The sequence below is a fragment of the Schistocerca cancellata genome, chromosome 3, assembly GCF_023864275.1.
Source record: "Schistocerca cancellata isolate TAMUIC-IGC-003103 chromosome 3, iqSchCanc2.1, whole genome shotgun sequence".
Taxonomy (NCBI): domain Eukaryota; kingdom Metazoa; phylum Arthropoda; class Insecta; order Orthoptera; family Acrididae; genus Schistocerca; species Schistocerca cancellata.
Genome location: NC_064628.1, coordinates 510,449,108 through 510,521,196, shown reverse-complemented (window position 1 = coordinate 510,521,196; position 72,089 = coordinate 510,449,108). Strand labels below are relative to the sequence as shown.

The 72,089-nt window shown below is 41.6% G+C and overlaps 1 protein-coding gene and 1 non-coding gene across 2 annotated transcripts; both read right to left on the bottom strand.

Moving 5' to 3' along the window:
• Positions 1-14,241: 14,241 nt before the first annotated feature.
• Positions 14,242-19,654, bottom strand: LOC126175295 (cuticle protein 70, isoforms A and B). Its single transcript, XM_049921962.1, has 2 exons — positions 19,502-19,654; positions 14,242-14,637 (listed from the first exon to the last, which is right to left on the bottom strand). The coding sequence occupies exons 1-2, from the start codon at positions 19,511-19,513 to the stop codon at positions 14,332-14,334; spliced, it is 318 nt and encodes a 105-aa protein (XP_049777919.1). The 5' UTR covers positions 19,514-19,654; the 3' UTR covers positions 14,242-14,331.
• A 16,576-nt stretch (positions 19,655-36,230) lies between these two features.
• Positions 36,231-36,303, bottom strand: Trnaa-cgc (transfer RNA alanine (anticodon CGC)). Its single transcript has one exon. It is a non-coding gene; the product is annotated as a tRNA-Ala (tRNA).
• Positions 36,304-72,089: the final 35,786 nt, after the last annotated feature.

Sequence of the window (72,089 nt, the reverse complement as noted above, 5' to 3'; positions counted from 1 at the left end):
CATCACGCCGGGTGATACGACAGTATGGCGATGACGAATACACGCTTCCAATGTGCGTTCACCGCGATGTCGCCAAACACGGATGCGACCATCATGATGCTGTAAACAGAACCTGGATTCATCCAAAAAAATTACGTTTTGCCATTCGTGCACCCAGGTTCGTCGTTGAGTACACCATCGCAGGCTCTCCTGTCTGTGATGCAGCGTCAAGGGTAACCGCAGCCATGGTCCCGAGCTGATAGTCCATGCTGCTGCAAACTTCGTCGAACTGTTCGTGCAGATGGCTGTTGTCTCGCAAACGTCCCCATCTGTTGACTCAGGGATCGAGACGTGGCTGCAGGGTCCGTTACAGCTATGCGGATAAGATGCCTGTCATCTCGACTGCTGGCGATACGAGGCCGTTGGGATCCAGCACGGCGTTCAGTATTACCCTCCTGAACCCACCGATTCCATATTCTGCAAACAGTCGTTGGATCTCGACCATCGCGGGAAGCAATGTCGTGATACGATAAACCGCAATAGCGATAGGCTACAACCTGACCTTTATCAAAGTCGGAAACGTGATGGTACACATGTATCCTCCTTACACGGGGCATCACAACAACGTTTCACCAGGCAACGCCGGTCAACTGCTTTTTGTGTATGAGAAATCGGTTGGAAACTTTCCTCATGTCAGCACGTTGTAGGTGTCGCCACCGGCGCCAACCTTGTGTGAGTTCTTGGGAAGCTAATCATTTGCATATACAGCATCTTCTTCCTGTTGGTTAAATTTCGCGTCTGTAGCACGTCATCTTCGTGGTGTAGCAATTTTAATGGCCAGTAGTGTAGGTATCAAAGTAATCGATAAAAATTACCGAAGCAATGAACAAGTTTGTTAGTATGGCTCTGAGCGCTATTGGACATAACTGCTGAGGTCATTAGTCCCCTAGAACTTAGAACTACTTAAACCGAACTAACCTAAGGACATCTCACACACCCATGCCCAAGGCAGGATTCGAACCTGCGACCGTAGCACAGCGCGGTTCCAGACTGAAGCGCCGAGATCCGCTCCACTACAGCGACCGGCTATTACTTATTCCGTGACGTCGATGTATTAGGCTATTATCAATAATATCTCCACGTTTTGGTGGTATTTCTGATATTCTTCCGGAAATGTCCAAAAGAACACACACCTTACATTCGTGACTCCACTGCCGTAGATGTACATGAAGAAAGAGAAATAACGACGTCAACCGCGTGAGGGCATTAAAATAATTCAGTGGCGACAAGTGAAAATTTGTTCCGTATCAGGTCTCGAACCCGGATTTCCCACATTACGAGAACGGTCCCCTTAGCTTCTTCGGCTATCCGAGCACGTTTTCCGTCCAACCCAAATTCCCAACTTGTCGGCCGTCACTTCCTTAGCGACCCCCTTTTCACCAACTACATTGCCTGCAGAATTTAACGTGATTTCCGCAAGGAATCGGACCTAGGGTGCATCCGCACTAAAGATATCATGAAATGCCTGCAAGACGAATGTATTACTATTATATGTAGGGTGTCTGATCTTTCGAAAGTCGTCATTTAACAGATCCTTAATTCTCTGTCCCATTCTGCTGTACATTGTTCTTATTAAAAACATTGATGGACAAGGTGTACAGCTGACTGTGCCGTAGTTCTGGTACTTATCAGCTTTTCCCGTCTTGCGGATGGTTTGGATGATATTTCCCCGAAAGTGAGATGTATCCGGATTCATGGATTCTATAAATCAAAATGAGTAGACCTGTTACCATTTCCCCAACGATTTTAGCAACTCCAAAGGAATGTTGTCTATGCCTTCTGCCTTCTTTGATCGCAGGTCTACCAAATCTCTATCAAAGTGTAACATAATTGACAGATCGCTTGGGACGACCATCAGTACTTTATTTTAATCGTCTAGTATATCGTAACGGTAAGGGATTTTATCAACTAATTCTGATTAGTGGGCAGACGAACAACAAGTAAGAGAATGTATTTTGTGGTGATATGTTGCAGAGCCACGCAGTATCCGGGTCTGTCAGGGGAGATGATAATACCCGGCAAATCGCACCCTGAGCAACGTCATCAGGCTACAGTACCGGCACAACATTGCTGCTGAATGAAAAACAGAACAAAATTCTAATGCTGTATGTTCTTTCTGTGTATTGTATTCTGGGCAGATTGCTGTAGATAATTAATTTAACAAAAATATACCAGCATAAGCTAGCCCTTTTTTTCTTCACAGTTGGAAGTGAGTTTGCTGTGAATCGAAACTGTGACTAGTGTTTGTTAACGTACTCTGACGAAACTTAAAAGGTAATCACGGCAGTGCAAGATGTTTATTCTTTGGAGCTAATTGTTATTCATAGAAATTTGGAAATTTTACAGAATGCGCACAGAAGAGAATGCTTTATTTTTAGGCAGTCAAATGAACATTTTACTCAGACAGCAACTTAAATGAGCACTGCACATTAACAAGAGGATGTATTTTAGATTCATACTGCTGGTAACCGCACCTGTATCGGACTCAACAGTTTTTGCGCATTCAGGTTTGGGAAAGTGCGGGGTTCTTCTTTTTCTTTTTAATTATTGGCGTTCGGACGGGCTCATACAGCCAACTCAAATGTGAAAAGAAGATAAGACAGCTTGTTACGACACTTCAGAAGATCCATTAAAGTCAAATTGTACTCTGTTACGAATTATATAGCCTTAGACTTCTTATGTGATGCCATAAACAGGGTGTATGTGCGGACAAGAAAAAAATTCCCGGATTTTTCCCGGATTTCCCGGTTAAAATTACACTTTTTCCCTGTCAAGTGACAGTATACTTTTCCCCAAAACTGTAAAGCTTATCAATCCTTTGAATGGTTATAGTAAAAAACACGTTTTTGGAAGATCTTTGATGTGTATCAACATGTACGCTGCATATTTTCGTATTACGAAAGTGTAAATTTAAATTCCACCAAACGCCGCATGTTACTTTCCAAAGCATTGAAATCAAGATGGCAATGCGCTTTGTAGCCAGTCATAGCTCGTCACCTGATTTCGCCAGCCGATGACCGCGGATCTTCTAGCGTAGGATACTTGATGCAGTCAGCCAATAGCAATATCAGTCTTATGTAGCGCGTACACACAAATAGGAAAAGTTAATGGTTTAAATTAACATACACAACGTTACTACAGGAAAAGCAAAGCTTTCACATACAATATTGGTCTCGGAGATTAATAAGCTGCAAGAGAAGCTAAGCTTTCACATATAATGTTGATTTTGTTGCTCGTGTTACACTTTAAGGTGCAACACACAAATGCGTCAGTAAAATTTTGAATAAAGACATAAATGTCTGATCTTCTGAGCTCTAAATTTTTCTAAATGTACATCCTCAAAGACTTGATTTTTAAATGAGAGTCAAACACTCTGTGATTTAAGAAATTCATCGTACATTCTTGCACATAGTTCATTTTGCATAAAAGGAAATTCTCTTTGAAAGTAACGCTTTTCAAACAGCCATTCGAAATATTTTCCCGTGACCTGTTAGAAATAGGTTCGTTTCGGTAGTTGCCAGAGAGCGCCAGAAACAGGCGTGACCACGCTTGCGCAGCTACGATGATGCAGGAAGCCCGTATGTTCGTAGGTGTAAAACATTAAAAGATCTTACACTGTGTCATAAAAGAAACAAGACATCAGAGGATCCTCCAAGAACATCGGAATTTCGTGAGCCATACTACAATGTGTAATTCGGCTTAAAGTGCACATTCGCATGTCCAGATTCGGACGTAAATTTTCTTGAGTACCAGTACTGTATTGTCTCATGTTTGGTTCTTTATTATGGCATAATGCCATAATGCCATACGTGCTAGAAGACGAAAACATGCACTTTTGAAATGCAGCGAACAGTTGAAACTAGCGCATAGTATGGAATTAAACACTTCGTTTCAAATAAATTGACTGCCCCAGCGGAAAAGATTAATAAAAGCCAAATTTCTTTAGCAAACCGACAAAAATAACTTCATTGTTCTGCAAGGCGATTAATGCCTGACTGTCAGAAAGGTTGAAACGTCCCCTTAGAAAAATTATACATGACTTTGTAGCCAGTCATAGCTCGTCACCTGACTTTCAATAATCCCTACAAAAGAATGGCCTTGACTAACATTAACCTATACCTTTCACAAATCACTTACCTCACAAAAATCTTCGTTACTCGAACTACTGCAATACAGCGAGCGCCACTACTGCCAGCCAAATAAAAGATTCAAACTACGGAAGGCACTAACTACTGATAGGCATAGTTAGCAAATGAAAGATTTTGATAGAGAACAAACAATGTATTTACCTCAATAGTATTCGAAGGTCATAATGTATATAGCAGTTCATGACATCCAGTCTTAGAAATTTCAAAACTCCGCCATCTCTCTCCCCACATCCGCAACTGCTGGCGGCTCACCTCTGACAGTGCAACGCTACGCGCTGTTAACATCCAGCTGCCCAACACTACAATAGCCAACAACAATGCAAACCAGCCACATACTGCACACAGCACAGCCAGTCATTTTCATACAGAGCGCTCGGTGGCGGTGGCGTTACCAATAAAAAAACTTAAAACGCCTACTTACATAGCCCCCATGCTCCCCACAAAAAATTTTACAAATTGTCTTGGGCAGTGGCCAATACAGATTTGAAAAAAAAATTTTCATAATTACAATAACAAAGATATCAAATGCACACACTTATTGATACAATGTTGGTCAAAAGCTAAAATTTTCTCACAGTCCATAAAGACAGTCCTGATCATTCATCACAGTATTAATTACAATTGTATGCACAAAGTCTGAGCATTAAAAGAAAATGCACACGGAAATAGTGGATTTCCATGCAGTCTTGAAGAAGTAGTGTTGTGCTTCCAACGGAAAGACAGTGCTGACTCTTGACATGCAGACAGGTAATGGGCCACAACAGAGCAAACCCACAGCAGAGTCAGTCGAAGTTTTGAAGAATACTGGTAGGTAGGTCATCACAGAGCAGACCCACTGTAGTCCTGGTAGAGATTACGGTATTGGTAGGCCACCAGAGGTGCAGACCCACTGCAGTCCTTGTAGAAATAGTGGTATTGGTGGGCCATCAAAGATGCAGACCCACTGTAGTCCTTTTAGAGATGACCATCAGCCATCTGTTGCGACTGTGCTGGTGCACAATCACCATCGAAGGGTCTTGCAGAGAATATAGCAAATCCATAACCACCACTTGTGCACTCCCAAAGTTTTTGGAATATTCCTTAGAACCAGCAATGCTGTTAAAGAGTCCCATGCTGAATTATTAACACATGTCCAATCACTAACAGTCCCAACTTCTCACATACTGTGCATATATTATGACCAACAGAAACGTGCACACAGAAATGAAACTTAACTTGAAGAACTGGTGTCTATACAATTATAAATTTACAACATAAGAATAGAATTACAAAGGTACAAAATACATCATTAAAGAACATAACAATACAGATAACATTTGTAGTAATATAGGCTTTACAAAAGAATAGAAATAAACATATACATCAGTGTTACAGGAATTATGATATAAGTAAATACATAAAAGGTCTGAATAGCTTTCGAAACATCAACTTCATACGTGAGCATTAAAACAAAACAGAATAAATAATGTCTAAACATCTTTACAAAGAAAATAACATATTATTAGAAAAATTGTACAACATAACTCGTATCAGCTTAACACATAAAGACTGGAAAAACACAAATATACAAGAGTACACAAACACATAGCGGAATAACAGAAAAGGAAAGGACAGGGTTTGTTTTACTGCAGTATCTTGCAAACAAAGCGTTCTTTACTTCTTGGAGATCTCCCTTCGTTCTTCATTATTTCAAAAAGTGCTATCTATACTTGCTTTCTGTACTTTTTCGTAAAACTTCTCAATGCATTTCTTCCAATTCATCGCAACTCATTCTCTTATATAATCTACCCCTTCTTAAGCTAACTTAAATCTACTGAGCTCAGATGCATAAACTAAGGGGCAAGGCAATGCAGCAACACATAACAAATTAACACAAACAGCAATGCCAAAAAATACAAATTGGCAAAGCAAGCAGCAGTGTATCTAAATTAGCAAAGCAAATGCAACATTACAGCTAATATGAGCCAATGTGCAGCAACAAGAAAAATAAATCAATAGTAAAACTGGCTTAACAGAGTAATACAAAGTGAAATTTAGTAGCGCAATGCCTGGCAAACAGCAGCAGCAAATGCAATAATTAATATCTAAACATGATAAGGCTGAACAGAAAAAATAGTACACTAAAGACAACAATGCAGATAAGGGAAATGTCTATTCACATCTTAATGTCTATGTAATTAAATGGTGCACCACAACTTATTCTACAAAATAAATTACCAAGTACTTGAAAAGAAAATTATGTATGCAGTTCCTATGAAGGGAAATGTCTTTTTGTGCTCCCTCATTTTTTTGGAAGTATATCATAAAATTATTATTTACTGGATCTGTAGACAGAAAATATTTATATTAGTACATCTCTTAAATTTTATTTTAACCAATGCTGCAGTGCAGCTAGAAACTAGATATTAAACGAAATGAGCAAATGTATATATAAAGCAACATATGAAATGTCATTCACTAGGCAAATGGCGTCTCCAAAGGGAAAAAGTCTCTCAACTAGAAAGACAATAGATGTAAAAAGTTTCTCATCATTTCATTAGGGATTTTAGTAAATATCATAAATAAAGAGCTCCACAGTGTAATCATATGTTTTCAAGTTTGAGCGTGTCGTATTTGCAATGCTTTCTACAAAGAAATGTCAATAGCAAAATGGCCTCCTTTTTTCTCCACCTGTGCCTCTGAAAGGCACATACTAATGGCTTATTTTCAGGCAACTGTTGCACAGCTGGGTGCTTACAGTGCATTACGTCAAGGTGACCTACCTTCCTTACCGAAATATTTACGAGACCAGTTTGCATTACAGTGACAGTCTCATATAGAAATTTAACAGGTCGTGAATTTTCGTTGCAAATGTGTAGAAACAAAATCCTATAAATATAACAGTGTCCAAAAAATATTTGTTGGCACTGTGATACATTTACGCATTTACACACATTTCATAACTCTTAAAGTACGATTCTTGGTTTTCAATAGTCTTTTTCACAAATCAGCGTCCCTAACCACTACTCCTTACCTTATTACACACGAACATATTCATATTCATCAACACGTCTTCAATATTTCATCATAATAAAAATATAGCATAATCAGATTCCTCATATAGCATCATCTCATTGAATATAAACATACCTCAAAACCATAATACAAATCATTGTTGTAATAATAACACCATAACACCTCAGCCAAATCTCAAAAATCGTCGTAGCTTTCTGCAATAATTTCAAAACCTAAAAAGAATTCTCTGCTCATTTCATTAGTGTCATCTATCTCAAACGTAGTTTAAAAATCGTGACCCCATACCAAATGCGACATTCAAAGCTCTCATAGTATCACAATGGTTAAAAAAATATGAACAGTTCACAAAGTACAGACAAAATACAATTTCATAAGTGTGAAGTTATCCCACTGTGTAATTACGTAAACATCTGTCACTGATGTAGTAAAATAAATGTTTGTCTCTCTCAGTTAAATGATCAGATAGCTGTGTAATTTTTGTGTTAGAGAAATATGGTACCGATGTGTAAAGTTGTATAACCAAATACCATATTAGCTAGGGCTCCTTGTGCTTGCCAAACACATGGTACACAATATAGGCGTGTACCCCCCTGAGGATACCAATGAAAGATTTTGATAGAGAACAACCAATTATTTACCTTAATAGTGTTCAAAAGTCATAATAAATATATTAGTTCATGACATCCAGTCTTACAAATTTACTGTCTCTGATGGACACACGTCCCGATCATCCGCTCTCAAAACTCCGCCATTTCTCTCCCCACATCCACCACTGCTGGCGGGTCACCTCCAACTGTGCCAACAATGCAAACCAGCCACAGACTACACACAGCACAGCCAGTGATTTTCATACAGAGCGCTAGGTGGCGGTGGCGATAACAATAGAAAAACCTAAACTGCCTACTTACAAGGTGGAGATACAACCTGAAACTAATAACATATTCTAGCCTTCCGTAATTATGCGAACATATTTTAATTAATTTGATAGCTCATGGCCAGAGATATCCGTTTTGTTTTCGTTTAATGTGAGAGCAATAAATGAAGAGGAAACAGCAAAATCATTAAACGTAAACACGGGTCACGTGGAGACTCCCCACTAGAACTCAGACTGCTCTGTGAATCAGCCCCGGATATCCGATATTTCCGAACCGGGGCAATATTAGGTAGTAGCGCCCAGCTACACGTCTGTAGCGAGAAGCGGAAAAAGGTGCTTCTCATACGTGACTCAACTGCACACGCAGAAGGGCCGGTCCGCAACTGCCCAAACGAATCTAAAGTAAACAGTTGTGACGTCAAGCTCATCGGAGACAATTTGTTGTTAGGAAGCATTGCATAGTCTTCCCAAAGCCTTTGACACACTTTGCAGTTGGTAAACGCTTGTGTGAGCACTGTGTTTTATTGTTGTTTCTTTTGCGACTTAAGTCTTATTTTCGATTTTTTTTCTCCAGTTCATGTTTTATTGCTGCAGTATTATACTGCAGAAGCGGGATAAAATCACAAAAATTTAACTGAAAACTGAAACAATGAAAAATTTCCATAATTCCGAAAAATTCCCGAGTTTATCCCGATTTTCTCCCGGGTGAAAAAATTCCCGGGTTTCTCCCGGATCTCCCGGTTGTCCCGGGCCGTATACACCCTGATAAAGGCGATTTTTGTGTCGGTTATGACAAGGCGAAGATAAAGACAACACAACATCCAATCCCCGAGAGGAGAAAAATTCCGAGTCGGCCAGGAATGGAGCCCGTGCCCCTACGGTTAGCAATTTGCCGCGTTTCCATCGGCACTACCGATGAGGACGAAGTGCGGAGTTCGACGAACTGTATACTACTATTCAATACTCTCCTCCCGACAGGCAGGCGACCACATTGGCGACCGCGACGGGGTAGATTTGGCAGTGAACTGAATTTGGTGGGATATGAAAGTGACAGTAGAGCAACCGATCGATGGCGCAGCGATTTCAAACCACGCGCGGCGCTGCAGATGCTGCTCTGCTATGTCGACACGGGGTGCGGTTCAGCGCCAACTCTCACATCGGCGGCGCTGGGCGAGCTTGGGGTGCAAGCCGCTGCGCTGGCTGGCTGCCTAGGCGGAGGCCGGAGGTTGGGCGGTGCTGTCTTCTCGGCGGTGTAGGGGGCCTGGCTGTTGACTTCGCTGAGCGCACTCGAGAACGTTTCCTCGCTCTCTTGTTACAGCAGGGGGAAATTATCCCCTGAGCGTCAAAATGAAATTTTCTGGGGGATAAACATAAGAGTTCGACTGTGTTTTGGTGACAAAACTACATAAACGTGCGTTCTGCTGAACAATTTGTAAGTGCCATACATAGAAATATTCTAAGAGCAATGTCATCATTCGGAAACACGGACTGTAACCTCTCTTTTCGTAGGGCATATCACTAATCACAGAAGATTTCAAAAGTTCCACGAAACGTACACATTCACTAGAGAAGGAAGGCTCTAAATCTGTGTCATATGACGCTTGGACTTTTGCTGCACGTTCAGCAATATCATCAGATGAAGTGAAACTTCCTGGTAGATTAAAACTGTGTGCCGGACCGAGACTCGAACTCTGGACCTTTGCCTTTCGAGGTAGAGCACTTGCCCGCGAAAGGCAAAGGTCCCGAGTTCGGGTCTCGGTCCGGCACACAGTTTTAATCTGCCAGGAAGTTTCAAAATCAGCGGACACTCCGCTGCAGAGTGAAAATTTCAATCAGGTGAACTGTTCTTAAGGTTACTGAAAACAGTGAAGGAGTCCAACAGTGTTCTATAGCTTTCCTTCCTCCTCACTAATTCGACGTACAAGTTGTCAAGCACTGGGAGGAACGTCTCGACTCTGTCCGCTTCTTCGTCATCATGAAGTTTGCGTTTTTGTGATCTTTTATAGTTGCATTCATAGTCTATATGTCACAATTTCCATTGATTTATTTTCATAATAGTCGAAGATGACACGAATAGATGCAATAAATCCCACAAGTGATTCATATAAATCATGCACTATTTTAGTATCAATATTTATGCTTTGCAATTTCAGATTTACACTATTAAATCTCCGGAGCATGTACTTCCAAGTTATCAATGATGAATACTATTTCTAGTCTGCTGAGTTGATTCAATAAAGCTGAAGCCTCATTTCGCACAAGTGGTTTTTCAAACTTATTATTAGCAATACGGGTGACGGCATTGATAATGCCCTCCCAGTTTTCATATAGAGTTACACACGCTTCCCTCTTGCTGACCAGCGTGTTTTTGATGAACTTTTTACTGTTTTGCTCCCTGGTTTCACGAAAGAAAGAAGTTTATTCCAGCGGTGTGTAGAAGCAGAGAAAAAATTATAAACGTTTTGCACTACATTGAAAAATGAACCTGCTTCCAGACAACAGCTTGCAGCACTAGTGCCGACTAAATTCAACGAATGTGCTGCATGAGGCACATAATGCGCTTTCGGATTTCGTTCTTTAATGCTTGCCTGCAAACCAATGCATGGTATTGACATATTGCTTGCGTTGTCATATCACTGGCCTCTACAGTCAGTAATATTAGTGGAATTTGTAGACAGGACTTTCAGTATGGCCTAGGATATGTTTTCGCACTTGTGTCCCGGTTTTGGTAAAAACAGAAGGAAAGGTTCAGCAGGTTCACCATTCTCATTCACATATCTTAATAAGACTGATAATTGATCAATGTGTCGAATATCTGCAGTTGAATCTACTATTATAGAGAAATATTTGGTCTGTTTTATTTCACTTTTGATAATTCTTTTTATTCGTTCAGAAAGAAGCTCTATTATTTCATTACAGATTGTTGAAGAAAGATAACTTGTATGTCCCTGCCCTGGATTTCCATATCGTTCAATGTGCTCCACGAGAAAAGGATCAAACTCGGCTATAAGTTCAAGGGACATCATAAATTGACCATTATGTAATGAATGGAATCTTTCAACGTGTCTATGTAGGCGAAGTTCGCGACTTAGCTTCTTCGCTACTGCAAACACCCTTTTCAACGCACTGTGCCAGTACATTTCTTCTGTGTCAACATATGACTCGAAATGGTTATCTATTGTTCCAAGTGACTTTTTTCTTGTTTGGAGTGATAACACAGAAGTTTTGTGTTCAAATGAATTCTCGTGATGAGATAAAACATTAGAAATATTTTTCCAGTCTGCTATACCATTAGTAGCAATCACAGTCTTACCTCCGAACACTTTACATGGTGCACAAAAAACAATACCGTTGCTACAGGAGTATACTAGAAAATCACGGCAAGTTGATTCACCATTGAAAAGTTTACAGTAAAATAAATTTTTTTCAAATATCTGGTTTTATCGACTATTGATCTTCTTTAATTAGTAAAATCACCGTTACAAATTTGATTAATGCCACGTTGTAAGAGAATGTTGAGTGTTCATTCATTGACACACCATTCTGCAGGATCATAACTAACGAGGTTATTTCTTTTTGCAGTGTCTGACTCGACACTTACTTTTTTGTGAAACTCTAAATCAGAAACAATTTGCTTTTCTTCATTTTTAACTTTTGTTTCGTCTGTATTTACATCTTTTACAACAGCTACAGTGCCACAAATATCACCCGTACTACTTGAACTCGACATCGAACCAGCAAAATTTTTTGCGAAAAATTTATCTACTCTGTCAAGCGTTTTCAGAGTAATGGATTCTCGTTCTCGCCTTTCCTTCGATAATTTCCGAAACGCCACCCCACTTAATTTTGCACGTTTGCTTTCTTCACTGTTATGCATGTTAAAGCACTTACAAAATTGTCAACCAACAGTAAAAAAAATTGTGGAAGGAAAGAAAGAAAGACTGTATCCAGTTCCAGTCGTACTATACCGCACATGAGCACACAGCTTTTTTCTTTAAACACGGCACACGAGCACAAAGATTTTTCGTTTAAACACGGAGCGATGAACTGACCAACTTGGATTACTCGACGTAACTGTGCTATGAAAGAACGACAATGCAGAATAATTTAATTTCATTGTTGTCTGTTTCTCTGTTGTCAGTGAACAGTAGAAGCGCACCTGCCGGCTGGCATTCGTTTCGTAAAGAAAACGGGACAGTCCCTATTTTGGCTTCCGTTTCCCGCGTCGCCGGAATTTTAACTGGGACGCATGTATGTTCTGAATAGTCTTGACACTGTCTTTCTAATTTTAAAAGCAAATAATTTTTGCTATTTCTTACAGTGAGGCGCGCTGGATCGAGTCTTATCCCACTTATTCTTATAACATTTTAGCGGTTTCTTTTGGTTTCTTTTGGCAGAGAAGACAGACTACAAAGTTTAAATAGTCTTGTTGATATTGATGTGGTGTGTTGTCATTTGTGTGAAAGCTGCTGTTATGTCTACACGCAAATGCATCTTTTGTTCCAACATAAAATAAAAATAACCTTTCCTCGAAGAAAAAACAGCTTAGTTAAGAAGTTTAATATAAAATTTGCAATGCCACTTACTATTCGATTGCACAGAGTGGGAACTTTGATATCGTGTAGGCTGCAGCACAATAAATGAGGCAAACGAAAGTTGGTTTCTTCTTCTTTTTTCACCAAAAAAGTAACTAAGTAAATAAATAAATAAAATTTTTCAAACTGTTGTGAAATGGATTTCACACATTAATTAGATAGTCTGCTTATGTTCTTTTCGTATAAACATGTGTTAAAAAATGTAAAACATCCCCAGTATCAACATGTTTTGTTAAGCAGGTGTCATTAAATCGGAGCTCAGATATAGTAACAAATGGCTCTGAGCACTATGGGACTCAACATCTTAGGTCATAAGTCCCCTAGAACATAGAACTACTTAAACCTAACTAACCTAAGGACATCACACACACCCATGTCCGAGGCAGGATTCGAACCTGCGACCGTAGCAGTCCCGCGGTTCCGGACTGCAGCGCCAGAACCGCTAGACCACCGCGGCCGGCAGATATAGTAACAGTATTTAAGAAACTGCTGATTAGTTTATCACAGCTTTTCAGTGAGCCCGGTATTTTCACAGGGAAAATATGGTAGGGTTAAGTAGAAGCCGACAATATTCTCGGAATAATAACGTTTCACACTTTGTACTGTAGATTGCCGTCCTAACAGCTTACTTCATAATATTTTGAACAATCATGAAGATGGTATCAGACAGAAACCCAGTGTTAAATTTCCATTCAGTCACCAAGTTAACTATGTCTATTTCCGTGATAGTATTTTCGAATTTCGTTCTTAAGGCTTACTTAAACTAGCAAGTTGTTCAACAATATTAAAAATTTTGTCGTTTGTGAGGGCAGTTATTTTAAAACGTAAAAGGTCAAAATGGGTAAAGAGCAAAAATGCCGCCCCCCCTTAAGGCGCCGTGCCTAGTGGACCTATACGTAAATCCGCCCTGTTCGTCACCTCTGGTTCCGTTAGCTTGCGGGTGAGCGCTGTAGCTTCATCTTCTTCTTCATCATCAATCTTTCGATTGATTGGCTGTTCTCGGCCCTGCTCTATTAGAAGGTAACTTCTTCAGTTTTGCGTAATTAAACTCGTGAATTATGTAAAATTGCCAGTCGTTGTTTTCCTCGGGCTCTCTTCCTTTGTAACGTTCCATCTAGGATATTTGAAACGAATTCCTTGTGTATTTCGTGTCTGATACACTCATGTCTGATCCTTTCCCGGCAATACTTTGTAAGACTTCCTTAATCTGCCTGTTGGTTTCCAGAGCTCTGCATTTATGTCTACAGTTTAGTGGAATTAAATAATTTTTATTACGTTATTTTTTGTCTTATAAGTTGCCCTTGCTCACTGTGATATTTGTAGCTTTATGGAAAGAATGTGGCCTTACAGATCAAAATCTTCAACGATTTAAGTAAACATTTTTTTTTTCTAACACACAGAGTTGACTGTTATCTCATTAGCTCCAATGCCATTACTGTTGCCCTCCTACATGATTTTTAAAGATAACTATTAATGCCATATAGCTCTTGAGGGATAAATACTAAGTATATTGTCGTGACACTTTCAGTAAAGCAGATCAGGGATGAGGTTGTTGTAATAAGAGACGACATTTGTAGCTTATGTGTGATGCTTTTTATTTAAATAGTAATGCCTCGTGATGAAGAAGTCGGGCCCGGTGCCTGCCGGTGGTGGTGTTAGCTTAGCCGTGGTAGCCGCCGTATCCGTAGCCGTGGCCAAGAGCGAGGGGTGCGTGGGCGGCGAAGACGGGGGCGGCGGCGACGACGGGGGCGGCGACGGGCACCGCGGCCTTGACGACGGCGGGGGCGGCGACGGCCACGGGCACCGAGTTGGTCACCTGGTGGATCCTGGCGTAGGAGGTGGCCACCGGCACGGCGGGCGCGTGTGCCACGGCCAAGGCTGGGGCGGGCGCCACCGCGACGGCGGGGGCGGCGTAGCCTCCCAGGTAGCCGGCGTGGGCGGCGGCCACGGCGCACAGCAGGATCACCTGCGGGTGGAGGCGGCGGTTAGCGGCGCGCTACAGGCTGTGCCGGCCGGTAGATGGTGTCCACTGATGGCGACCATCTTATTCTCTCAGAAACCCTTTTCTCAGGGTATTAATATACACCATTGACCAGTGGAGTGACAACTGGTCTTAAATCCAATGTTTGAATCGCTCAGTAAGGAATGACCATAGCAACAAACAGTGTCAGTATATCGGCCATTGAGGGTCATGTAGGACAACTTTTTTTATCATTGCTTCGTCTTTGTATTAAGCAGAATGCGTGATTTTGTTAAGAACGAGACATGTACGAAACGATCGTGTGAGTATAAAGATTGTAAGGTAAATAGTGAAAAGATAGTAAAGACATATCCATGTTTTATATAACGACAAAGCCAAAGGCGTTCCCAGCTGGAGACGTAAAGGGTAGCAGCTGCCTTCCCCTCCCCCCCCTCCCTCGCCACCTAGTAAAAACATTATCTTCACAAATAGAACTCGAGTCCTGACTCATCACAGACATTAATTCAGTATCAGTTTGAAGAAAGGCGGAACATGTAATTGATGCTGACTAATAGCAAGTGTACCCACAATAATTTGTCATGAAATCTTAAAACAATTTGCGCCTCCCCCCTAGCATCCTCTTGGGTAAAGCATAGTCAGGAAATCTATTTCAGTAGTTACGAAGGAACTTTCAGTAGAATCCACACGTTTTAGATATACGTCAGGTTAAGAAGAGTAACGATCGGTATTTCCTTGCTTTTTGTGGGCTATCAGAAGCTCTACTGCTTATTAGAAGCTTTCAAACTAACCCACCGTTCTTACCACACCTATTTCCTTCTTTGAGGGGTTGTTTGAAATTGAAAAAGTAGCAAGTATTGCTACGTACGCAGCTTTATTTCTCTAAACAGCAAATCACTCTCTAAATCGGAAAGCGGCTTGCTCTAGCAAAATGTGCGTTTTCAGAGTGACAGAAGTCTTTAAATGAGCACATTCATGGAGGCTTTTTGTTAAATCTTTTGTGTTTGTAAAGAAGAAAGGCAAATTTTGCAAGAAACTTGGAATGAGAAAGCTTACACTTGTGGAGCAGGAGACAGAACGAAATTGTTACAGTGATATAGTTTTGATTTCCTTCAATGACAAGAATTCTAGAGATAAAGAAGCAGTTCAAACGAGTCTGACAGAACATCGGATCGGTAAGAAGCAACTGTGATTCGTTTCAAGTAATTTAATGGGATGACGGACAGCTAAACCAATGTCTGCCAGGTGGATCCTGTATTTGCTAAATGGACTGCTTTGATCACTGCAATGTCTTCTGTGACACAAGTGACGCGGCTACGATACGAGTCTTTGATGAGAAATAAAACAGCCGGAAAATGTATGTAATTAATTTAGAATGAAGGGATGCCCTGGAAATAAACAGAGACTTTATAGGTAGCTTCGAGATTTCCTATATGACGTACTCACTGGCCTAGGGTCAAGAAGGACTATTGATAATTTACACTTCTTACCCAAAGGCAACAGCAATGTCTATAGTTATTTCAAAAACGTTTTATGCTATTCTGGGAGAGAGAAGCGAATTTTAGATTTTAGGATGTTATATACAGTCGACTTTGGAAGGCAAGTTTCAAGAACCAAAATTTTGAGCATTCCAATTAATGAAGATACCTGATAATAAAATCCGGAGTGTTAAAGAGGAAATAAAGCAGTAGTTTCGATGGTCCAGGCATAAGCTTTTATGCCTTTGATGGGCTCCTCAATGTGCCACATGTTTCATTCAGTTTCTGTAGGAAATTAATAGGTATTTGATCATAGTATGTTGGCTTTCACGGCCTATGTTTACTCTCTTGCTGACATCGGTTTTCTGGGAAGTAGGACTTGTAAATATTTCTGTGCCTTGCGCTTCATCCCTACTACAAGACAAGATGAATCTTCAACGTGAACTGCTTTACAAAACCAAACAGTGTACATTGTACTTGCTCAGCTTGCCGAGGCTGCCGAACTGTTTGTTGTTGTATTTAGTACTAAGACTCATAGTCTAAAATTAGTCCTTTTTCTTTCTGTTAAATTTGTCTCAGTTTTCTTAATTACTACGGTCTGTGCACTACGTCCTAACACTGTAACGGTTTGGGCCTGGTGAGAGTTTCGTATCGGAAAGTCAAATTTAGTGGTCCTCTGGTCCCAATTCGTGATGTCATTAACACGTGTTAAGCGCGATGCTCTCATAGTGTCTCTATCAGAAATACAGCAGCCATTGGCTTCCCACGTCAGTGTCAAGGAACAAACAGAGACGAGGGAGTGGCTGTCACCGTGATCTCGGTCGTTCTCACAGTGCGGGCCGCGCGCCGGCAGTGAAAGGAGCCTTACCGCCAGTCGGCGCGCCTCTGCCCCGCGCTCCACCGGTGGGGAACGGCCCGAGGAATCGCGACTCACGTAACAGCGGCCGCCGCTGCCGCTATCCGGCGGTGGTGCGACTCTCGGTCGCCACGGTTACACGCAGCACGCGTCATCCGCTCTCCAGTGATGAAAGTAGAGCGCGCCAAAACAGCAACAACGAGCGTCTAATTGAGTACCTGCTGAGGCAGTCGCAGAACAGGCGTTTCTCTAAGACTCAACAGAGAAAACTAAGATTCTAAGGGAAGTCCGCCTCGGTAGCTGCGGGGGCTGCGTCGCAGATCGCTAACCGAAATGGTCCAGGTTCGATTTCTGGTCGGGTCGGTGATTTTCAGCCTTCGGGGACTGGGTGTTATGTTGTCCTTATCTTCGTACCGTCATACCGACACGAATAGCATAGCGCCACATGACAGAAAAAAAAGAATTGTTATTCTTTTGAATCACTTTCAGTGGCCAGAAACCATGAAACTTTCTTAGTTCATTTGAATGTTAGACAGGCACGTTAGGAACTATTTCGAACCATCTTATTAATTCGTGTAATGAGCTCCTTTTAACATGTATACGAGCGCAACCACCAAAGTTTCTCAAACTACAGGGTGATTTCAGTTTCACATCTCGTTGTCTAGATGCTGATAGAAGTATAGCAGTGTTTTGGCTAGAGGAGGAAGAGTGAAGAGTGGATCTTAGTCTCATGAAAAAAGCGTCCAGGCATCCGGCTCAAACGAATTAGCCGGCCAGAGTGGCCGAGCGGTTCTAGGCGCTACAGTCTGGAAACGCAAGACCGCTACGGTCGCAGGTTCAAAATCCTGCCTCGGGCATGGATGTGTATGATATCCTTAGGTTAGTTAGATTTAAGTAGTCCTAAGTTCTAGGGGACTGATGACCTCAGAAGTTAAGTCCCATAGTGCTCAGAGCCATTTGAATTTTTGAAACGATTTAAGGGAGCAATCTAAACTATTAATGTAGACGGCTAATCGAACCTAATTCGTCTGGAATACGAGTACAGTGCTGGAACGATTGAATTACTTGACTGCAACTGGCTGTACGTCAAGGAATTGATCCCGAAACAGGGAGTTTAGACTAATACTTCAGCGGTTTAATTTTTAACCAAATTATTTTTCCCATTTCCAGTCAGTTCATTAACTGACAAATTTCTCTCATCGAGACATATGGAAACGTGGTATCTCAAGTTTTCCGCTATGCAGACAACTGTACATATGTAAGTTTGAAAGGTTTTCGAAAATGGGGAGATACATTGTCATAAAAATGAGTATATTGCTGCCAGTTGGCACAGACAAGTGTGTCTTACAAGAATTTAGAGTACTGTAATAGGCCTAACTCATCACTATCTTGATATTATTCTGCCTATGAGTCTGGTTGTTTAGTGCTCCAATGATTCTTCTTGTAGTATTCCTTGTTTCTTTTAATAGCTTCAAATTTCGTAAACACTGAAGCATGACACGAAACAATTTTGACAACTTTATGTAATGCATATCAAAGTTCATGTGGAAGACCAGCAGTTTATCCTACGGAGGCAATATGTACGAGATAAGTAAGGTCTCGAAATGGAAAGCACTGTGAAAATCAAAAATCTTTTATTTGCAACAGTTAGCTACACCTTTCTGCCACTTCTCCACATAGTCGCCGCTCCTACTTAGACATTTGCCGTAGCGTTGTACCAACTTTTCAAGACCGTCGTCACAGAAGACAGCCACCCACGCTTTACGCCTATTCTCTGTGCTGGTCTACAGCTCGTTGTCTGTGCCAAAATGCCTGCGATTCATGTGGGCAGATACGAAACTCAAGGGAAGCCAGTTACGATCTGTATTATAGGTGATCAAACCCTTCCCTTAGAAAACGCAGCAGGGGCATGTTCATTGACCCCGTAGAGTTCAGCCGAGAATTGTCATGAAGAAGATAAGGCTTGGCAGATATGTTATGCAGGCTGCAAGGCATCAGGCGAAATTTATTACCAGGCCCTCACACTTGGTAGGAGATAGCATTTATCTAGGCATCTTTACGTGTTCACTGTGCACTCAGAATTGAAAAGAACGATTTCACGAGATCGACATTTCACAGTGACCGTATAATGCACAACAGTAGCAATGTTACGCTTAACCAGTGCTGAGTGTTTTGTACGTGGACGGTACTTAATATGAAGAGAAATGAGAATGCCAAGGCAACAGAATTATTTTATCAGTGCTTGGAAGATAAGTAGCCTGTACTACATAGTAGCAACAAATGCTCAAGCAAGTGCTACTGGAAAACTTGTACCCCACCTCCACCTAATACTTCCACTGTGTACTCTTCACCATACCCAATGTACTATTGCTCCCATAAAACATCATCTATTTCTTTAAAAATGAAAGTGCTATACGAAACTTATCTGCGAGACGCCCTGCTCTGAATGTGACCACTAATCACAAACAGTCAGAGATGTAGAGCCACGACTAATGATTAGGTAGCGAGTAGGACTCACCAGCTTGTACATGATGTCGGAGTGGGTTGTGGCGTCGGAGACGGTGGACTGTAGGAGGCTGTGAGCGAACGGTGCCGACGGAGCTGAGGCGCGACGCTTTTATAGCGGCGCGTCGCCCAGGGCCGGGGTTGGAGCGCGGCGAGTGGCGGCGGTGACGGGCGATGGCCAAGGCTTTCCTTTCACGGTGCCACCACGGCTGGGCCGGGGGGACGCGATCTCTTAATGAGCCTCGTTACGGGGGCAGCACGGCGCGTGCCGCTATGCACTCCTTCTGGGCATCCATACATCTCGCAGAGACCAGCTGTCGCAGCAGCTACGCACTACACTGCTGTTTGAAGAGACCAGACAGGGCGTACCACAGGGGTCGATTTATGGTCTTCTGTTTTTTCTGACATATGTAAATGAGGCACTGAGAACCACAAGGGCCTAAACTACAAAGTCATCGATTTTGACACTGTAGCATGTATGCCTGCTCCTAATATGCGTTGATCTTGTGGTGAACCAGTTTTATCTTTATCTGTAGCCCCACAGTGTATAATTATATGAACACTCACGAAAGCTGTCTCATTGATTTCTTGGATAGTTGCTGCCACAAGGACCCAAATAACAAAGCAGTATTTCGCACCTCTGAGCAGCTCAATTGTTAGCTATGGTTGACAACATAACTGATGGTTCAAATGGTTCTGAGCACTATGCGACTTTACTTCTGAGGTCATCAGTCGCCTAGAACTTAGAACTAATTAAACCTAACTAACCTAAGGATATCACACACATCCATGCGCGAGGCAGGATTCGAACCTGCGACCGTAGCGGTGGCTCGGTTCCTGACTGCAGCGCCTAGAACCACACGGCCACTCTGGCCGGCAAACATAACTGAGTATCCACATCATGTACATAGTACTAATATTCATAAGTGGAGGCATACCTGCAGTTTTGTCTGAATCTGAACCCACAAAATGTGCTTAACCCTGCCATGCAGTTACCCACAGCAGTGGACAGCTGCTCATATGCCTTTTTTTTTTGGCGTTTTCAATCAGTCCTGAGGCTGCAAATGTACCCAGTCTACACCAGTGGATGCTCCGTGCTGGACCTGTGCCATGAGTGCATTCTCAGCCACAGGGCTGATTAAAAACTCCAAAGAAACTATGTTAACAGTTGCCCACTTCAGTGGACAACTGCAGCAGAGGGTTACTGAAAATTCTGATATTGAGGACCGTGGAGTGTTTGAAAAACTCATAACTCTGTGTGTGTGGAGCATTTAGTAGCCATTATTCTTGGTCTGGTTCTATTTCACATTAATTACAAACTCAACAAGTATAAAAAGGACACTATTGTCACTATCCTCTATTTGGAAATTTTGTGAATTAACATTAATAATATAATTTTAAATATTAATTAATATTTCGTAACAAAGCGGATGTATTACTTTTTTATAGGAGGCATACGATTTTGTGAACTGGTTAAAAAACATTTCAAACGTATGAGAGTGGTGGTTTGTCTATAAATTTGATTTTCACAAATATCTATTTTTTTCAAAACTTTTGTTTCTGTGCTTTGAGCCTATATGATTCTCAGTGGCTCAATTGATCTTCCACTTGCAGTTCAAGAAAATGGAAATTTTGTCCTTTTTGCAGAGAAACAAGTATAGGAATAAAAAAACTACCAGCCCCTTACTAAACAGATCGCTAATGAAATATTCGAAAATATCAGCAGAGGGTTCAAGGCAATTGGATAATTATTAAATTTTCACAAGATTCGGCACATACGGCCGACGAGGCCGAGCGGTTCTAGCCGCTTCAGTCTGGATTCGCGAGACCGCTACAGTCGCAAGGATGTGTGTGATGTCCTTAGGTTAGTTAAGGTTTAAGTAGTTCTAAGTTCTAGGGGACTGGTGACATCAGATGTTAAGTCCCATAGCGCTCAGAGCCATTTGAACCATTTGAACTCGGCACATACAGGGTGATAACTATTGAACTATATGAAAAAACCTAAATTAATTACAAACTACGGTGTGCACACACTTTATTCAACATAATAGGTTATGACATGTTCTGTATGCCTGCCGTCATTGTGATGATGTGGCGCAGACGAATAGCGAAATTCTGCTTGACACGCTGAACTGTCAGGAGATCCCTACTGTCCATGATCTCCTGAATGGCTCTTTACAGCTCGGCAGTGGTTCTGGGGTTATTGCTGCACACCTTCTCTTTAATATAGTCACACAAAGAGGAGTCGCATGTGTTCAGATCCGGAGAATATGGCGGCCAATCGAGGCGAACCCAGAGCCAGAATGCAGTCCCCAAGGTGCCCCTCCAGGACATCAAACACTCTCCTGCTCCGATGGGAGTCGAACTCCGTCTTGCATGAACCAAATTTTGTCGAAATCAGGGTCACTTTGGATAATGGGATTGAGGTCATCTTCCAAAACCTTCACGTACCGTTCGATAGTCACCGTGCCATCAAGGAATATCTCACCGATTATTTCGTGACTGGACATTGTACACCACACAGTTACCTGTTGAGGCTGAAGAAACTGCTCGATCGCTAAATGCGGACTCTCAGCCCCCCAAATGCGACAGTTTTGCTTATTGACAAACCTATCTGAAAGTCGGTTTCGTCGCTAAACCAAACAAAACAGCCCATACTAATTCCCATCATGCCTCGCGGCCAACCATTCAGTTCGAACGTCCTAACGCAAACCGTTCAGAAATTATGACGATTTTATTTCACATAGGTCAATGACTGTCACCCTGTAGATTCGGTGCCTGTCACAGAACTTAGCAGGTTGTAAAAATGGATTTCTCAAACAATGAAATACGAGTAGTATAAAGTGTTAAGGTTTTGGGACTGCAGGTAGATCAAAACCTTAATTGGAAACCCACTGTATAGAATTAAGCGCCTTAGTTCGTATACGTTTACTATGCTGTTGATTATTGTTAAATGTGCTTCAAATGAAGAAATTGGTTTATTTTACATATTTACATTTGCCGATGTTTATGGAATCATTTTCTGGTGAAATGCAACTTAAAGGGACAGTATTTTTAAAATACAGAAGCTTGTAAGAATTATATCTACTTATGGCATAATTCTAGGCAATATTGTGTAGAACCCTTCCAAAAACTTTGCATTTTGAGTACAAATTCACAACGTGTATATTAATTAATGTCCTTTGTTATCACGATCATTTTCCTTTTTTCAAAACTAGAGAACAGCACTAAAATAATACCAGGACCAAACAGAACCTTTAACGGTTAATAAAATAATGGAAAAGCCACGATCGCTTAAATATAGTTTACTAGATGACCGGTTTCAGCACTCTGAAGGTGCCATCATCGGATCTGAAACGTGGATTAACATTTATAACGTTTCAGATTCGATGATGGCACTTTCAGAGTGCTGAAACCGGTCATCTAGTAAACGATATTTAAACGATCGTGGCTTTTCAACTTTTTTAGAAACAGAGTGATCGCCCCACGACACACCATGTGTTCACTGTTTAACGGTTGCATTTGGTACACAGAGGGGTAAAGGGCTAAATAATTGGATACACAAGATTTCAACAACCTATCAGAGCTCAGTGAATATGTTGCAGATAATGGGTGGAGTTTAAGACTTAATTAAAAAACTTTCTTTTGGAAAACTTTGTAATCCATTGAAGAGTAAAATCACAGATACTCTTAAAATTATATTTTATTGTTATTTTATAATTAGAATGCGACATTGTGAACACATTTCACTGTATTGCACTTAAATAAACTTCACATCTTTGACATCTTTCTGGGAAATTTGAAATTTTACATGTTTCATGATTAGGTAAGTGAATGTAAGTGGAAATTAAAATGATTGTAATTTTAATTACAATTAATGTGAATGTGACTCTTTGGCAAAGCCTCTAATAACCACGATACTGAGCGTCTTAAATCCACAAACACAATCACAAACACACACACCAACAGACACGCACGCACGCGCACACACACACACACACACACACACACACACACACAGGAGCGCGGGCGCCCTCCCGCCTTCTCCTGGTCGGCACACCGCTCTACTGGCCATTGTCGGCTTTCTAGACCTTGGAGTCCCTACTTCTCACTCAGTTAGTTCCCCAGTTCGCATCACGAGGCTCAGAGGACCCCAGCCCAGTCCTCCCACCAAGGGAAAATACCTGGCACTGAGAAGAAAATACAACTAAGAACATTTACTATTAAATTTCCGGAAAGTTTATTTCATATATGTTTGATGGTGTCTGTTCGGCAGTTGGCCGTAAAAGTATTTTATTAACTTCCATTTATGACTTCACAGTTAAAAGTCGTAAATCACTTCCAATTCAAAAATTCTAATTCAGTATCCAGCCAGTTGTGAAAATAAAATGCAGTACAAAGGTCTTGTATCAGTCTAAATGAAAAACATTTGTATTGATTGAGTTCCAAAGGAAACTGAGGAAATGAAGCATTCGTAAAGTATTTCTCCTAGTATTTGCAGAAGAAATGTGGAATGAAAAGTGTTGTGACTAGACAAGACAGCCTAGACACAATGAGTGGAAGCCGAAAGGCACGCGCTTAAACTCACGCAGGCTGGCGTGAGGTCTGAAACTGGATACGTAATGAATGCTATAAAGAAAAGTACGTAGCTTCTGGAATACTTAACTTTAATTCACATTTGTAGAACATCGCTCTTGATGATGCATTAATAGAATCTCAATATCTACACTGGTAATGGCGCCTTGCTAGGTCGTAGCAAATGTAGCTGAAGGCTATGCTAACTATCGTCTCGGCAAATGAGAGCGTAATTCTCAGTGAACCATGGCTAGCAACGTCGGCTGTACAACTGGGGCGAGTGCTAGTACGTCTCTCTAGACCTGCCGTGTGGTGGCGCTCGGTCTGCAATTACTGATAGTGGCGACACGCGGGTCCGTCGTATACTAGCGGACCGCGGCCGATTTAAAAGCTACCACCTAGCAAGTGTGGTGTCTGGCGGTGACACCACAAAAAGTTTGATGTATCTCTGCTCCGATAGTCCATCGTGTGCAAGTTTCTCCTTCTTTGCATGGCTGCTGCAACGTACACTATCTGATCAAAAGTATCCAAACATCTCAATGTAATGCTTAATAGACTACTAGATGTCACGAAAGGAGGACGCGCCAGTACCAAATGACGCAGGGACACCTATTGTCAGTAGACAAGCAGTAACGGACCCATCTGGATTGATGGGCATTAGCACACTGCCTCTGGTATTCGGAGAGGCACTCCGGCCACGAATTGGATTCGCCCAGCCGATTACCTACTAGGGTCGGTGTACACGCCAGCTTGTATGTGGTTTTTAAGCGGTTTCCAACATCAGACGATGTGAATGCCGGGCTGGCACCCGCGTCCTACCTCACTTACACGATTTGCAAATATTTGGAAAACGCCCACACAATTTCACATGGTTTTTAACACTAGACGCAGACAGATGTGGTACACAAATTCCCTACTGGGGGGAAGCGTGATAGCGGAGATAGGTGGTGACATTAAGGGCATCCGGCCACCCTCTACCATCAACATTGTTAAGACCATATTAACAAGCTGACCCTATGAAAATACAGAATAAGCAGAAGAAAAAGAAGGAGCAGTAGACAGAAGCAGTATGGCCGTCAGGGGAGCTAATTAACACGAATGGGGATTAGTCATTGGATGTCACCTGAGTAATACATACATTAGGAACATTTAAATGCTTCTCTAGCCGCCAGTGTAGACTGTTGGTGATGTGATTAAGTGGAAACCCGAAGGAAAAGCTGCAGCTAAACCTAGATCAGGCCGACCTCGTATGCTGACGTACAGGGGGTGTGGCTGTACAAGAATCGCGTGGTCGAGCAGTTCCTCATAAGCCACACATTCCTGTAGTCAGTGGTAAGCAATACTTGAGACAGTGGAAAGAGTGACGCCACTGGACTGTGGAGACTGAAAACGAATGATTTTTAGTGGCGAATGAAGCACTACCCTCTGACAATTTGACGGAATGGTTTACGTTTGGCGAAGGGTAACATTACTAACATTACTACCATCATGTGTAGTATCAAGAGTACGGAGAAGGTCGTATTACGGTGTGGGAGTGGTTTTCGTGATTAAGGTGTGGTCGCCTTACTGCGCTTCAGAAAATACTAAATGTGGAAGATACGGCCGCATTTTACAGCATTGTGCACTGCGTACACGAGAGGAATTGTTAGGGAATGATAACTGTTTCTATCAACTCGACAACGGACCTCATGATGAAGCAGCATCTATGAGGCAATGATTTGTGCACAGTACAATTCTTGTAACGGGCTGGTCTACCCACATTCAGTCCTGAAGTGAATGGAACTAATTTGGCCTAAGTTAGGACGTTGATTTAGCTCCAGACCCCTGCGTCCAATATCACTACCTTTGTAAGTAGGCTGTTTAGGTTTTTATGCTGGTAACGCCACGTAGCGCTCAATATGAAAATCACTGGCTGTGCTGTGTGCTGTCTGTGACTGGTTGGCATTGTTGTAATTTGCTATTGTAGTGTTGGGCAGTTGGCCGTTAACAGCGCGTGGCGTTGCGCAGTTGGAGGTGAGCCGCCAGCAGTGGTGGATATGGGGGAATTTTGAGAGAGGACGATCTGGACGTGTGTACCTCAGAAAGAGTAAATTTGTAATATTGGATATATATATAATGACTTTTGAACACTATTAAGGTAAATACATTGTTTGTTCTCTATCAAAATCTTTCATTTGCTAACTGTGCCTATCAGTAGTTAGTGCCTTCAGAAGTTTGCATCTTTTATTTAGCTGGCAGTAGTGGCGGTCGCTGTATTGCAGTAGTTCGAGTAACGAAGATTTTTGTGAGGTAAGTGATTTGTGAAAGGTATAGGTTAATGTTAGTCAGGGCCATTCCTTTGTAGGGATTATTGAAAGTCAGATTCCGTTGCGCTAAAAATATTGTGTGTCAGTTTAAGCACAGTCATGCATAATTTTTCTAAGGGGACGTTTTGATAGAGAACAAACAATGTATTTACCTTAATAGTGTTCAAAAGTCATTTTATATATATATATATATATATATATATATATATATATATATATATATCAGTCCATGATATCCAATATTACAAATTTACTCTTTCTGAGGGACACACGTCCAGATCGTCCACTCTCAAAATTCTGGCGTTACCAGCATAAAAACCTAAACAGGCTACTTACACCTTCTCCGGCCAAGGCACTTGAAGAAAAATGGGCTGCTATTCCTTCACAGACATTCAGACACCTCACTGAAAGCTTCCGCAGCAGAGTTGAAGCTCTCATAAAGACGAAGCATAGGCCCCAGTGATAGGTGTCCAGAAAATTTTGACCAGATAGTGTATTTCTTCTTTTTGCCAAGTTTAACCCTTTAAAAGACACTGATAAACATATATACCCCTGCAACACAACTCCAATTACCAAGTATAAATGTTTTTCCTACAGCCTCATTGACATGAGTATTTACCACTGCATACCTCATGATTGTCTTAAAAACAAATAATAAATTGAGCAGGTTTATTCATTGCTATTCCAAAAGAGAATATACTGACATGTATTTATTTGTTATGCTGAAAATAACCTTACGTCGCTTAAAGCGTTAAACATTCTTATGTTACCTCACATTTCTTTGGGCAGACACCACGCCGTTCCAGGTTTCTGAAACGACAATTTCCGTGTTAGACTATTCAGTAGTCGAAAATAATTACAGTCGAAGGCGGGAAATGTCGTTTCAGACATTCCAAAAGAATCTTGTCCATGCTGTTTATTGTTCACGTTTCATTTTCAAATAAGGTTACAATCCAGACAAATACTTCCAGAAACGATGCCGTAACACTTAAATTTGAGGCCAATGTTAAAATGTTATATTTCCGAAAGGCGTTTTTGCTGTTGCCTGTATGCATTTTATTTCCCATTTGCTTCTGTCGTCATCAGTTAACGAGGCGTTGTCCAAAAATACCGGAAATTTGAGTTCTGATTGCAAGTGGGTACGGCTGCACTAAAATACCATTAGTTGTGCCCCGCGTGTCCTTCTTGATTGAATGTAGAAAGTGACCGTGTGCTGAGCGATCCTGTTTGCTGTTGGTCAGCATATTTTTGTTGTCGTGTTTCCGTGAATTTGCAGTTTTGTGGTGGCTAACATGGAAGAGCAGTGTGCCTATATAAAGCTTTGATTTAACCTTGTAGAAACAGCAGCTGGAATGCACAAAATGTTCAAACAACCTATTATAGATAACGCTTTATTTATTTATTGCCTAATTAGCTTGACCAGATCAGCGCCTTAAGGTCATCTCTTACATCTCACCTGGAACAATACATACCAAAGATATTACAAAAACATTCACAGGAATGATAATAATAATAATAATAATAGTAATAGTAGACATAAAGATAATAACAGTTGACAGCAGTAACAGGAATGAATATAATAGTTGGCAATGATAATAATAATAGTGACAATAATAGCAAAGGGTATTAAGGATGATATAGATTAGTGCGGCATATATGAGTACATGTTTAGTATTACAGAAGCGGAAGGAATAAAGAAGGACGTGAAGATTGAAATATCAGTGACTGTGGCTATAAAGAAGGAACAGTATTGAAAGAAAGAACTCTGCCAACACGGGGGAGGGAACAGTTGTGGGGGAGTCGGACTGACGAAAGTGAGCTGCAAACTAATATATGGGAGAGATGGCTACTGTGATAGAAGGTGGGCCATTAACTGTCTTCTGATGCTTGGAAAGAACTAAATATCTCTGGTTTCTTGAAGAAGAGTGTTCCAAAGTCCGGTTCCTGATTTGGTAGTTGTGGCTAAGATTAATATTCCAAGGAAAAGGACATTTAGGGGTGTCTGGAAATTCAGTATCTCACACCTGATGGACACTGGGCTGGAGCACGGGTTAAAGCCGGCCGCGGTGGCCGTGCGGTTTAGGCGCTGCAGTCCGGAACCGCGGGACTGCTACGGTCGCAGGTTCGAATCCTGCTTCGGGCATGGATGTGTGTGATGTCCTTAGGTTAGTTATGTTTAAGTAGTTCTAAGTTCTAGGGGACTGATGACCTAAGATGTTAAGTCCCATAGTGCTCAGAGCCATTTGAACCATTTGAACGGGTTAAAGCAATGTTGGGAAATGCGCTACAGAACTAAGCTGGAATGGTGGGTAACACACGCAAAACCTAAAATACGATCTTTACTTAAAAGCTACGGTTTTGAAAAGAAGCGGTGGGAAAGACACACAATAGAACTGTTCAAATGGTTCAAATGGCTCTGAGCACTATGCGACTTAACTTCTGAGGTCATCAGTCGCCTAGAACTTAGAACTAATTAAACGTAACTAACCTAAGGACAACACACACATCCATGCCCGAGGCAGGATTCGAACCTGCGACCGTAGCAGTCGCTCGGTCCCTGACTGTAGCGCCCAGAACCGCACGGCTATTAACATCCAGTTGCCCAACACTACAACGGCAGACAACAATGCAAACTAGCCACAGACTGCACACAGCACAGCCAGTGATTTACATACAGAGCGCTACGTGGCGTTACCAATATAAGAACCTAAACAGTTTACTTACAGTTCCTAAAAGTGGAAGCACTAATGGTTTGCAAACCATGCATCCTGTATCGCTCCTAAACGCAGACTTCAATTTATTTGTTAGGGTACTGCTTCGTCGAGAGAACACAATTGCTGGTCGCCTCATCGGTCAATATCAGAGGTGTGCCGTCCCAAGGAGGACAATACAAGCACTGGAGGAATACCGGTATGTAACGGCCGTCGCCTCGCCATCCAACTGCAGAGCGGCCATCACGTGGTTAGACATGGGCAAAGCATTTGACAGGGTCCGTCATAACTACCTGCTACGTGTCAGATCAAAAATCGAAACTAAGTCATTTTTGTCATTATCATCAGGCGATTACACACTCACGTAACTTCAAGAATTCTTGTAACTCTTCAGGCTTTCCCGGCGATCTAAGGACATCTTGGGTTGCCGGGTGTTCTGCCGGATATCAGCGTCGTACTTGCACGATATTTCGGTCACGTAGCTCGTGGCCTTCATCAGGTGCGACCTGAGACTGCTCCTCGAGTGGACCTGGTCCAGTATTTATGCCTATGTCCTAGGCATAAATACTGGACCAGGTCCACTCGAGGAGCAGTCTCAGGTCGCATCTGATGAAGGCCACGAGCTACGTGACCGAAATATCGTGCAAGTACGACGCTGATATCCGGCAGAACACCCGACAACCCAAGATGTCAAGAATTCTTGTCAATGGACAATGCGCAGCAAGAATTCCCATCCTCGGGTCGATACGACAAGGCTGCCCCCTATCGATGCCGCTGTTCTCGTTATCAATCGAGTCTCTTCTATGATCATTACCTGTCAGGTTCCCTGGAATTGAAATTGAAGGCAACAGATATGTATGTGGATGCTGCGCTGATGACCTGGCCGTGTACGTGACTGATCCAATAGATGTTATGAAGATACAGGACGCGATTCAAACATATAGTTCTTGTTCTGGAGCTAAAGTTAACGTAGATAAACCAAGCATTTTACAGGTAGGCGGAGGGATAGGATTCGTTGAATCAAGGCCAGCTGAACAAGTAGATATCATCAAACTTCTGGGGATACGGTTTGGCAAATGTCTTATCAAGACATTTGGAAATGGAATTGGAAAATGAAGCTCAACAGTCTCCGAGCGGTATTAAGAGAGAGTTCCACCCGTTCTCTATATGTGATAAAAAAAAAACAAAAAAAAACCACGCTGATAAATCTCGGTATACTTCCATACTTCCTAAGATGTACTACCTCGCAAGTATTTTCCCTTTGCCTCCAACAATAATGGAAACGATCTCCTCTAGCGTAGTTCATATGGAGAGGGCGAGTCCTTAGGGATGATTATCAAACCATGACCCTTCCTTAAACATAAGATGGTTTAGGTCACACTAACGTTAGATAAAAATGCAGTGTTATATTGATATCTAGGGCGCCAAAGGCACTAGAAGCAGATGATGAAAATCTCACAGCTTACGTTGTGAATGCGCTGTCTCCTCCAGACAACAGGGTGCCAGTTATGGTCGGCCATATTAATTATAGGTTGTTGCATATTAAAACATATATTATTGAAAACAGCTACATCAGACAAACGGTAAGGAATTACACCAGTAAGGAAATTTATAAAGTGGTGACGGAAGATAAGTGTATAAGCAAATTAGCGAAGAACTTCCCCACAATCACTTGGAGTGCAGTTTGCCGATATATTCATGTTACAGTCTTACCGTCGCACATAAGAGCTACGTGGTATTACGCTTCATACAACGCCATAAGCACAAATGAGCGTCTCTTCAGGATCGGCTTGTCAAATAACAACCAATGCTTGGACTGTCAGCAGTCTGAGATTCTATTTCACCGTTTTACTTGCGACGCTGCTAACAAGGTATGGCAATGGACACGACATAATCTTGCCATCATGAGCTGTACGACTGATAACAATATAGCTTTGGAAGAACTGTTTATCCAAATCAGAAACGACATTCAACCTATTGATTAATGAACTTAACATGACAAAGCATAGAACGCCGTCTACGTACGTAGTCGTATCTTACTGTCCTCTCGCACTACACAAGGAATTTGATTTAAGACATGCATTCTTATCCTAAAAGGAAGATATGTATCTTCAACATTCTTTTCATTCACATAACGCCCATGTTTAAATCTTCAGAAAGCTTATTCATTTATGAGTGCACGGCGTACTGTTAGTGCCTTCAGAATTTGTTTCGTTTTTGGAGAAATGTAAAGGCATATTTCAGCTCTGGGGCAACACGCATGCCTGGAACCACCATTTCTGTTTAATTGGTGAAGTACCATTTGAGTTTAATTCTAAAAAAAGTAGGAGATTACCTTCGCCATTATGCAAATTCAAGTATGCACCGTCAGGCGAGTGGCGAGTTACGAGAAGCCCAAATCGTCAACTAAATCTGGAAAACAACGTACAGGACAATCAGGACATGATCGTGGACTCAATGGAATGCAGTTCTTCGAGAAAACAATCTTGAAGTCGTCACTAGGCTGCAATTGTTTTCGTGTAGCTTAGTTCAGCTTACTTAAAAAAAAAAAAAAAAGTCGAATCCGTCTCGCGGATTAAAGACGAGGGCTGGTGAGTCGACTATCCTGGATCTGATTTTTAGGCGGTTTCCTAGACAAAATTAGGAAAATAACTAGATGATATCCATGTCAAGCCTCAGCTACACGCTACGCAAACATTTATAAAACCATCTTACGCTTGACGATGACATTTAGCCTAGACACAGACAGATGGAATACACAGATTCCATCCCAGGGTGATTGGTGCTGTAAGGTAGGGCGTCCGGCCACAATCTATTACTAACATTGACACATCCCATACAAAAACGCCGATTCCGCAGAATAAACGGGAAAAGATAAGGAAGAAGAAGAAGAAGAAGATGATGATGATGAGGAGGAGACCTGCGTTGAAGATTGTGTCACTAATACTTCAAGTTAGTAAGGAGTAGCATTGTTGGCAAACCTGCAGAGAACTTGAACAACTGCTTCAAATTGACACAAACTTCCATACGAAGGTTGTCACCGGTGATGAAAGCTGAATTTGCGGCTATGACTCTAAAACTAAGCAACGATCGTCGCAATGGAAGAGACTTTCTTCACCTCCTCTAAGAACAACACGACATGAGTAACATTAAGCCTTTGTTGGTCCCTATTTCTGATACTGGCAGGATTGTTCATAAATATTTCGTTCCTCTAGGTCACACGGTTATCGACCACGACAATCCATGACCGCATAGGTCCTACGTTACGCAAGAATTGTTGACTAAAAACAAGATGACGGTTCTCCACTCAGTGAACTCATCATACGTAGCTCCATGTGGCAACTTCCTCTTCGCCAAGAAGAAAATCAGGTTGAAGGAGTGGTGATCTGATAAAGCAGAGGAGATTCGAAAAGGTGCTAAACACTCTAACAAAGACTGATTCCTTGATCATTTTAAAACTTGGGAATCCATTACGCTTGCTTCCTTTGATTAATGTTTATGTTGTAATTGCTACTCAAGGCACTATACAATTAGTTCAATAGTTGCTCCAAGTTCTTCTCCCCGTGTGAAAGAATTATAATGTCGTTGGGAAAATCTTAAATACACTCCTGGAAATTGAAATAAGAACACCGTGAATTCATTGTCCCAGGAAGGGGAAACTTTATTGACACATTCCTGGGGTCAGATACATCACATGATCACACTGACAGAACCACAGGCACATAGACACAGGCAACAGAGCATGCACAATGTCGGCACTAGTACAATGTATATCCACCTTTCGCAGCAATGCAGGCTGCTATTCTCCCATGGAGATGATCGTAGAGATGCTGGATGTAGTCCTGTGGAACGGCTTGCCATGCCATTTCCACCTGGCGCCTCAGTTGGACCAGCGTTCGTGCTGGACGTGCAGACCGCGTGAGACGACGCTTCATCCAGTCCCAAACATGCTCAATGGGGGACAGATCCGGAGATCTTGCTGGCCAGGGTAGTTGACTTACACCTTCTAGAGCACGTTGGGTGGCACGGGATACATGCAGACGTGCACTGTCCTGTTGGAACAGCAAGTTCCCTTGCCGGTCTAGGAATGGTAGAACGATGGGTTCGATGACGGTTTGGATGTACCGTGCACTATTCAGTGTCCCCTCGACGATCACCAGTGGTGTACGGCCAGTGTAGGAGATTGCTCCCCACACCATGATGCCGGGTGTTGGCCCTGTGTGCCTCGGTCGTATGCAGTCCTGATTGTGGCGCTCACCTGCACGGCGCCAAACACGCATACGACCATCATTGGCACCAAGGCAGAAGCGACTCTCATCGCTGAAGACGACACGTCTCCATTCGTCCCTCCATTCACGCCTGTCGCGACACCACTGGAGGCGGGCTGCACGATGTTGGGGCGTGAGCGGAAGACGGCCTAACGGTGTGCGGGACCGTAGCCCAGCTTCATGGAGACGGTTGCGAATGGTCCTCGCCGATACCCCAGGAGCAACAGTGTCCCTAATTTGCTGGGAAGTGGCGGTGCGGTCCCCTACGGCACTGCGTAGGATCCTACGGTCTTGGCGTGCATCCGTGCGTCGCTGCGGTCCGGTCCCAGGTCGACGGGCACGTGCACCTTCCGCCGACCACTGGCGACAACATCGATGTACTGTGGAGACCTCACGCCCCACGTGTTGAGCAATTCGGCGGTACGTCCACCCGGCCTCCCGCATGCCCACTATACGCCCTCGCTCAAAGTCCGTCAACTGCACATACGGTTCACGTCCACGCTGTCGCGGCATGCTACCAGTGTTAAAGACTGCGATGGAGCTCCGTATGCCACGGCAAACTGGCTGACACTGACGGCGGCGGTGCACAAATGCTGCGCAGCTAGCGCCATTCGACGGCCAACACCGCGGTTCCTGGTGTGTCCGCTGTGCCGTGCGTGTGATCATTGCTTTTACAGCCCTCTCGCAGTGTCCGGAGCAAGTATGGTGGGTCTGACACACCGGTGTCAATGTGTTCTTTTTTCCATTTCCAGGAGTGTATATTATTTCTCTTCCCCGTACTCTAATCCCTTCTCCAAATGTTTCATTAATTTCATTTGCTTGTTTCTTTGTATACAGACTGAATAACGTGGGTTATTGGCTTCAATCTTGATTCACTTCCTTTTCAACTACTGCTTCCATTTCATGACATTTGACTCAACAGCAGTATGGTTTCTGTGCAAGTTGTAGAAATCTTTCGCTCCCAGTATGTTATACCTGAAACTTCAGAACTGAAGGAGTTGGCGGAAGGATGTGCCAACCCTCAGTTTAGTGAGGATTAGTTTGATGGTCCCGACGGAGGTTCGAGTCCTCCCTCGGGCATGGGTGTGTGTGTTTGTCCTTAGGATAATTTAGGTTAAGTAGTGTGTACGCTTAGGGACTGATGACCTTAGCGGTTAAGTCCCATAAGATTTCACTCACATTTGAACATTTTTGATTAGTTTGATCACACAAACTGCTGTGTTTTCGAGTGCACAACATGATGGCTACAAGTACGTCTCTACGTATCGCTAAAAAACACAATATACTATACAAACTGCTTGTCTTATTGTATTTCTGCTTTTGTGTTTGAATTTCATCCGCCTTGTGATAGGTAATAACTCGAAATAAGCTGTTGTGGGTTAATATTTTTTTCTGTCTACCCATTCAGTTTCAAAACCTTTACTCCTGTCAGGACTTCGAAAAGGATGGTAATGATATGAGCGTATTGCACCGTTGGCCGGGAGGCCCCGTCCGATTAAGTTAGGCCGCGAAGTGCAAGTCTTGAGGGCATGTGGTCTACTCAAGGTTCCTTGATTCGACTTCGGCTTCAGGCTTTCAATGTTGTGTCGAGTTCTTCTCCCAGTATCCCGTCACCTACGTCACTTACACACATTTACTTCCATTTCCATATATAGTTTTCAAGCTTCTTTCCTAAATAAAAGCAAATGCGCAAACATCAAATACTGCTAGGCAAGTGAGAATCATCAGAGAACAGTAAAGTATAGCGTGGGGAACTGTTTAAGAATTTGTATAAGAAACTACCTCATCTGAACACGAAGTAATGCGAATAAAAACCGCCTGTGAACAAAATCCAAGATTAGTAAGTACATTTTTTTGGGTCATCAGTTATCTGACTCATCCGAAACGGCCCGGTACGAGTTCCTTTCTTGTGCCAACCTGTTCATCTCAGAGTAGGATCTACACATAAATACGTTTCAAACGATTTATTTTCTACCTAATGCTTCCTAATATTTACTTTCTTCGTAAAAACCTGAATTATAAGTTTCAGTGTAAAGATATTCAAGATCTCTCCCCAGAGAGCCATATTAGCTCATCGAGTTTCCCAACTATATCCGAGAGAAAACGTGATATGAACAGACAGTTTGCACAGTTAAAATATTGACATATTCAGAATGTATGTAAAATAGTTTCTAGAAGTATAAGCTACTATGACTTAACTATAACAGTGTTACTGGATACGGGGCAACTTAGCCATAAGAATTAAAAACGCGAAGCATATCTGGTTAAAATCTCAATAAAAATTGGAAAACCGCCATGTGACTGAAATAAAAAACTTGAATTTACAAGGAAAAAGCCTTACGGAATTTCTCGTAACATCGGATTTAGCAATGACGGTTCTTCTGTCATTTGCTACCACTTATTTGTGGGACAATTCATTGTATCAAGACAGTGCTCTAGTTTTCACAACATCTTGAGTGTCTATAGACCAACAGTAAAAAGTGAAGTAAAGTCGAATGGCATTGTTATGGATATTAAGCCAGGCAGGGAGTTATTATGTCGGAATCAGCAGTTACGTCGATCGCATTAAAGTTAAATTTATCTTTTTTCTTCCTTTCAGTAAAATATCCTTTGTTACATTCAAATAGAACGTTAATTAATAGTGTACTTTTTAACATTTTATTATTTTTTTCTTTTTATTCGTTTACATTATTGGCGTTTCAGTCTATAATTGGAGATTAATGTTTAACGTCCCGACGAGACGACAACGAGGTCATTAGAGACGGAGCGCAAGCTCGGGTGAGGGAAGGATGGGGAAGGAAATAGGCCGCGCCCTTTCAAAGGAACCATCCCGGCATTTGCCTGAAGCGATTTAGGGAAATCACGGAAAACCTAAATCAGGATGGCCGGAGACGGGATTGAACCGTCGTCCTCCCGAATGCGAGTCCAGTGTGCTAACCACTGCACCACCTCGCTCAGTTTCAGTCTATAGTTTTAATCATGGTCGTTCAATGATATATTTATCTCAGATATTGTTCACAGAATATATTTAATCACCGTTTTATAAAAAAAGAGCGTTAGACTGGTGGGTTCGTTGATCTGTGGGAAAGGACCAAACAGCAAGGTCATTGGTCCCATAGGATTAGGGAAAGATGGGGAAGGAAACCATACCTGAAGCGATCAGGATGGCGGGACTCGGGTTTGAACCGACGTATTCTCGAATGCGAGTCCAGTGTGGTAATCACTGAAGAGCGTTAGAATACATGCAGAAAACTGTGTGTGGAATCTACAGTAAACGTTGAAACTTCCTGGCAGATTAAAACCGTTTGCAGGGTCGAGACTCGACTCGGGACCTTTGACTTTCGGGGGCAAATGCTCTACCAAATGAGCTACCCAAGTGGTAGAACATCTGTGAGGCTTGGAAGGTAAGAGATGAGGTACTAGCGGAAGTAATGCTGTGAGGGCGGGTTGTGAGTCGTGCTTGGGTAGCTAAGGTGGTAGAGCAGTTGCCCGCGAAAAGCCAAGGTCCCGTGTTCGGCTCTGTTCGGCACACAATTTTAAACGGCAAGGAAGTATCGAATCAGAGCACACTCCGCTGAAGAGTGAAAACTACATTCTATAGTACTGGTTGTAAGTACACGCTGTTAGTATAATTACATTGGTGATAGTGAGGGGAAATTGCGAAGAAGTACGCTGTGCGAAAGTGGCCGCAGACGAAAAAGTTTGAAAAGGTGTGTTATAAACTACTTTAAGTGAACTAAGCGACGATTTCTTGAAGAATCCTGCTGTCGATTAGCCGCCCCACCTTAGCCCGGATCGAACTTGCGGACCGTCACTTGTGACATCAGCATCACAATAAGATCAAATCTTCCTTTCGTTCGGCCGAATCTCTGGTACGGAAATTACGCCACACGGAAAACGGTACCCGCTGCTTCAAGAGCAGTTTCCTTCTCTGCGCTGCCAGGTCAACCGTGTGAGGCGGCCTGCCGCGAGCAGCGGAGCGGATCCTGCTCCGGCGATAGCACGCTGTTCAGGAAGCGGTCCAGTCACGTGAGGGGGCGATTTGCTGCTCACAACGAGCGGCTGAGTTTCGCCGCCAACTTTCTTCGCAAAACGATTGCTTCACTTTGCATAAACCTGGTTACACTGCATTAGCCGCTGCTTAAAGTGAGTCAGTATGTGTCGAGTACACGTTTTGAAGGGAAAGAAAGGAAGAACGAAGGGATTATAAGAAACCTGAAATGTAATCAAGAAAGCACTAAAAATTATATATATATATATATATATATATATATATATATATATATATATATATATATATATATATATATATATATTACTGTATTTACAAATGCTATCTGAGCTTGTGATTGTGTGATGGTGCAATACGAGAGAACGTCACCGCTACTTCCAGTCGGAACAGAAATATACAAAATGACAGTAGTGTTTCTTGCCTATAAGTATTTAACTGGAAGAGAAAATGACGGGGAGGTGTACGTATGCAACAATACTGAACGTGTGTGATGTCACTAAACCAATTTTATTGTCATGGATCGTTACGTAACAACTCTTTGTTCTTTGGTCCACTTGCTGAATCTATGAAATATAAGGAATAATATTGATCAGGTTGGAAGCTTCTCTTGAAGTTTTCCACGTTTGTGATTTTTTTAATCCACCTTATCCAAAAAAACATTTCTTTTTATTCAGCCATACGCATTTCGACACCTATGTGTCATCTTCCGTGAGCCAAATTTCTGTGAAGTATAATACAAAGTTTATAATCGTTTATCTATTGCTGACCTAAAAATTATAACACGTAAACATACTAACAGGCCAACAAAAAATATAGAGCGTAAGCAACATCCTGAAGAAACGAGAACTACAAATATCATTCCAATCAAACAATTAGGTACAGAAAAATCTAAATTTTAAGAACACCACCTCAGACAAATTCTTTAAAGCTGGAATCTGTCAGTTAACCTGTAGTCCTTACCTATCCGTCTACATAAGCCAAACACGCAGAAATTTCAAGCCAAAATATCCTCAACACCTCAGAGCCTTAAAAAGTGACAGTACACACACTATTTTTGCACATCATCTTACAGAGGAAAACCACCACCCAGACGACATTCAGAATGTTCGTAAGATCCTCAGAGATAGCAACATTCTCTATCAAAAACTCACAATAACGGAGAACTTTCACATAAAAATAGTTACGATAAAAGACAAGTAAGTCTTGATTGAAAATACAAGGCTGTGTTACAGAACACTGTTTGGAACATTCAGTGAAGTATAAAAAGACACCTCCCCACACAAAACATAATAATTAAACCACCTAAAACAACCAAAACCATGTTTTCTCAATGACACTGAGCTCTCACGAAATCATTCAAAGTTAGCGCCACACTAATCATAACGCAAACGTTGTACAACTGAGTAGGGACAACAACATAGCACCTATCAATGAAAATGGAGACAAAACTGTCTGTGCAAACCACATTATGTGGAAAATAAGTATAAAGTAAATGTCACTGTGACATTACGAAAAAACGGTGTAAAAACCATGTACTCAATTGCAGTACAAAGAGATACCCATCAGAGACATTGAAAGTTATCTTAAAAATAATACACTTGTTATTTATTACAAGTTTTGCTTGCTGGCAGTGCATGCTGCCTGTAAGCTTACGTGAACTTTCAACATGAATTCGTAAACTTTGAACATATTAATTCGCTTGCGAGAATGTGTTGCGAAATCTGACTGTGAGAAAGTAACTTGAAAGTGCCTGTCCCATTCCTTGTATGTTTAAACATTCCTAATGACAAGAATGCTATCTGATTCAACACACCAATTACACTTGAAACACCGTGACACTGCTCTTGCCTTGAATGGGCCACGCATTTCCTGAGCTACAACTAACTACTGAGATGCGTCTGGTGCAACGTACTCTCTTTTAAAAAAAGGCAAAAGCATACTTTATTCATAACGAATCTGAATAAGTGGACTTTCGATGCGGACAATGATTTGGGATAAATTATAACATCAAATGTAATTAGTTTTCTCGTTAGAAAAGTTCTATATTGAAAAATTATCTTTTTCTTTGCTTCGCAAACATCAAGACGCAAAAAATTACAGTTCCTGAGAGGACAAAAGAAAGTACTCCTTAACAGCAAAAGAGATGTTTTAAAAAATGGAACCCATAAAATTGACATAAATATCTATTTTACATCATCAGTCTTCTGACTTAATTTCAGAGAAGAACTTGCAACCTACGTCCTCTATTATTCGCTGGATATATTCCAATCCCTGTCTTCCTCTACAGTTTTTGCTTTCTAGAGCTCCCTCTAGTATCATGGAAGTAATTCCCTCATGTCTTAACAGATGTCCTGTCATCCTGTCCACCTTATCAATATTTTCCATATATTCCTTTCCTCTCCGTTTCTGCACAGAAACTCCTCATTCCGTACCTTACCAAATGTTTCGATTCTCTTCTGTTCCGATTTTCCCACTGTCCATGTTTCACTACCATATAATGCTGTACTCCAGACGTACATTCTCAGAAATTTCTTCCTCAAATTAAGGCCGATATTTGATATTCGTAGACTTCTCTTGGCCAGGAATGCCCTTTGTGACAGTGCTAGTCTGCTTTTGATGGCGTCCTTGCTCCGTCCGTCACTGGTTATTTTACTGCCTAGGTAGCAGAGTTCCTTAACTTCATCTACTTCGTGACCATAGATCCTGATATTAAGTTTCTCGCTGTTCTCATTTCTACTACTTCTCATTACCCTCGTCTTTCTTCGATTTACTCTCAGTGCACACTCTGCACTCATTAGACTGTTCATTCCATTCAGCAGATCATGTAATTCTTCTTCACTTTCACTCAGGAGAGCAATGTCGTCAGCGAATAGTATCATTGATATCCTCGAATTTTAATTCCACTCCTGAATCTTTCTTTTATTTCCATCATTGCTTCCTCGATGTGCAGAATGAACAGTAGGGGCGAAAGACTACATCCTTGTCTTGCACACTTTTTAATACGAGCACTTCCTTCTCTGTCGTCTACTCTTATTATTCCCTCTTGGCAGTTGTACAGATTGTATATGACCCGTCTCTCCCCATGGGTTACCCCTATTTTTCTCAGAATTTCGAACACCATTTTACATTGTCGAACGCTTTTTCCAGGTCGACAAATCCTATGAACGTGCCTTGATTTTACTATAGTATTGTTTCCATTATTAACCGCAACGTCATAATTGCCTATCTCGTGCCTTTACCTTTCCTAAAGCCAAATTGATCGTCATCAGCGCATCCTCAATTTTATTTTCCATTCTTCTGTATATTATTCGTGACAGCAACTTGGATGCATAAGCTGTTTAGTTGGTTGTGCGATAATTCTTGCACTTGTCAGCTCTTGCCGTCTTCGGAATTGTGTAGATGATGTTTTCCTGTAAGTCACAAGGTATGTCGCCAGACTCATACGTTCTACACACCAAAGTGAATAGTCGTTTTGTTGCCACTTACCCCAATGATTTTAGAAATTCTGATGGAATGTTATGTATCACTTCTGCCTTATTTGATCCTAAGTCCTGCAAAGCTCTTTTAAATTCTGATTCTAATCCTGCTATCTCTTCTAAATTGACCCCTGTTTCTTCTTCTATCACATCAGACAAATCTTCCCCCTCATAGAGGCTTTCAATGTATTCTTGCCAACTATCCGCTCTCTCCTTTGCATTTAACAGTGGAATTCCCGTTGCAGTCTTAATGTTATCATCCTTGCTTTTAATGTCACCGAAGGTTGTTTTGACTTTCCTGTATTTTGAATCAGTCCTACCGACAATCATTTCTTTTTCGATTTCTTCACATTTTTCATGCATTCATTTCGCCTGATTTATTTCATTCCTTCTTGTTATCGCCCTTTTTAGGGATGTCCATTCCTCTTCAGCTGTACTGCCTACTGAGTTATTCCTTATAGCTGTATCTATAACCTTAGAGAACTTCAAGCGTATCTCGTCATTCCTTAGTACTTCCGTATCCCACTTCTTTGCGTATTGATTCTTCTTGACTAATGTCTTAAACTTCAGCGTACTGCTCATCACTACTTTGTTGTGATCTGAGACTATATCTGCTCCTGGGCACGCCTTACAATCCAGTATCCGATTTCGGAAACTCTTTCTGACCATGTTGTAATCTAACAGAAATCTTCACGTGTCACCCGGCCTTTTCCAAGTATGCCTCCTCCTCTTGTGATTCTTGAACAGAGTATTCGCTATTACTAGCTCAAGTTTATTACGGAACTCAATTTATCTTTCTCCTCTCTCATTCCTTGTCCCAAGCCATTTATATTTAAATATTCAACAATTATTCCTTCCCCAAATTCAAATTGAAAATTATGCATGGCTGTTTATCTTTCCCTGTATTCTAGTCTTTGGAAGTCTGAACCAAGAATGCGTAGCTACAAGCTGCCGGAATAAAGTAAAAAATCTTCAATGAATTGCCTTAAATTAAATCCTCTTCTACTACTCATCAAAATAATCATGGTAAAATTTTCTTCTCAAAATGCTTCAATCTCTTTCCTTATTTCAAATAATTAATCAGTAAATCAAGATATTCCACTTTCTCAGAATATAGCTGCAACCGTACCACTTGGCCTATGCCGTACTACTACTCATGATACACCACTGCCGACTACGTTGTCTCCTCATCTCACAAATAAAAGTGCATATCACCTCCCGCGTCTCTTGCAAAGTAGAGATGGTCCAAGCAAGCCTCCAGTCGACACAGCATCTCTGATGGTACTGCTCGCATATGATTTCAAACATCACAAAGGCGTTTACGTGTTCATGATATCCAAATACTTGAGAAATGCCCATGAAATTAACTGCAGCTCCCTCTGACAACCCCTCTGCCTCTCCGGGCAGTGTTTTGCAGATTGAGATTTGTAATTGACACAACTTAATCTGCAAAATTCTTTAACGAAGTTCAAATTTTCTAAGTACTACAGTCATGATTAAAAATTACGTAAGTTCAAATAATATTATAACAATAGCGATTACGAAAGGAATAAATCGTTGTGCACAGCGTTCAAACAGTCGTAAGCAACAGTGTCCCTGAGATACAAGTTAACAAATGTGAAACTCTTTTTTGACATACAAATGCCAGAGTTAGTCTTTTATTTTTTCTTATCATATGTTCTTGCTAGTTTATTTTCATAACATTAGTTGCTGCAAGAAAAACACACTGCACACAGTCAGTGAAATTTTTTGCTAAAAAATTAGTTTCATCACAAACGGTGGCTTTGCAGTGCACTAGTTTTTGTAGTGTCTTGAGTAAAGACTACCGTCGTCGGTAAAATGTAAGAAGTGGAATGCGGCAACAACATGACTGTACATAGTAAAGTACCAACGTCTTATAGAGCAGTTTCTTGAAATGATAATTGTCGAATACTCAGTGCTAGATACAAGTTGTTCTCATTCCACTGACGTCGACAACCGTACCACAAGCCGATTAGTTCATGTATGAGTAGGCTAGGAGCAGACTGAGAGGGAACTGTATCAGTCTATTATATTCTCCGCTGATAACTCATAGCCAAATATACGCCACAACCACGCTACTGAGTATAAAGTTCCGTATTTGACACAAAAGTATTTTTTCAATGCAACTGAAAGAGTTGCGCTGTCTCTATTGTGAAATCGCACTTTTTTTTGCTTAGTCCTACCACAGCATAAACCTGATTCACATGTGCAATCAAAGAAGAGCTGAATGTTATAATATATTACATACGTAGGCAAGCATAAAAGTTACAGAATCAGTCAACAGTGCTTAGTTGAAGTTTTACAAATTCAGATGCTAAACAAATGACATAATCGCATGTGAAATACATAATGAAAATGCAAGTTCATTCCTTATCAGTAAAACAAAATAATCTCACCCGAAATAAGCATCGACATACAATGACATCATCAGTGAAAAACTGTGTGACAAATCTCAGTTATAAAAGAATGTATCTGCCTTATACAGTCACGAATTAGTGTTTTTTCTGCTTAAAACTCTCTTACATGCTGTGAAACACATCTACAATAATTGTATCTAAGAAATGATTCTTTATGCATGATTTCACGTGCTCGTCTGACTACGGAGAAGTAAAGTAAATGAAAAAGGAGAAAAAGGGTTAATTTTGTTGTCCACAGCATGCTATTTGTCCTCATTTAAGTAAAATGATATTATGGAATTAGTCATCAATCTGTTAAACATAACGGAAGTAAAATTTGTTGTCACAAGGGTATCTAATCTAAGAAATCTTATCTAAGAAGTATCTGCTAAATGTACTCCAGATATATGTCAGACTGAGGGTACACAATAAAGAGTTGGAGTACAAATGTTACTGCTAAACATCGTGGAATTAAAAGCAATGAGTAAAACAATGTGAAATTAGGAAGATGAACACGGGTATCTCTCATAACCAGAATTAACAAACGGTTATATACAAAGAAAAAGAGAAACGTTTGGAACATCATCACAGATCAAAAGCAGCATCCTCTTCACAACCTTATCAACAACATCCTTTTTAAATGCATGCGAAATCCTTTTCTTAGGCAAAAGATTACTAAATCTGAAAAATTACAATACGTACATAGTAAGCAAATCACAAATTCCCTAAGCATATTCGAATTTTCTATACATCATCAATACATCTCTTAAAATATATATCACGTAAAGCTACTCAACTGTGTCAAAATAAAATCTCCATAACACCATGTCATATGTATCACTAAAATTCTTCCAATATATTATCAATCATCTTCAAATCAATATAAATGTGCCTAACATGTTTCGTGACTTTCCTCAGAAGTGCTGCTTTTGCCAGAATTCGACTCAGTAGTCCTTGCTGAAAACAGCAGAATTCTAACATGTTAACAACTACTTCAAAGAAATGTTGCCTGATCTGCACAAGCGTCCAAGCTTATTTACCTTTACCTGCAAATTCTACTGTATAATGCTGTCTCCCTATAAGGAAAATTATGAGCTTGTTCTTGCACCTGTGAAACAACTTTATGTGTTCAACATTTCTTTCATCTTCATTTCATTTTATTTTGCTCCCCTGGTTATATCGCTAAAAAATAAATTGCATGACGCATATTGAGTGAAAAATAACTGCAACAGCGAAGTAAATTGTATCAAGACATACACTTGAGGCAGAAAAAGAAGACGCTGTTCACTTTCGCCATCAAAAAAATCAAAATCTACTCTATAAATCTTCAGCTTACACCTAACAAGATAAATACGAGAATTGGAAATTAAATAGTGGCAACGATTTATTCACAACCGATACAAAGGAGCTGCATGTTTGCACCTGTTATTGTCCTTCAAAGTAGTCACCAGTGTTGTGTACAACCCGTTGCCAGTGATATGGAAGGCGTAGTATATCGTCAGCATAGCCTGTTCTGTTGATCGTGCGAACGGAGCCGTCTACTGCCTGTCGAATTTCTGGAACAGTTCTGAAGTGAATGTGTGTAAAGTAGATTAATGTACCATATAAGTCTCTTAACTAAATCTTCCGGAATACAAAGAAGTCATGTAGTACTGTCAGGTTTCAGACGTTTAAAAAGAATTTTGTTTCTTGCAAGGTAAAAGGGTCTAACCGGAGAGTTGATCTTGTCACGCCACTGTTGCTGAATGTTTTTCCGTATTGTATCATTCTCTTGTTCCCTTGTAATGTCACTTAAAGCTGATAAAATGTAGTTTTCGAATGCTACCAGTTGTATGTACAGTACGTTGAAATTGGATTGACAAAAATCTGCAGATGAGTCAGTTTATGTTCCTCCAAGAGATCGTGATAAAGAATCTGCTAGAACACTTTCTACGCCAAGTATGTATACAACAGTAAAGCTAAACTCTCGTGAATACTCGTACATTGCCCATCTTATTGATCGATCATGAGAAAGTTCGGCTGTCATGCGAAATAGTAAGGCTCGGTCCTCTGAGTAAAGTTTAGTGTGTCTACCAAATAAGAAATGTCGAAATTTAGCAAAAGTCCAAATTACTGCCAATCCCCTCGAGATTTATGATGGAATAATTACGTTCAAAAGATGACAGTACTCGACTTGGAAATGCGATGCTTATTCGAACAATAACCCAATTTTCTTCAATCTCTTGGAATAGATATACACCACTTGCTGTCAATAAACTGTCAGTAGCCAAACAAAAGTCGCGAGAAAGATAGGGATGTGAAATTAATGGTGCATCTTGTAAAGCTTGTCTTAAAGTGTCAAATTCTTTCTGAGCCTGTTCGTCCCAGCACCAGTTTGTATTTTTACCACTAATCTGACATAACCGTAGAGTGGTAAGAGCCTTGTAATGAATGAAACGATGACAGAAATTTATGAGGCCAAGAAAACTTCTTACTTAGCGTTTACCTGTTGGAGTAACAGTATCTCCAATGACCTGAAATTTGTCTGGATCAGGTTGAATCTCAGAAGCTCAAACCATATGTCCTAAAAATTTAATTGAAAGATTGCGATTTATTCAGATTGACAGTAATCCCACGTTTTCTTTTTTTGTAAAAAATCTCTGCAGTGAGTATGTCATCGACATATGTGATGATTCTGTTTTTTAATTCTTCAGGTAGAATGGATTTTAATCCTCTGATAAATGCTGCTAAAGAAGTATTGAAACTGAAAGGGAGTTTGCAAAATTGATAGCAGATTCCAGAGCAAAGAAACGCTGTTTATTTGTGACAATTTAGATGCAGTTCAATTTGCCAAAAAAGTGGACTACAAATTGAGAGTGGAAAATACGGTAACACCATGAAATTTCTGTAACAATACTCTAAGGTTTGTGGTTTGTCTGTATCTGTTACAATGATCTCATTTATTTGCCTTGAATCTAGAAAAAGTCTGAGAGATTCATCTTTCTTCGGTACGATGTGTAACGGACTGTTGTAAGGGCTAGCTCCAGTTTCAATGATGCCTTGCTGAAACATGGATTCAATACCCTGCTTTAATTTATCTCCATAAATGAATGGAAAAGCGTTATGTCTTCCTACAAAGGTACTGTGCGGTTTCACTAGAAATTTGTAAAGACATACCCTAATGGCTCCCGAAATGTTGTCAAAAACATTAACATACGTTTGAAGAATCTGCTGTAACTTGTTTGTCGTGATACGATGTGGCTTTACTACTATTTACTTTAGTCTGTATTACTTCTAAAATGTTTGTTATCGATTCGTCGTCTTTATTTGCGTAAGAAAAGCCTGTTATTTAATTGTGTCGTGCATCAGTCAATGTTTTTGTTTGAAGTTAGGAAATGTAGTCTGTTGATGTCCTGTTCTCCTCTCGATAATCTTTGTTCAAAGTTTAATGAAATCTGAGCATCATTGTATAGAGATATGCAAGAATTGTTGAAATCCATTACTGCTTTGTGTTAGTTCAGAAAACCGACACCCAGCATTGTTTCTATTGTAAGTAGAGATACGATCAGAAAGTCTGCGAAAAAAGTGTGACCTTGTACCATGAATTCCAGATGCTTTTGTGATTTAACATCCACTCCTTTTCCTGCAACAGCACTTTTAATTTTAATTTTGTGTAATAGTAGAACAAGCGTCGTCTGAATTACATTTATTGAATGTACTGAATCGTTGACAACTTTGACGGGAGATCCTGAGTCTAGAGTTTAGAGTGTGTTTTCGTATTTTTATACTGGTGGCTGGGCGGTAAATGCTTTTCTGTGGTTCTTCTCTCTCTCGTAATAACAAATCTCTAATGTCTTCTAAACAGATCATATTTTCAATAACGTTGTCTGAATGAGTAGTAGCCTGTGTTGTCCTACCGAGAGCATCTCCTGGCGTCCACACTTCAGTCGTTGTCGACTTCCGACTTCAGCTGTCTTGTCTGTGTGTTGGGTGACGAAACTTCAACTTTCTATACTATTTCTTTTTTCATTTGCAGAAAGATTTAGTTCATTATTAGAGTTTCCTCTTCCCCATTTTTCGTTATTCCTGTTCCCATAACTTATTTTGATTCTGATAGTGCTGTATGTTGTTGTGTGAGTTTTGATGGCATATTTGTTGTCTGTGATTGTGTATTTTACTGTTCCTCTGTACATAGTTATTTCCTGAATTGTTATTGTGTGAATGTGAGAATGTGACAATGACTGCCGATATGAGGAATGATTCATGTTGCCGTTTGTGTTGATTGTCTGCTGGTTGTTGCTTGAAAATTGATTCTACTTGTAATTGTTCTGATGTGGTCCAATAAAGTTCGGATTGTTATGACTTTGGTTTCGATACTGACTGTCGTTGCCAAAATGCTTTCGTCTGTTGTCATTAAATGACCCTGACTGACCTCTGTTGTTTCTGTTCTGATAGTTACGGTTTTGTAGTTTTCTGTGCAGTTGTGAGTACAATCCTGAGAAGTTAAGCTGTTTTCAATTTCTGCAACATAAGAGTGAATTTTGTTCACTTCTTGCTTGTGCTGTCTGTTAAGTGCCATTTATCCTCGTTTAAAATTCTCCAACGACTGGTATTCCTCTGTATCTGTAAAGTGTACCGACTGGGCTCCATCTGACTGATTATCTGCATTTAACTATGAATGAGTTACTTTACTCGAAAGGCCATCAACCTGAGCTTTCAGTGTCTCGCACTGTTTCTTCGTTCAAACGTTTTTGTATCTGTTTGTATTTGTTGTATCTGTTGTGTGTGTGTGTGTGTGTCGTAATTTGGTCACGACTACGCTAGGAACCATCTTTCTGATCTTAGCATTAATTAAAGCTTCGTCTTGGCGGTATGTGTCAGTGATTGCCTTAAGCCTTTCGTCTACCTCATCCTCTCTTTGCGAAAAACATTGTTCTAATTTTGGGTGTGTTGCTGCAATTTCCTCGACTCTAGAAGCTACATTCTGTTTCTCTGTACCAGTTTTTCTTTTTTGGGTAAATTCCTTTCAGGTAATTTTCATTTTGTTTTTGTTGTTCTGCTAGTTCCTTTTGGCCAGACTTGAGTTAAGTGTCAAGTTGTTTAGCCATTGTTTTGTTATTTTCCTGTGATAGCTGCTAAAGCAGAAGACCAAGGTCATTGTTCTGCAAAGAATTTGTTATTCTTATTGAATGATGAACAGGTGGTATGACTTAGAGTCTGAAAATTTTTGCATTGTTTGAGTGGCTGTAGTTTCCGACGGAGCTGAATTTACAACGTTTAATCTCGAGTTTTGACTATTCTCAGAGAAGGAAATGTTGAAATTTGCAAACGTGTTGTTATCTGGATTTTGAATCGCGTCGCATTCATGACTGTCCGTATTTAATTTATTCTGACTGTCCGGACGGGACGTAACAGCATCCTGGATTATTGCATCTAAATTAAGCTCACTGTTGCTAGCAACTCTGTGATCCGAAATCATGTTATTGTTGTCTGCTTAATTTAGCAAATCAGTTTCCTGCTGGTCGATTGTGGTACCCGGCTTACTACTACCACTGTTGTACGGCAAGTTAGCATAAAATGATCAAAAATGTGGCAGTTGGTCTCTCTAATAGCTGGAAAGAAATACAATTTGTTAGTAAATGCCACAGCTACAAAGCACAATTATGAATAACGTAAGACGAGAGCAGTGCACGTATCTGACTTCACAAAAAGTCCCTGACGCCCTATCCTTGCAGGAATATCGATACGTGAAAGTTATCTTAATACAAATGATGTGATCGTTGTTATTTATTAAACGTTCTTCTTGCTGGCAATGTGAGCTATCTGTACGCTTACATGAACTTTCAACATATAAATTCGTGAACTTTGAATGCAAGAATTCGACACCGAGAATGGTTGCAAACTCTGACAGCGAGAAACTACCTTGAAAGTGCCTGTCTGGTTCCGTGTCTTTTTAAAGATTCGTATTGGCAAGAATACTTTCTGAATTCAACGCTGTGAAGCATTAAACTTCTAAACTGATAAAATGGCCATGGAAAAATTCAATATTCCCTTTTTTATTATTTAATTTTGACTTAAAACGTGCTGCACAATGGAAACACCGTGACACTGCTCCTGTCTTGAATGCGCGTCGCGTTTGCCGAGCTACAACTAAGTACTGAGTTGCACCTGGTGATACGCACTCTCTTTTTCTTAAGAAAAAATAGCATTTTCAGTTCATAACTAATCTAAATAAATAGAAACGATGACTTATTTTTTGGACTTTGGATGCAGACAGTGATTTGGGATAAGTTATAACAAAAAATGTAATTAGTTTTCTGGTTAGAAGAGTTCAATATTAAAAAATTATTTTTTTCTTTGCTTCAAAAACATTAATACGCAAAAAATTACAGTTCCTTAGTGGATAAATGTAAGCATTTCTTAACATCAAATGCTATCTTTTCAAAAATGTAAAAACTGAAAATTATGCATGGCTGTTTATCTTTCAAAAATGGTTCAAATGGCTCTGAGCACCATGGGACTTAACACTGAGGTCATCAGTCCCCTAGAACGTAGAGCTACTTAAACCTAACTAACCTATGGACATCACACACATCCATGCCCGAGGCAGGATTCGAACCTGCGAACGTAGCGGTCGCGCTGTTCCAGACTGGTTTATCTTTCCCTACACTTAAGTCTGGACCAAGAATGCGTAACAAGAAACTACCGTAATAAAGTACAAACTTTTAAATGAATTGCCTTAAATTAAATCCTCTTCTACTACTCATCAAAATAATCATAATAATTTTTTTTACGAAATGAACAAATTCGCAACATTCTTTTGACCTTAAACCTCAATTTAAATAAGCCTTTGGAAAAGAATTCAAAACAGAAGACAATAAGACTGATTAAAAGATGGCCGGACCTGCAGCCTGCCCATTATCGGGTAAAACAGCGGTGTTTACTACCACGCTGTGCACAGTCTCTTATTAAATGCCCTTCTCGAAAACATGAAAACTATATAAGCACCATTGACGACAAGTGTGATTCAATTGCTCAGAATAGATGACGAGGATTAGAGAATGTTACTCCCCTTTATCGACAAGCATTTCCATGGATCCACGGCACGTCGCAGCAGTTACTGAGTGGTGCCGATGAAAGCCAGGTAGAAGAGGGCAGCCAGGCCACGAGCGGTAGTCTGACACGAATGTTGCCAACCAACCGACGGGATGTCGGCCTGCTGCTTGTGGTCGACGCTGACCGCGGTGATGTACTCCGGTATCTGCGCAGGCCCTCCTTGCGTGGCTTCGGCCGCTCGGACCTCGTTACCACCTCTTGTCGTGACGCTAACGCCAATCCTCAAACTTCGTGCCTCCTCCTCGGGCTAGCGAACCCCGTATATATATCCGTAAGCAAAGACCTTCTAAGGATACAACCCAAAGATACCAACTCTTCCTCATAGATACTGGCAATGGGGCCGCAAGAGGGATAGTCGATACTGTACCTGAGCCAATGGCGCCAGACAGAACAGTCTAGTAACTCAATGGCGCCACGGTTCAGGTATAAATATACAAACATGGGAAGAGTTTGCTGCCGACCGTTCATTCTGCAGGAAGAATACATTCGCCGCTGTCAACGTGTTTGAAGGGGAATGCAAAAGATACGAAGAGACAAACTGAATAGGAAGAAAGCTCCGTCAATTACAACCCCGTCCTCCAACCATTCAGTTCAATTTCTATAGGCGTGTATTTTATGCCAGGACTGCTTTGGTGAGTTGTGGTAAACACTTCCATAAATTGAGCTCAAATACTCTCTTTATGCAGGAAGAAGTTATACAAACTCAGAACCCATTTGCAGCTGACAACGATGATGACCACGACGACTTCATTATTCTTTACGTGTAGCAATTGCTTTTTTGTTGAAAATAATATTGTATGAAGGTGAAATTATAGTATCAATATCCTATAAGCATGAAAGTGTTGAAGGATCACCTTAGTCGTGTTTGGTCAAGGTTTTAATGTTGTAAAAGTTTCCATTTCCGTGTGTCGATTAAACTTATGTAGTTATAACGGGACAGAGGACATTTTATAGCTGCATTCGCTAGAGTAGATTGTCGTCCTTTCGAAACAAAGTGTTTTACATTGCGTGTGCAAGAGTAGTGAGAGGTCGGCAGTTACCAGGAGCAGGTAGGAGAAGTCGCAGCGAGAGCGTGCCACTGCACGGCAAAACACAGTGCACAGTACGCGCCCAAAGGAGCCGAATGGGTTAGAGGCGAGTTTTCCAGCAGGACCTGCCGGTATCGCTTCCTCCAGTCCCCACCACACCCACCATAGTCACCACGTCTGCGTGTACTCCTAAATGCGATTTAAGTAACACGATTTCTTAACACCGCTTCTGTTTGGTCAAATGAAACATGTACACTGTAGCCACTTTAATGAGACCACCTGTCAAAAGCCTCAGAAATCACCATTTACAGGGCAACGCGGACCGCTGCGAGACGTGCAAAAAATGGCTCTGAGCACTATGGGACTTAACATCTGAGAACTTAGAACTACTTAAACCGAACCAACCTAAGGACATCACACACATCTATGCGCGAGGCAGGATTCGAACCTGCGAGCGTAGCGGTCGCGCGGTTCCAGACGGAAGCGCCTATAACCGCTCGGGCACCACGGCCGGCTAGAGACGTGCAAGAAGGGAGTCAATGAGATTCTGGAAGGTACCGAGCCGGGTGTGGAGCCATGTCGACTCAATTTCTATGGCGAGCTGCGTTAATCGTCTCGGTTGAGGATCCACGGCACGAACAGCCCTATCGAGGCGACCCCCCGATTCTCAGCTGGGTTTAAATCTTGGGAATTCGGTGGGAGTACGGTTAACTCTCCTTGGTGCTTTCCGAACCACGCACGTTCGCAGTGGGCTGTGTGACACGTTACATTGTCCTGCTGGTCGATGCCATCCTTCTGAGGAAAAACAGACTGCGTGTAGAAGGGGGTATGGTTCCCAAGGATAGACGCCTACTTGTGTTGATCCATTGTGCCTTCCAGGATTAGGGGATCACTTAGGGTATGCCACGAAAACATTCCCCTACCGTGGTGCTCCCTTCTTCAGCCTGGACCCTTCCGATGATAGTTACAGGACGTTTGCTTTCACATGCTTCCCGCCATGCACGCCACTGGCCAATTGTTGGCTGGAGCATAAAACGTGACTTGCCTAAAATGGCAGTTGCGGTGTAACGACGCGTATGACTCAATGATTTTTGTTTGAAATATGACCATGTGCAGACTTCGTCACCTACGTCGTTTACAAAACACTTCAAAAAATTATTTAAATTCTTTTAAAGTTCTCTATAAAAGATTCTTGAGGGAAACTATAATTAAAACACCTTCAGTTGAGTCGTTTGTGCAAAATTACGTCACTCAGTCCAACTGGTTTGCGCAAACTTTTTGAATTTATATTTCATTTGTTTTTTCTTGGAAATTATATTCTTGCAAGTTATCTTATTTATCCCAAATTAAAATCAGACTGTAAAACCTTTAAGATTCAAAAATCGAAATCAAACTCTTCTGAAAATTAATATCTTGGAAAATTCAGTAATAATTCTTCCTCAATATAACTCTTCATAAATAATTCTCGAACACGTATTTAAGCTTTAGAGCATACACTGTTTTATTGTCTTCGTATATGCTACATACAGATGTGAACATCAGACTCGACAAAACAGAACTGAACAAAATACAACATGAACTAACATTCTGTGACGTTATTACAATGGAAAATTACAAATTTTTATTTATTTGAATGTTGGAGGTTCGACGCAACACCCCGGTCACAGGATCTTCTGCTGCTCTTTGGCCGTTGACCCGCGACGTCTAGTGGCCAGCAATTTTCTTTCTGGTTCCGGCAGTGAAGATGCTGTTCCCGCGAGTTGCGCTGCTCTCTCCAAACATGAAACATACAAATCAAAAATACGGAACTTTAAATATTTTACAAACATAACAAAATATTGCAAATACATAAACAAAACACCAAATAAAACCTATATTTACCTGCAAACTGAGCTGATCCTTGTGGATGGGTGACGCTTTAATTTCGCGTCCCATTACACCGTCCGTCGCCACTCAGTGGACGTCCAGTTGCGGTATGGGCGTTTAAATTCCAGCCTTGGTTGCTGATGAACAGCAACCCGCGTTGGTACGTGAACTAGGCGTCTGCTGTGGAGGCCCATACGCAGCAACATTCACTAAACGGTCGTTCAGGTGACACTGTTGGCAGCCTCCTGGTTCACGTAGGCTGTCAGTTGCTCAAAAGATACACGTCCGTTCGCTCGGACACATCATCGCATCCGTCGTTTTCCGCTGTCATTTATGGCCCGTGGTGCACCACAGTTGCTTTGGTGCCGGTTTCGGATAGCTCCATTTTTCGATGCCCGGTGTACTTTAACAATGGCGGTCCACGAACAACTTACAGACTTAGCCATTTCGCAAGTGCTGCCACCGTTGGCCCGAAAGCCAGTGATCATACTCTTTTGGACGTCAAATAAATAGCTCCATTCCTGATTTATGACAACGAATGCTCTGTTTTCTGTGTCCCCCGACAGGCTTTGTATACGACTCCTGCTAGTGCCGCCGTCAGTGTCAGCCAGTTTGCCGTGGCATACGGAGCTCCATCGCAGTCTTTAACACTGGTAGCATGCCGCGACAGCGTGGACGTGAACAGTATGTGCAGTTGACGGACTTTGAGCGAGGGCGTATAGTGGGCATGCGGGAGGCCGGGTGGACGTACCGCCGAATTGCTCAACACGTGGGGCGTGAGGTCTCCACAGTACATCGATGTTGTCGCCAGTGGTCGGCGGAAGGTGCACGTGCCCGTCGACCTGGGACCGGACCGCAGCGACGCACGGATGCACGCCAAGACCGTAGGATCCTACGCAGTGCCGTAGGGGACCGCACCGCCACTTCCCAGCAAATTAGGGACACTGTTGCTCCTGGGGTATCGGCGAGGACCATTCGCAACCGTCTCCATGAAGCTGGGCTACGGTCCCGCACACCGTTAGGCCGTCTTCCGCTCACGCCCCAACATCGTGCAGCCCGCCTCCAGTGGTGTCGCGACAGGCGTGAATGGAGGGACGAATGGAGACGTGTCGTCTTCAGCGATGAGAGTCGCTACTGCCTTGGTGCCAATGATGGTCGTATGCGTGTTTGGCGCCGTGCATGTGAGCGCCACAATCAGGACTGCATACGACCGAGGCACACAGGGCCAACACCCGGCATCATGGTGTGGGGAGCGATCTCCTACACTGGCCGTACACCACTGGTGATCGTCGAGGGGACACTGAATAGTGCACGGTACATCCAAACCGTCATCGAACCCATCGTTTTACCATTCCTAGACCGGCAAGGGAACTTGCTGTTCCAACAGGACAATGCACGTCCGCATGTATCCCGTGCCACCCAACGTGCTCTAGAAGGTGTAAGTCAACTACCCTGGCCAGCAAGATCTCCGGATCTGTCCCCCATTGAGCATGTTTGGGACTGGATGAAGCGTCGTCTCACGCGGTCTGCACGTCCAGCACGAACGCTGGTCCAACTGAGGTGCCAAGTGGAAATGGCATGGCAAGCCGTTCCACAGGACTACATCCAGCATCTCTACGATCGTCTCCATGGGAGAATAGCAGCCTGCATTTCTGCGAAAGGTGGATATACACTGTACTAGTGCCGACATTGTGCATGCTCTGTTGCCTGTGTCTATGTGGCTGTGTTTCTGTCAGTGTGATCATGTGATGTATCTGACCCCAGGAATGTGTCAATAAAGTTTCCCCTTCCTGGGAAAATGAATTCACGGTGTTCCTATTTCAATTTCCAGGAGTGTATGTAACCAATTTGCCTGATTAAGGGATCTGACATATCATACCCCGATCCGTAGAACGCCAGTTTTGCTTCTCCTGATAGCGTCATCCTCGTGAGTAGTCATCGCCCGGGGATCCGAATTGGGGACTATTTTACCTCCAGATTATTTTACCCAAGAGGATGGCATCTTCATTTAACCATACAGCAGAGCTGCATGTCTTCGGGAAAAATTAAGACTTTAGTTTCCCCTTTCTTTCAGTCGTTCACAGAACCGGCACAGAAAGGCCGTTTAGGTTAGTGTTACAAGGCCAGATCAGTCAATCATCCAGACTGTTGCCCCTGCAGCTACTGAGAAGACCGCTACCACTCTTCAGAAACCATATGTTCGTAAAATTGGAAATTTGTGGTAAGGACTATGGGACCAAACTGCTGAGATCATCGGTCCCTAGGCTTACACACTACTTAATCCAACAAACTAACTTACTCTAAGGACAACACACACACCCATGCCCGAGGGAGGACTCGAACCTCCGACAGGTGAGCGGCGCGAACCGGGACAAGACGCCACAGACCTCACGGCTACCCGCGCGACACTTGTTCGTAAATTTCTCTGTCGTAATCATTACCGAAAACAAAACTATTACATCTCAGACCATAAGAAACAGGCAACACTAATAAGACCAAACACTAGCTCGAATACATGCCCCGCAATACGCCAAATCAATATAACTCACAAGTGAACCGGCAGAAACAGTTCAAATTATAGTCTTACAGACTCAGCTAACAAAGTAAAATGTCTCACTAAAATACCTAACAAACAAATTCGAATCAGAAACATTTAACACAACGCTACCATATAGTACAACACACCATCTACATACAAATATGACCCGGCTCAAAAAAACCGTGTAACCAAGACCTCAAACAACGTAAAAGAGTTGCAACACGAGTCAGATGAGATTGGTGGAATCATAATTTTCGGTTGAACCGTAGTCCGTACCTACTATGATTTTCCTAAGATGACATGGCTCTTTTCTCGATTTTACGCGAATGAAAACTAAAATGATTACTGAAAGTCTTGGGTGGTGTTGGAGATGGGTTCAATCAAACGGATTTTCTGAAAGTGCAAATAAATTCAGAGTAGTTTATGAAGAAATATCTAGGTAGAGTAAATATTTTCAATTCACACAAAATCACAGATTTCCGGTCATATTTGATGGCAACTAGCGATAGCCTGTTAAACACAAAAGACACAAAACGATAATCACTAGATGTGCTATAACGTAATTAAATGCCACACTATCCTGTCATTTATAGCTCACATTTCAGCTCCTGTATGCTCATAAAATGTTTGCAGAATCACAATAACCACGGAATTGCACGTTCATTGGTCTACGGTCATACAAATTTTTTACTAATCGTCAGTACTTTATACCGTTCAGATACTTATTTTCATACATTTTTATGCAGAAAATGTCATACTAGCCCTCTTTTCGTTTCCCTCCTTCATTCAACTGTCTGTTCCTTTGAATTTAAACAAATGTTAATGACTCTTGACATAACACCCGTACAACAGAGAATATACGTGTAACACACTTACACACAAACAAAATCTACATATTTCAGACAACAAATAATATTAATGAAAGGAAAAGAAAGGAAAAATATGTAAATAAACACGCCAGAAAAATTACGACACAGTTAGATATATCATACACCTCCCCCTTAACGGCAACAAACGTATTGGCCATTATGTTTGTCATTACTTTTATTTTAATATAATTTATTCAGTTACTGTTGAGAGTTAAATTCAATCAGTTTATCATCTGCGTAATTTTTTGACAGAGAAATTATTGTCTCGGACTTTATCTGAGGACACAAATGACAAAAATTTGAATGTAGAAGGGGCTAGAGTAATACCTGGAGGATAGTGTACCGAGAATACTTGATATATCTTGGCCGTGTTTCAATCTAGTGCCCGACTTTAGAATCACACATGAAGGTATGCTCATTAGGAACAGTCTTTGTTGTTGTGAGACATGAAGTTGTGTTTTGTACAGCGTTTGTAAATATTATGAATTTGAGTGCTGTAGAATATATTGAAGCTATTTAGGGGATACTGTTAACTCTTCAGTTACGCAGTTTTATGGTGAGTACCATTTAGTATAGTTCTAAAACTAGTTATATAAAGTGTGGACAGTTAGGCCATAGTTCGTCGGTCGTGCACGGAAGGTCTCCTACCATGTAACACGTGATATTTGCAAATGAACTATGTTTCTTTAAGGTCTTAACAATTGAAAATGGAAATTTTTGTCATTTACCAAAAGCTAAAAACGTTTTTAACTACTAACAGGCTTTTTGATAATACTTCTATGCTGAAAATGTTTTAACTTCTGTGTTGTTGATAATACATCTTCTTAATTAGATCTCACTTACTGATTATTGGTGTGTAATAGATTAATAATGTAACACATAGACCGTTAAATACAACAGTGAAAAGATTTTCTCCACTACAATACTTTTAAATTTTAATAGAATATTTGTTCCTGTAAGATCTGTAATTTTAGAGAAAGACTGCAGCGCACATCACGTGAATGTTATCGTTTCAAAATGGAAGGACAATATATAAGGGGCAGTCAAATGTAGACGAGACTGATGAAATAAGTAAGTAAACTGTTTATTATCTCAAAAGTAGAGGAAAGGTTCCCCAATGCGGGACAGCATGACAGTGTTCATAGTAGGTGCTGAACTCTGGTGGAGAGTTCCCTAAACGGGTCTCTTGCGTGTCCGACGACGAAACAGCGAGTAGGACGCCAATGTTGATCCTGACAGAGTACGTTGACCCTGTTATGAAATGTATAATGTTTGGAGTTTTTGTGACATAGGTGGTAAGTGTAATGTTATTACACTACAATATTGACGACTGTGTTTTTTTAAACGGGGATTACTTTGACTGGTCCTATGACTGGAAATTGTCATGTTTTATGGATCATCCTATTATGGCAGTATTTTGTTTATAAGTTAATCAGTATACCTCCAAATTCAAAATACTCGTTTCATAGTACTTATAAAAAATAATCCAACAAATAAAATCATAGAAACTGGAGTCTTTTGAGGACTGTGTGGGATTATTGTATTTATTCCTCGTAGATGGCACAGGGACCTAAAAGGAAAACATCTGATGAAGAAGCCATGGTTCGTGCATTACGTGAGCCTCGAAATTTTTTTCAGCACTGAAACGTAGTTTGCAAATCTAGGTGAAGAATAAAGCTGGTACACTCGAGGAGCTGGTAGGGGTTAATCTTTCATATCAAGTGGAAGTCAAAGTAGTGAAATACTGCCTTGCAATGGAAGAGCGATTTTATGCTGATAAATGAAAGGACATAAGAAGTATGCTCTTCTAGTTATATGTCAGGAATTGGCTGAAGAAGCCCTTCGATTGAGAAAAGGATTCCGCAGGAAATAAGTGGCTCCGAGCCTTTCTTAAGAGACATCCCATGTTATCACTGAGAACGTCTCAGGGTTTCGCAGCAGCAAGAGTGAAAGCTTTTACTGCAGAAAATGTGGTGAGATTTTTTGATATTTACGAATCTGTGCTGTCTAAAGTCAACCATAACGCCCACAGAGTCTTCAGTGTCGACCAAACTGGGTTTATGTCTGTGCAGCACAAACATAACAAGGTTACTGCTATGAAACGGAAGTGACAAACTGTTGCCTTGACTTCAGCAGGGATGGAAAATCTCATTATAGTTGTGACTTGTACGAACGCAGATGATACTTATGTTCCGACACTAATCGTCTTCCCAAGGAAGGATATGAAGCATGAATTGTTCGATGGTTCACCAGTAAAATCAATATCAGGTTGTCATCCAAGCGGTTGGATACAAATTCATACTTTTGTTGAGTGGTCTGATGATATTGTGATCCATGTAAAGCCACCTTCAAATGACCCTGCCATTTTGATTCTTAATGGACATGTGAAAAATATCGATGTTTGAGATAAAGCACGTGAAAACAATGTTCATGCTGTATGTTCGCCGCATCACTCAACGCATAAAATGCAGCCGCTTGACATCCAATTTATGGGGCCCTTGAAAAACCTACAATGCCAAAGAGATAGAATCATGGTTGGCAAGTAACGCAGGTCGTCTTGTCATCCCACTATAATAGCTAATTATTTTGGTAAGCTTACAACGGTGCAACAGAAACGTCTTTAGGGAGCATTAATTTTCAGTTCATCGCCATGCTGACCGTCCTCAAGAAACAGATGCCGAAAACGAAAATGAAGCTAGTGATGGTGATGTTGGTCAAGCTGTCAGATCTGCAGACATCAGACCTCTTCCACAGATCGCAAAGCCATTTGGAGATACGATGATTCATGTAGGTCTAACATTGCGTTTGTACTCTGCTGAGTTCATAACATCATCTCCTTACGTGAAACGACTACAAGAATCTAAACACAAGAAATCAGCAGCTGGAGTTTAGAATAAAGCAGCCAAAAGTTTTCCAGGGAGAAGCTTGGAAAATCTTCAAAACGTAGACCCAAAGCAGGAGAATCGCCTACTGACTCAGCATCCGATGTCCTTCTTGATGATAGTTTTGATTCAGAGAGCAGTGATGACGATGACGCAGAGTGCAGGGCGCTTTTCTAACCACAAACACGGGGAGAAATGTGCACAGCGCTGGGCTCATAATGATAGCGTTGTCGCAGAAGACAATTTTGTTTGCCTGCAGTGTCCTAAAAGTAAACAGAAGTAGTGTTAATTGAGTGAAGGATAACGCAAATCACTGAATATGTAAAATGGTATGTTCATATGTCACTATTTAGTAATAAAAAAATATTGTTGCTATCTCATATAAGAAAATCCTTACCTAATTTCTATGAAATGCCTTGTTTGTGAAGATCTAATAACTAAATTGAAATGTTGTTTATTATTGCAAATATGATAAATGTATGGTAAAATTAAATAATGCAAGATATTATCACCACGATAAAAAATATAATTGCACTTACTTTTAGGTCTTTAAAATGGGTTTACACAAGTGTGTCCCATATTGGCACCTTTTCTCTAACTGTTAACACATTTATCCCATTGTGACACAAGACGGTCAAAGCCTTCATGGAAAAAATGTTTCCGGTTGCCTACATAACCAATGACTGTACTCAGAGGTGCGCCTCTTCGTTCGTAGCAAGTCGACCTCCGCGTGGTCTGGGGCGCCATGCTACGGTTCGCGGGCCTCTCGCCGTCGGAGGTTCGAGTCCTCCCTCGGGCATGGCTGTGTGTGTTGTCCCTAGCGTAAGTTAGTTTAAGTTCGATTAAGTAGTTTGTAAGCCTAGGGACCGATGACCCCAGCAGTTTGGTCCCATAGTAACTTACCACAAATTTCCAGTTTTTTGCTAATCGATGGTCCGCTGCTAGTTGACTTTCTGGAACATGGCGTCACAATTAACGCACAGCGGTACGTGGAAATTTTGCAAAAATCGAAGCTCGCCGTCACATCGAAACGGCGAGAAATGTTGACAGATGGCATTATTCTGTTGCAGGATAATGCCCACCCACATGTTGCTAGGATTGTTTCGAGCATGTTGCACAGGCCTTTACCCATCTTCCATTAAGTCCCGAGCTCTCCCCACGCGATTTTCGTATTTTGGAGCCCTGAGGGAAGAGATTCGTGGCTGTCGATGTGCTGCAGACGAATAGTTACACGGCTGGGTAGAGTCACTGTTCCATAAGCAAGCGTAAACATTTCCCATGTGCGCACTTCCCGTCTTGTCTCACGATTGCTTTTGAAATAATAAACAGTTTGCGTACTTTTTGCCATGTGTCTCGTTTTAATTTGACTTCTCGCTTTATGTTTAACTTTCTTGCTAAAACCAATAGCCTGGGAAGAGTTCCAAAGTACAACACTCTTCCCTACTTCTTTCTCTGACGTTGAACGAGATAGTCATATTTGTAGCCAGTAGAACATTTTGCTAGCAATAATATAATTAAATATTAATAAAAAGGAAAACAAGAATAAAACTGGTGATTTTAAAAAAGTCTCTCCTACTAAATTATTCACAGTTAATCCACATCTATTTCATCTTCCGAAGTTGGCGGTTCTATCCGGCTAGCGCCGGCGATATACTCTATCTCGTTACGACAGAAAGGTGTTACAGAGAATGGTCGCTCCCTGAGATGCCAGTTGGTACCATCTTCTCTCGTACACTGCTCGCTGTCACGAAAGTGACACGTGGACCGTACAGCCTGCCCACCATTTTGTGCGCAGCCCTTAAAGGGGACGGGAGGCGTTTAAGGTAAAATTACACAATAAACAAGTGTCCGTTCCACTCTAGAGCTGTTAGATTTATAATAGTTCAGTTTTCACCAAAAGAAAAGCGAGCGTTTTCCATTTGTCTCCTTATCGATAGCCATGAGTAAAACTATGAAGTTTTTTAAATTGCTTTGCTTCTTACCTTTAAGATTTCGGTACCGGTAATTTCAAGCAAATCAACACGGTTCATGCCTTGACACATCGATAAAGCGGTCTCGGTGTTCTGCCTCGCAGAGAGCTCCATGTGATCAGTATTATTATTTATTCAGAGTATGGAATTACATATGAACAGCAAATAACAATTGTAGATTACATAATTTTACAAAAATATATTAATTTCATAATTTATAGTTTAAAAAATAAGTCTATAAACTAATATCTAATCTTCCAAGGTACCATGGTAGGCTCTTCTACTACAACTTGTTACAATGTGATCCGCTGTTGTTTTCTATCTACATAAATGATCTTTTGGATAGAGTGGAAAGCAATGTGCGGCTGTTTGCTGATGATGCTGTGATGTACGGGAAGGTGTCCTCGTTGAGTGACTGTAGGAGGATATAAGATGACTTGGACAGGATTTGTGATTGGTGTAACTCTAAATATAGATAAATGTAAATTAATGCAGATGAATAGGAAAAAGAATCGCGTAATGTTTGAATACTCCATTAGTAGTGTAGCGCTTGTCACAGTGACGTCAGTTAAATATTTGGGCGTAACATTGCAGAGCGATATGAAGTGGACAAGCATGTAATGGCAGTTGTGGGGAAGGCGGATAGTCGTCTTCGGTTTAAGGTAGAATTTTGGGAAGATGTGGTTCATCTGTAAAGGAGACCGCTTATAAAACACTAATACGACCTATTCTTGAGTACTGCTCGAGCGTTTGGGATCCCTATCAGGTCGGATTGAGGGAGGACATAGAAGCAACTCAGAGGCGGGCTGCTAGATTTGTTACTGGTAGGTTTGATCATCACGCGAGTGTTACGGAAATGCTTCAGGAACTCGGGTGGGAGTCTCTAGGGGAAAGGAGGCGTTCTTTTCGTGAATCGCTACTGAGGAAATTTAGAGAATCAGCATTTGAGGCTGACTGCAGTACAATTTTACTGCCGCCAAGTTACATTTCGCGGAAAGACCACAAAGATAAGATAAGAGAGATTGGGCTCGTACAGAGGCATATAGGCAGTCATTTTTCCCTCGTTCTGTTTGGGAGTGGAACAGGGAGAGAAGATGCTAATTGTGGTACGAGGTACCCTCCACCACGCACCGTATGGTGGACTGCGGAGTATGTATCTAGATGTAGATGTAGATCGTCTGGTTTTAATTTAGACAGTCACATTGAGAAGATGAAGCCCTTCCCCATCGGTAGAGGTTTTCAGCACAGATGCTATGGCGTGTACGGATTCGATTAATTGTTTTCCAGCCACGTCGAGTTAATTCCATACCGGATGGTCATGTGTCAGGTCTTTGGAGGGTCTGATGTTCCTCATTTCTGTCCACTTTTTGTTAATACTGAAAGTAGCTGCCTGTAGCGATTCTGCCAATAGGGCAGATGACTGCCTGGCTTTTAAACGGTTCATTGGGAATGCAGGAACATCAGAATGCTTTGCAAGATCGGGGATTTTAAGTAATTCTTGGTATTCCTTGAGGAGGGCGTTCTGTCTTCGGAGGTCTGGTGGTGCAATGTTGCTTAGAGGTGGTATCCGGTACAGAGGAGTAGATCTGATGCAGCCTGTTATTGTCCTCATTGCTGCATTTAGCTACACGTCAATTTTTCTCAAATGTGTGTTGTTAAGCCACACTGCAAACAGTAATTTATTCGCTTGCTTGCTAAGTATTCGTTCCTTCGCCTGCAGTTACTTGTAACTTTGCCACTACTAAGGCGGGGGAGCCGTTTCTGCGCAACCAGTAACGCCCAACGTTCCCTCCCGAAAGTTATAGCATGCTTACAGTTCCGAAGACGTTGTGCCCCGTAAGAGAAGTGTAATGATTTTACATTGAATTCTACGTGTAGAAAAAATTCTGTTTCTAAATGTAAATTTTAAGTTGCTGATGGAAGCAGGAACACATTTTTCGAAATCTTGAATAGTCTATACTACTATATACAGACATGTCATTATTTGACATCGTTACTGAAAACTCCTTCACCGATTTGCTTCGGATTTTATCACGGCAAGCTAATAAATCTTCAAACGGACGTAGACTATGTCCTTTTTTAAACACCAATTTACTGGTTTTCTGTTAAAAACGACTGTGAGAAAGAATATGCTGTGCTGTGCTGTGAAAATGTGTCATATCGATTTCGATGCAAACCATTAGATAAATTGTTTCTTTAGTATATATTTTCATACATATTCTTTTAACAGATCCTGCTTGTCATGTACTTCGTCCATCGTCGACGGAATGCGACTGTTTATTTCCCGTTAAAAAAAGTTTTAAATCGGAATTTTACGTGCCCATTCGATAAAGTGCTACCTCATTAGTCTAGTGGGGTATTCGTTTAACCGATATGTGTTAACAGAGGCAGTAAAACACGAAGAATAATGAGTACTCCAGCAAAGACCGAGCTGCGCGGTTCTGTATGGCAGTAGCAGTCAACGCAGGCCAGGGCGATGCTGTTTACCTGTTCATTTTAGATTACTTCAGTTTCATTTTCAATAGTAATAAACAAGGCTCAAGGGCACAGAGAGGGGGAAATAGGAGATGGGTAGAGGGAGGGGAGGATACAGACATAGAGGGGGGAGGGGGGGAAGAAGGGATGGCCAGAAAGACGGAGGAGGAGTGACGCACAGTGACTGGGGGCAGGGAAGGAGGAGATGTAGATGGATAAAGAGAGGGGCAGGGGGAGATCTGTAAGGAGAAGGGGCGAAATAACTCTAGGATGTATATATAATTCCCATCCATTATAAAACATTGCTGGGGTCACTAATTTGAAAGAAATAAATTATCCAAAAATTTCATTAACCACATAAAAAGGTAGAAAACATTTATACAATAATGCGAACTGTTTTACTGATTTCGCATACTTGACGACCCATCCCGAACCAGTTAAAATAAGTATGATTCTGAAACCTCTTACTTCGTCAGATCTGCAACAATGGAACTTATTACCAATAATTAATTGTTTAGCTTATCTCTAGTTCACAACGCTGACTCTACACTGAGGTACTGGAGGAGCTGTCGAGATTTTCTTATTATCTTGCAGCTTGTCCACAGACACGGATGTTTGAGCGAAGTGACTGCTTTTATAATGGCCGATCAAATGAAAACGATACAGATGGAAAAAGAGTAGGTATACTGTTTATTATTGCAAAAGTAATCGCCATAACCGTTAATTCATTTACCGCAATGTCATACGACTGTCAATGCCTCCTTGAGCAAATGCTTGCGGTTGTCTACACTACCATAATTGTAAACACCCGTGCGCCTCTTCGTCCGAAGCAAATCGACGGCCAGCTACTCACTTACCGGAAGACAGTGCTACTATAAACGCACAGCGGTACGTGGACACTTTGCAAAAATTGATACATGCCATCAAGTCCAAACGCCCCAGGAATATGGACGGATGACATTATTCTGTTGCGGTATAATGTTCGCCCACTTGAGGACAAGGTACGCTGCAAAAGTTTCAGTGGAAAGCCCTTACACATCCACCATTAAGTCCCAATCTCTCCACTGTAATTTACATATTTTTGGAGGTCTGAAGAAAGAGATTCGTGGCTGACGATTTGATTCGGATGAAGAGATGCGCGGCTCGGTACAGTCATTGTTCCCTAGGCAGCCGCAAACATTTTTGCATTAAGGCATTGACAGTCTTGCCTCACAGTGCGGTAAATGTATTAACGATTACGGCGATTACTTTTGTAATAATAATGTGTTAAACTAAACTCCGTCCAAACATGCCTTGGAAGGCCCAACGGTACCGACCGGCCGCCGTGTCATCCTCAGCCCACAGGCGTCACTGGATGTGGATATGGAGGGGCATGTGGTCAGCATATCGCTCTCCCGGCCGTATGTCAGTTTACGAGACCAGAGCAGCTACTTCTCAATCAAGTAGCTCCTCAGTTTGCTTCACAAGGGCTCAGTGCACTCCGCTTACCAACAGGGCTCGGCAGACCGGATGGTGACCCATCCAAGTGCTAGCCCAACCCGACAGCGCTTAACTTAGGTGATCTGACGGGAATCGGTGTTAATAATCAGTTTATTTACTTTTTTTCCATGTGGCTCATTTTAGTCTGCCTGCCCCTTATGCTAACGCTCCGCTGTTGGATAATTGTGTCGCCTTTTCTGTGTTCTACAGTAATAAAATGGAATTTAAAATGATATACGTTGTTAGTTCTTTGCTTCTGATAGAGTAGTATTAGCATTCCGCAATACTTATAAATAAACAAAAATTATTGGACAGTTTTCTGTATAGCTGAATTGGTGGATATGTATTATAAAGAGGTCCAGTGAGAACTGTTGACCAGAAAATTCCTTATCAGAAAGCGTGTATGGAACACTTCATTGTATCTGCATCTTCAGCTGAAAAATTGAAGTGTATCCTACCGTTTGACACTAAATTTGCAGATTTATACATTCTTTCCATTGTATGGACATTCCTCTGCTTTCAATTTCGGCTAAGCACGATGAATATTCGGAACCATATAGCCCGACTCATTATTGTAACAGATACGGATGATAAGAACGTTCCGATGGTGAATGGTATAGGCAGCTGAGAAGTCTTATTACTTTACATCGTGCGTTATTACCACAGAAATAATAATGAAAAGTTCCATGAGCATCAATTAGCTTAACGTAACTGGTTCTCATGACTGAAAATATGTTGACAGAGGCGGAGCGCTCCTTGCGATTATTTTCTTCTCTCTGCACATTTTCTGTTAGGATGCAATTACCTTTTACGAAATCTTAACATGGCTACAGAACGAGGTAGGTAAAAAATAGGTAGAAGATAGATTGGTAGAGAGAGATTGAATAACTACAGAAGTTCTTCCCATTTGCCCTTTACTTATTGTTTCATTCGCATCCCAAGATAGGCAGTGGGCTTGGCACCGTCCATGTCGCTGTTCTTCAGCCAAATGATGTTAAAAACATGCAGTGTGTTTAAAAAAAGTGTTGCCTAAGTAGTACATCTACGTCAACTTTCAGTCACTCTACTTAAAAACTGGTTGCGAGTAAAAAAAAAAAAAAGGAAAAAAAGCATAGCTCCATGAGTAAGAATAAAAGTAATAATATGTTCATTAATGTTAGCACTAATCGTGTATACATATCCTGTAAACTGACTCTTTCCACATCATTTCGATAAAAGAATCGTTCAAATGAGCCAAGTAGCTAACTAACTTATTGTGGCATAAACATTATCAAGTGCGGCCCTCATGCCCACCCTCCTTACCTATGATATCATCATCGTCACCACGTGACATGCCACAATCCTCCCCCCCGCCCCCCCGTTTCCTCCAAGAGACAATTACACCCTGGTATTTTAGGGGCATTAAAACGAAACAGCCAATCACAATGTAGCGTCAGAAAAATGACACGGCAAATAAAAATCCAAGCTGGCGGAACTTACCAAACTGTGATAGTGAGAAATAAAAAAAAATTGAAAAATCGAAAAAATCAAGGAGACGTAGATAGCTAGCTTGTGTTTTGTAACCCCTCCTTGCCGGCCGCTGTCGCCGAGTGGTTCTAGGCGCTTCAGTCCGGAACCGCGCTGGTGCTACGGTCGCAGGTTCGAATCCTGCCTCGGACATGGATGTGTGTGATGTCCTTAGGTTAGTTAGGTTTAAGTAGTTCTAAGTTCTGGGGGACTGATGACCTCAGATGTTAAGTCCCATAGTGCTCAGAGCCATTTGAACCATTTTTTAACCTCTCCGTCCCCCTCTCCCCTTTCCCTCTTAACCCAGTCTTAGTGCACTATTTTATCAGTCATTAAAATGAAACAGCCAATCAAATGGTTCAAATGGTTCTGAGCACTATGCGACTTAACTTCTGAGGTCATCAGTCGCCTAGACCTTAGAACTAATTTAACCTAACTAACCTAAGGACATCACACACATCCATGCCCAAGGCAGGATTCGAACCTGCGACCGTAACGGTCGCTCTGTTCCAGACTGTAGCGCCTAGAACAGCCAATCACAGCCCTACATTTCAGCAGACATTAATATGAGCCAATCATACTATAGCAGTGAAATTACGTAAGCTTCATTTGAAATGCATAAAATGGTAACGTGAGCTATATGCACAATTTCCAGAGATATTTGCCTCTGAACTGCGTAAAACGGCGTCATATTTACACCGGTACGAAACGGGTGTTGTTGTGCTTTGGCCCCACGTTTCAGCTACTTTTCAGTGTCAACCAGATACCCACTTTCAGCTACTTTGCAAGTCCACCATCCAAATTACTCATGAAGATCATCGTTAGAGGAGACTTTTTCTAGGAGTTTTGGCTGCAGGAAGAAAACTTTTTGTCATCGTTGCAATTGATGATTATACGCTCCTCGATTACAGTATCACGAACGACTTCTTTCTCAAAACCTTCTTTCTGTAGTTTTTCTGCATGCTGAATACATTTCTGCCATTGTTTGACTGAAACGTTTTGAAGGCCTCGTGAAGTAAGCGCTCGACATATGCGGTTTTTGTTTCTCGCTACTCCTTCTCTCTTTGGTTGTGTCCCAGTGAGCTCAGCAGGGTTATACTGGTGATAAGAGAACTACTTGGTGCTCCCCTTTCATTTGCTACTACATCTAACTCTTAAACAGATTATTCTCTGTTTAAACGAACCTCATTCAACACCTCAGATATTGTGTCTGTAGGTGAAAATGCAATATTTTTCGCGGTTGCCTATGCGGCTACGTCACCCTTCTGTGTTTTCGTTGTTGGAGCTCGGTTCATGACTATCTAATGATGCTTGGCGTTGTACACTAAAGCTCCAAAGAAACTGATATAGGAATGCGTATTCAAATGCAGAGATATGTAAACGGGCAGAATACGGTGCAGCGGTCGGCAGCGCCTATGTAAGACAAAAAGTGTCTGGCACAGTTGTTAGATCGTTTACCACTGCTACAATGGCGGGTTATCAACATTTAAGTGCGTTCGAACGTGGTGTTATCGTTGGTGCACGAGCGGTGGGACACAGCATCTCCGAGGTAACGATGAAGTGGCGATTTTCCCGTACGACTATTTCATGAGAACTTCTGAATATCAGGAATCCTGTAAAACATCAAATTTCCAACATCACTGCGGCCGGAAAAAGATCCTGCAAGAATGGGACCAACGATGACTGAAGAGAATCGTTCAACGTGACAAAACTGCAAATTGCTGCAGGTTTCAATGCTGGGCCGTGAAACAGTGTCAGCGTGCCAACCACTCAACGAAATATCATCGATATCGGCTTTCGGGGCCGAAGGTCCACTCGTGTACCCTAGATGACTGCACGACACAAAGCTTTACGCCTCGCCTGTGTTCGTCAACACCGTCATTGGACTGTTGATGACTGAAGACATGTTGCCTGGTCGGACTAGTCTCGTTTCAAATTTTATCGAGCAGATAAACGTGTACTAGTATGGAGACAACCTCATAAATCCAAGAATCCTGCATGTGGGCAATGCACTGTTCAAGCTGGTGGAGGCTTTGTAATGGTGTGGGGCGTGTGCAGTTGGGGTGATATGGGACCCTTGATACGTCTAGATACGACTCTGACAGTTGACACGTACATAAGCTTCATGTCCGATGACCTGCATCCATTCGTGTCCATTGTGCATTCCGACGGACTTGAGCAACTCCGGCAGGACAATGCGACATCCCACACGTCCAGAATTGCTACAGAGTGGCTCCAGGAACGCTCTACTGAACTTAAACAGTTCCGCTGGCAACCAAACTTCTCAGACACCAACATTATTGAACATAGCTGGGATGACTTTCAATGTGCTGTTCAGAAGAGATCTCCACCTCCTCGTACTCTTGCGGATTTATGGACAGCCTTGCGAGATTCGTGGTATCAATTCCCTCCAGCACTACTTCAGACATTAGTCGAGTCCCTGCCACGGCTTGTTGCGGCGCTTCTGCGTGCTCGTGGGGGTCCTGCACGATATTAGGCAGGTGTACCGGTTGCTTTGGCTTTTCAGTGTAGATGACGATCATGGAATTTTCCCCCAATAAATAAAAAAAACTGTTCTCAAACCAGTTTTTAGTCTTAGCAGTGTTCATTTCCGAATGGTAATCTTATGATTTGTTTCTTTTGCTACATCTGTAAACGTAAAAGAAAACCAGTCTTCGCGGATCCCACATGCACAATAATCAGCCTGGCCTCTTTCCTAACAGGTACCTGAAGGCCCCCACTTTGGCTCGAATTTTGTCAGATATACTTCAGTAAATAGTTTTGAGTAGCACAAGTTTCATCCAAATAGAATATAGGTCGCATATCACCTGAAGAACGTAGCGAATACATCGTCCGCAAAAATTTCATTCTGGAGGCCTCTACGCCGTTGCGTTCAAGTAAAAACTGTCTACTGTCACTCCTGTATCATTTGATATACGCCTCACAGATCTAGTAGATGCAGTAAAATTTATTTTTTCAATTACTCTTTTTCTCAAATCTTTTGATGTTGGGCAGTCACCATTGTCATAAAATAGACTGTCCACCTGAGATCGTCTTTATGAAATCGTTTAATTTGGTTAAAGAACTATTTTGTTTAACATTTTTCCTGATAGAATTGAACTTCTGTCTTCCTGCTTTTCCATTTCCAACTTAACACAAACATTTGCACTTAGTAAATAAAATGAACAAATACCGTCACAAAATACTGTTTCTTACGTGAAGTCAACCTGCGGAAACTAATAACTCAATAATCAATGCAAACCAACAACTGCACGAAAATCTACACATTGCCTCACTGCTGCCGCTCTATTGGCGCTCGAACGAGACAACTACGGACGCCCAGCGTTGCCATTTACGAGCGCTACGCGAGACTAGGCACAAATGCGGCATCAGTGCGCACGCAGCCATCCGCCAGTAGGGCTGGCCAAGTCTTCAGTAGTATGTAAGGGCCCCCTGTTCGCACACGTTCGCTGGATTCGCTGGATGAATTACTTGTAAGCGTAGATTCCTTTTACAGTATAAAATACGAGGGTGAGTCAAATGAAAACCTTAAATTTGAAATAACAAATCTAAATTTCACGCCGTTATCCTGTAAGTTGTTAAGCGTGCTACAAACAGCGTGCAGAATGGCCTATAGGTGGCAGCATAGTGCAGATGCACACATACCGTCGCAGTATCAGTATAAAGAGGGCCGCCCCACTTGAGACTTGCACCAGGGAGATTCGGTTTTTGCGTAGTGAAGGTGTGAAACCTATTGCAATTCATCGACGAATGAAGGTTTAGTACAGTGATGCATGTTTGTCACCGCAAGTCTACGAATCGAGTAGGAAGTTCGCAAATGGTGTGAATTCAGTGGAAGATGCTCATCGTCCAGGTCAGGCACAGCGAGTTGTGACTCCACTGAACATTGCAGCAGTTGACGCCATAGTGAAGGAAAACCGCCGAGTGACACTGAATGACATTGCAGCATGTTTACAGATTAGTCATGGGTCAAAAATGGTTCAAATGGCTCCGAGCACTATGGGACTTAACTTCTAAGGTCATCAGTCCCCTAGAACTTAGAACTACTTAAACCTAACTAACCTAAGGACATCACACACATCCATGCCCGAGGCAGGGTTCGAACCTGCTACCGTAGCGGTCGCGCGGTTCCAGACTGTAGCGCTTAGAACCGCTCGGCCACCCCGGCCGGCAGTCATGGGTCAGCACACCACATTGTGCATGATGTGCTCCAGTTTCACAATGTGTCTGCAAGATGGGTGCCACGGCAGCTGACTCTTGAAATCAGAGAACGACGTGTTGATGTTTTGTGAAGCACTTCGGTGCTTTGAACGAGAAGGTGATGGCTTCCCTGCAAGAATCGCTACTGGGGACGAAACCTGGGTTCACTTCCACCAACCGGAAGCGAAGAGAGCGAGCAAGGAATGGCGCCATTCCTCATCACCAAAACCAAAGAAGTTTCGAATAGAACCATCAGCAGGGAAGGTTATGCTGACTCGCTTTTGGGACGGAAAAGGTGTCATTTTGGAGAATTACATGCCCAGAGGGACCACTGTCACCAGTGCATCATACACAGGTCTCCTAAAAAATCCTGCAATCAAATGAAAGAGACGTGGATTGCTGTCAGCAGGTGTCCTTTTGCAACATGACAATACAAGGCCCCACACTGCCCGTACAGCAGTTGCAACAATCACAGACCTGCATTTTGATTGTCTTCCTCATCCACCACACTCACCAGGCCTTGCCCCAAGTAATTTCCATATGTTTGGACCACTCAAAGACGCAATGAGAGGAAAGAACTTCCGTTCTGATTGTAGAGGTACGCCACGCGGTGCATGAGTGGTTGCGCAGACTACCAAAAGAATTTTTTTCTAAAGAAATTTATGCACTTTGTAAGCGCAGGAGGACTTGCATTGAGCGTGGGGGAGATTATGTTGAAAAGTGATACAGCTTTGTACCACGTCTGCACAGTAAATAATATTTAAAAAATATTTAAAGTTTTCATTTGACTCACCCTCGTATAACTTCGTATTATTTTTTCACAATAATTAATCACTTACGTATCACCATGAGATGCTGATTTTCATTCTCTTAACGCTGACTAGACTTATTGTTGCATAATAAAGA